The sequence below is a fragment of the Hypanus sabinus genome, chromosome 4 (genome assembly GCF_030144855.1).
Source record: "Hypanus sabinus isolate sHypSab1 chromosome 4, sHypSab1.hap1, whole genome shotgun sequence".
Taxonomy (NCBI): domain Eukaryota; kingdom Metazoa; phylum Chordata; class Chondrichthyes; order Myliobatiformes; family Dasyatidae; genus Hypanus; species Hypanus sabinus.
In genome coordinates this window covers 80,702,534-80,763,481 of record NC_082709.1, presented here as the reverse complement: position 1 = coordinate 80,763,481, position 60,948 = coordinate 80,702,534, and the positions used below count along the sequence as shown (strand labels likewise).

At 45.3% G+C, this 60,948-nt stretch overlaps 1 protein-coding gene and 2 non-coding genes across 4 annotated transcripts; all 3 read right to left on the bottom strand.

Moving 5' to 3' along the window:
- Positions 1–6,739: 6,739 nt before the first annotated feature.
- Positions 6,740–6,842, bottom strand: LOC132393614 (small nucleolar RNA SNORD89). Its single transcript, XR_009512004.1, has one exon. It is a non-coding gene; the product is annotated as a small nucleolar RNA SNORD89 (small nucleolar RNA).
- Positions 6,843–17,226: 10,384 nt separating this feature from the next.
- Positions 17,227–48,331, bottom strand: arpc2 (actin related protein 2/3 complex, subunit 2). 2 transcript variants are annotated; one of them, XM_059967515.1, is made up of 11 exons: positions 48,092–48,331; positions 45,674–45,708; positions 43,850–43,962; positions 38,670–38,715; positions 33,451–33,637; positions 32,210–32,303; positions 28,237–28,363; positions 25,818–25,918; positions 24,205–24,305; positions 19,560–19,676; positions 17,227–17,614 (listed from the first exon to the last, which is right to left on the bottom strand). In XM_059967515.1, exons 1-11 carry the CDS (start codon positions 48,163–48,165, stop codon positions 17,590–17,592), a joined length of 1,020 nt encoding a protein of 339 aa, XP_059823498.1. In that variant the 5' UTR covers positions 48,166–48,331; the 3' UTR covers positions 17,227–17,589. The 2 variants fall into 2 exon arrangements, with proteins under 2 accessions (XP_059823498.1, XP_059823499.1); XM_059967516.1 differs by lacking the exon at positions 19,560–19,676 and having other exon boundaries at positions 48,092–48,328.
- On the bottom strand, positions 17,995–18,104 carry LOC132393612 (small nucleolar RNA SNORD89). Its single transcript, XR_009512003.1, has one exon. It is a non-coding gene; the product is annotated as a small nucleolar RNA SNORD89 (small nucleolar RNA).
- Positions 48,332–60,948: the final 12,617 nt, after the last annotated feature.

The window sequence follows — 60,948 nt, the reverse complement described above, 5'->3', positions numbered from 1 at the left end:
AAATATCCAGAGAGGTGATAAATTTAGTCAAGAAGAAAAAGATAAAGCATGCAAATCTTTGAAAGTCAGGATCAAATAGAGCACATTAGAATTAGAAAGAAAGCAGAAAAGAACTAAAGAACGGAACTAGGAAAGACAGGAGGGGCCATGAAAAGTCCTTGGCAAGTCAGATTAGGGTGAATCCCAAGGCATTCTATACATACATCAAGAGTAAGAGGGTGGAACCACTCACGTGTAACACCCTGGGAAAGGTTTCACTGCTAATGTAATGGGGTTTCTGTAGCAGCCGTGTTTGGGTTATGGCTAGAGGTAACGGGGGCCATCCAATGAAGGGAGTGTTTTTTTCTTGTAATGTGCCTGAGAACAAGGTGATCTGGGTCTTTTGTTTGGCAAGGGATGAAGAGGGAAGACGCCGCAAAGGAGAGGTTGTAGACAGCAGGACGGAGTGGACTTGGAGGAGGCCGGGAGTTGAGGCAGCCCAGGGGAATCGATGGAGGGTCAACGGATGGGAAACCCTGAGCTCCAACTTGTACATTAGACTGTTTCATTAAAATGGGCCCTTTTTGTTTTTCTTTACTAACTCTTTAGTCAAATTAAGAGTTATAAAGCTAAATCATTTAATCGTTATGGTGCACTGTCTGTTATTTCATGATTCTGATTTGTAATGGGGGAACAGATCACACAGCATCCACATAAACAAAAAGTTTTGCACCTCAGATTCCACATGTTTGGCAGGGCCAGAGACTGTCTTCCCTAGACTAATGCCGCTGGCCGAACTTGAGGGTTACAATTGTTGGGGCTTGTCCGGGATTGATTTTGTTGGATGCTGTGTGATTGCCTTGTGCACTGAACCAGTGGGTTGTGTGTTTAAATCTGTGCTAGTATAGATGCTTATGGGGTTGAGTGGTGGTGTACATTCATGGGGTTACTGGTAACCAATGCGTGTGCGTTGAGTGGGGTAGAAATTTGTACTTGGGACAAATTGTTAATTTGACTTTTAAGTACCGTTAAAGCTGTTGACAAAGTTATGATTGTGGGGCGGAGGTTTAATAAAATGGCGGGCAAAGACTTTGTTTTAGTTTGGACTAGCACCTGCGTAATGGCAGAGGAACTTTCTGGTACTATTGGGGCCCCATGTGAGGGGGGGTACCGAGGGCTACATACATTCCAGGATTCTGTGGACACAGGAAAGAAACTCGGATGGTAGTTTGTCTCCCAGGTGCCAGGGCCCGGGACGTTTCAGATCACATCCAAGATATCCTGCAGTGGGAGGGAGAACAGCTACAGGCCGTGCTACATTTTGGCACCAATGACATCGGTAGGAAAAGGGAAGAGGTCCTGAAAAAAGACTACAGGGAGTTAGGAAGGAAGTTGAGAAGCAGGACCGCAAAGGTAGTAATCTCGGGATTACTGCCTGTGCCACACGACAGTGAGAATAGGAATAGAATGAGGTGGAGGATAAATGCATGGCTGAGGCATTGGAGCAGAGGCAGGGATTCAGATTTCTGGATCATTGGGACCCCTTTTGGGGCAGGTGTGACCTGTGCAAAAAGGACGGGTTGCACTTGAATCCCAGGGGGACCAATATCCTGGTGGGGAGGTTTGCTAAGTCTATCGGGGAGAGTTTAAACTAGAATTGTTGGGGGGTGGGAACCAAACTGAAGAGACTGGGGAAGAGCAGCTGGCTTACAAATAGAGAAAGTTTGTAGACAGTGTGAGAGGGAGGATAGGCAGGTGATAGAGAAGGAACGTGCTCAGACTGAAGGTTTGAGATGTGTCTATTTTAATGCAGGGAGTGTTGTGAACAAACAGAGCATGGATCAGTACTTGCAGCTATAATGTGGTGGTCATTACAGAGACAGGACAGGAATAGTTACTTCACATGCCGGGTTTTAGATGTTTCAGAAAGGACAGGGAGGGAGGCAAAAGAGGTGGGGGCATGGTACTATTGATCAGAGATAGTGTCATGCAGAAAAGGTAGACATCATGGAGGGATTGTCTACGGAGTCTCTGTGGGTGGAGGTTAGGAATAGGAAGGGGTCAATAACTTTACTGAGTATTTTTTTATAGGCTGCCCAATAGTAACAGGGATATCGAGGAGCAGATAGGGACACAGATCCTGGAAAGGTGTAATAATAAGAATTGTCGTGATGGAAGATATTAATTTCCCAAATATCAATTGGCATCTCCCTAGAGTAAAGGGTTCAGATGGGGTGGAGTTTGTTAGGTTTGTTCAGAAAGGTTTCTTGACACAATATGTAGATAAGCCTACAAGAGGAGAGGCTGTACTTGATTTGGTATTGGGAAATGAACCTGGTCAGGTGTCAGATCTCTCAGTGGGAGAGCATTTTGGAGATAGTGATCATAATTCAATCTCTTTTACAATAGCATTGGAGAGAGATAGGAACAGACAAGTTAGAAAAGCGTTTAATTGGAGTAAGGGGAATTATGAAGCTATCAAGCAGGAAATTGGAAACAGATGTTCTCAGGGAAACGTATGGAAGAAATGTGGAAAATGTTCAGGGCATATTTGTGTGGAGTTCCGCATAGGTATGTTCCAATGAGACAGGGAAGTTATGGTAGGGTACAGGAACCATGGTGTACAAAGGCTGTATTAAATCTAGTCAAGAAGAAAAGAAAAGCTTATGAAAGGTTCAGAGAGGTAGGTAATGTTAGAGATTTAGAAGATTATAAGGCCACTAGGAAGGAGCTTAAGAAGGAAATTAGGAGAGCCAGAAGGGGCCATGAGAAGGCCTTGGCAGGCAGAAATAAGGAAAATCCCAAGGCATTCTACAAGTATGTGAAGAGCAAGAGGACAAGATATAAAAGAATAGGATAGTAAGATAATAAGATAGTGGGAAAGTATGTATGGAACCGGAGGAAACAGCAGAGGTACTTAATTAATACTTTACTGCAGTATTCACTATGGAAAAGGATCTTGGTGATTATAGTGATGACTGAAAAGCTTGAACATATAGATACTAAGAAAGAGGATGTGCTGGAGTTTTTGGAAAGCAGCAAGTTGGCTAAGTCACCAGGACCAGATGAGATGTACCCCAGGCTGCTGTGGGAGATGAGGGAGGAGATTGCTGAGCCTCTGGTTGCTTTGCATCATCAATGGGGACAGGAGAGGTTCTGGAGGATTGGAGGGTTGTGGATGTTGTTCCTTTATTCAAGAAAGGGCATAGAGCTAGCCCAGGTGAGACCAGTGAGTCTTACCTCAGTGGTTGGTAATTTGATGGAGAAGATCCTGAGAGGCAGGATTTATGAATATTTGGAGATGTATAATATGATTACGAATAGTCAGCATGGCTTTGTCAAGGGCAGGTCGTGCCTTACAAGCCTGATTGAACTTCTTGAGGTTGATTGAACTTTTTGAGGTTGTGACTAAATACATTAATGAAGGAAGAGCAGTAGATGTAGTGTATATGGACTTCAACAAGGCATTTGATAAGGTACCCCATGCAAGGCTTATTGAGAAAGTAATGAGGCAAGGGATCCAAGGGGACATTGCTTTGTGGATCCAGAACTGGCTTGCCCACAGAAGGCAAAGAGTGGTTGTAGACGGGTCATATTCTGCATGGAGGTCAGTCACCAGTGGTGTGCCTCAGGGATCTGTTCTGGGACCCCTAGTCTTTGTGATTTTTATAAATGACCTGGATGAAGAAGCAGAGTGATGGGTTAGTAAATTTGCTGATAACACAAAGGTTGGAGGTGTTGTGGATAGTGTGGAGGGCTGTCAGAGGTTACAGTGGGACACTGATAGGATGGAAAACTGGGCTGAGAAGTGGCAGATGGAGTTCAACCTAGATAAATGTGAAGTGGTTCATTTTTGTAGGTCAAGTATGATGGCAGAATATAGTATTAATGGTAAGACTCTGGGCAGTGTGGAGGATCAGAGGGATCTTGAGGTTGGAGTTCATAGAATGCTCACAGCAATTGTGCAGTTTGACTCTGGGGTTAAGAAGGCATGTGGTGTATTGGCCTTCATCAATTGTGGAATTGAATTTAGGAATCAAGAAGTAATGTTGCAGCTATATAGGACCCTGGTCAGGCCCCACTTGGAGTACTGTGCTCAGTTCTATTCGCCTTACTACAGGAAGGATGTGGAAGCCACAAAAGGGTGCAGAGGAGATTTATAAGGATGTTGCCTGGATTGGAGAGCATGCCTTATGAGGATAGATTAAGTGAACTCGGCCTTTTCTCCTTGGAGCGACAGAGGATAAGAGGTGACCTGATAGAGGGGTACAAGATGATGAGAGGCATTGATCTTGTGGATAGTCAGAGGCTTTTTCCCAGGGCTGAAATGGTTGCCACAAGAGGACACAGGTTTAAGGTGCTGGGGACTAGGTACAGAGGAGATGTCAGGGGTAAGTTTTTGATGCAGAGAGTGGTGAGTGTGTGGAATGGGCTGCTGGAGGTGGATACAATAGGGTCTTTTAAGAGACGTTTAGATAGGCACAAGCTTAGTAAAATAGAGGGCTATGGGTAAGCCTAGTAATTTCTAAGGTAGGGACATGTTCAGCACAGCTTTGTGGGCCTAAGGGCCAGTATTATGCAGTAGGTTTTCTATGTTTTTATATTTCTACAAAAAGGAGAGTGCTGTGGAGTGGGCCAAATCGCAAGTTGAGTCTCCCATAGCTGGAGGCAGAGACTTCAAAGACAGGATTCTCTCATTTCTGAGGAGTGAGGGGAAGGAGTAGTTGGATTTGGAATGTCCAATGAGTTCCTGTCCCCCAGTGACAAGTGAGAATTCTGAGCTAGTGTCAGCCCTTACCTTTCTGGCGAATGAATGGCCCAGCACACAGGCTGAGGGTCCTAGTTATCGGAAGCTAAGAATATTCTGTGGAATAAAGCACGCCCCTGAGAGGGAAGAGGAGTTTGAGACTTGGGAAGAGCAGGCCTCTCAGTTGTTAGATGAGTGACTAGCTCTGATGACATAAAGAGATAGAGATTGGTTGAGAGTTTGAGAGGTACAGAGGTCTCAAAGAATCAGGACACCACTGGATAGGCTGGCCTATGTAGCACTGGGGAACAAAGTGTAGCCCTTATGCTTTGGGGTGCTATGCCACTGCCTTTCACAGCAGGGTTGGACTTTGTGCTTTGCAGGAAGGGTTGGCAAATTATCCCAATATCATGAGGACATGACTAAATTTGGTTGGGTGGGGGGGAGAGTGTAACACCTTGGGAAAGGTTTCATTGCTAAAGTAATGGTTTTTCTGTAGCAGTGTTTGGGTTATGGCTAGAGGTAACGGTGGCTTTGGAATGTTTTTTTCTTGGACGAAGGATGAAGTGATCTGGGTCTTCTGTTCAGTGAGAGATGAAGAAAGAAGTAGTCAGAAAGAAGAGGTCATAGACAGCAGGATGGAGTGGACTTAAAAGTGGGGTCGGGAGTCGATGAAGCCCGGGGAAATCGATGGAGGACCAATGGAAGGGAAACCGTAAGCTCTAACTTCTGCACATTAGACTGTCCCATTAAAATGGGCCCTTTTCTGTTTGTTTTTCTTTACTAAACCTTCAGTCAAATTAAGAATTATAAAGCTAAATGTTTAATTGTTATGGTGCACTGTCTGGTATTTTTTGGTACTGATTTGTAATGGGGGAGCGGATCACACAAACAAGAGGTCTTACACTTCAGATTTCACACGTTTGGTGGTGCCAGACACTGTCTTCTTTAGACTAACGCTGAGGGTTACACAACGATAAAGGGGAATATTTGTTTGGATGAGGAGAATGTGAGTGAGGTTTTGCTTCAATATTTACCAAGGATATGGAGGGAGGAGATCAGTGCTGAGTGTATAAATATATGAAGTTGCTTAGAGGTCAAGGAGGAGGAAGTGTTGGGTCTTCTAATGAGTATTAACGGTGATAAACCCCAGGGCCTGATGGGATTTACCCCAGGTTATTGAAGGAGGCAAAAGATGAGATTGCTGGGCTCTTGACCAGTATCTTCGTGTTCTGTCTAGCCACAAGTGAGCTCTCGGAGGACTGATGAGTGGCTAATGTTGTACCTCTACTTAAGAAGGGAACAAGGGAAAATCCTGGGAACTATGGCCCAGTGAGTCTTATGTCAGTTGCAGAGAAATTTTGGAGAAAATTCTTAGGGATAGGATAGATGAGCATTTGGAAACCCATGGCCTAATTAAGGAGAGCCAGCATGGCTTTGTGTGTGGCAGGTTGTGCCTTACCAATGTGACTTGAGTTTTTTGACGAGATGGCGAGAGTGACTGATGAAGATAGAGCAGCAGATGTTGTCTACATGGACTTTAGTAAAGTCCCTCATGGGCGGCTAATCCAGAAGATTAAGATGCATGGATCCACAGTGAATTAGCTGTTTGGATTCAGAAATTTTTTACTCAAAGAGTCATGGATGCCTGGAATGTGGTGGTAAAGGAAAATACTTTAGAGTCTTTTAAGAGATAGTTGGATAGGCACATAAATGTAAGGAAAATGGAGGGATATGGACATGGTGGGAGGGATTAGTGTTTGGATGTTTATGATTTGCTTTTTAGCTGGTTTGGCACAGTGTCGTGGGCTGAATGGCCCGTTTCTGTACTGTACTGTTCTATGTAACACCATGAATTCCCACACACCACTGACTCCTTCCACCTATCCTGCTCCCACACACACACACACACAGTGTCTGCTCTGTTCCAGACCAGGCATTGGTGCAGAATATAGGGGATGGGGTGTGTGAGGATAGGGAGTTTTCCCCCTGACACCGTTGTGCATGGGGATGTCTGAGGTCAGACAGTGTTTCTCTGCCACCGTGCTCCCACTGAGAATCGACTGCCGGGCGGAAACACTGCAATTTTGGCCTTTTATTGTCATCACCCCTTGGCCTAACCCCACCATTTCTCCCCGCCCCTTCCCTCTGCACCGTTCCCAATCCCCAACTCTTCTGCCTCCCCACACCTTCCCACCTCACTCCACCCTCTCCCCTCACCACCATCTCTCCGTTCCAGCCTTCTCCTTCTACCCTTTGCAACCCTCCGCATCCTCCTTCCAGCTCCACCCCATCTCAACCCTCTCCCCGTTCCCACCTCTACTTCCTCCCCATCCTTGAGGGGCAGAAGCTGACCCACAGCCCAGGAGTGGGGAGGAGGGAGAGTCAGCCACAGTCACGGTTTGATTAACTCAGATATACTGTTATTATCATTTCAACAGTAATCTCCTCTGCACATTCTCTGAGACTTCCACATTCTTCTTGTGAGGTGACCAAAACTGAACACAAAACTCCAAGTGCGGTCTAACTAGTTTTATAGAGCTGCAACGTTACCTCGTGGCTCTTGAACGCAATGCCTCAACAAATGAAGGCCAACACACCATACAGCTTTCTCTTCTTTTTATTTCAGATTTGCTTCTACTACTGTTAGAGCTTGTTGTCTACGTTCTGCCGGTGTGTTTTCGGGCCGATCGAGCGATCTGGCGCTTTGCTGTCGCGAGAGGAGTCCACGAGGCTGTGAGTGATCTCTTCCTCTCCCTCATTGATGTGGGCAGATGGGGCTGGGGCAAGGGTTAGTTGACACTGATTGTAGGTTTGGACTACAATTAGTTTTTAAGGTGTGTTCCATTTCTAGTCCGGGTTGTGCTTTTTTGTTATTACTATTGGGCGATTTTTGAATTGGGTGGTCTGCAGGTATTCGAACAGTGAGCTGAACTGAACTGAAATATGTCTTTTGTATTTTATATTCTGTGCTTTCAATCTTTTTTTGTTGCCATTTGCGCATGGGGAGAAGGGGGTTTTGACGTTTGATGTTTTTCTTTGAGCAAGGTGGTTCCATGGTTCTTTGTTTGAGGCTGTCTCTGGGGAGACAGAGGCAGGACTCTGTACACTCAGTTGCAAGGAAAAGTTTGTGAACTCTTTGAAATTACCCGGTTTTCTGCATTAATTATTCATAAAATGTGGTCTGACCTTCATCTAAGTCACAATGATAGACAAATACAATCTGCCTGAACTAACATTGTACTGCTCCTCGTCAATAGTGAGTACCCCATTTAAACAACCACTCTGTGTTCAAAAAATGTGAACCCCTGGGGTAATACCTTCTACAACAGCTATTTGGAGTCAGGTGTTCCAATCAGTGAGCTGAGATTGGAGTTGTGGGTTGTAGAGGTGCCCTGCCCTATATAAAAAAACACACAAGGTCAGGTTACTGATAGAGCGTGCTCCTCTCACGAATGATCCGTTTAGTGCACTATGCCTCGATCAAAATGACTGTCAGAGGACCTTAGAAGAATTGTAGAGATGTGTGAAGTTGGTAAAGGCTACAAAATCATTTCTAAAGACCTGAATGTTCATCAGTCAACAGTAGGAGCAATAGTCTACAAATGGAGGAAATTCAGTACTATTGCTATTCTCCCTAGGAGAGGGGATCCTGTAAGAATCACACCAAGAGCACAACGTGCAATGCTGAAGGAGGTCTTCAGCTTTCAAACTTAGGAGAGCTCGAAGGGGCCATGAGAAGGCCTTGGCATTTAGGATTAAGGAGAAACCCAAGGCTTTCTATGCAAATGTAAAGAACAGAAGGATGACAAGAATGAAGGTGGAGCTGCTAAAGGATAAAGAAGGCAACATGTGCCTGGAAGCAGAGGAGGCTGGGGAGGTCCTAAATGAATACTTTGCTTCAGTATTCACAAGTGAAAAGGACATTGATCAGGGTGAGGTCAAAATAGAACAGGCCTGTGTGCTGGACAATGTGGAGATTAAAGAAGAAGAAGTATTGGATCTTCTTAAAAACATCAAGGTAAGTCCCTAAGGCCGGACTTGATATACCCCAGGTTGCTGTGGGAAGTGAGAGAAAAGATCACTGGAGCAGTAGCTATGATCTTTGAATCCTCTTTAACTGCAGGGGAGGTGCCAGAGAATTGGAAAATGGCAAATGTAGTTCCCTTGTTTAAAAGAGGTAATAGGGAGAATCCTGGGGACTATAGACCGGTGAGTCTTGCGTTGTTGGTCTGCAAACTATTGCAAAGGATTCTTAAGGATAGGATCTATGAGCATTTGGAGAAGTACAGTCAAGGATAGTCAACATGGCTTTGTGAAGGGAAGGTTGTGGTTCACGAGCCTGATTGAGTTTTTTGAAGAGTTAACAAAAGAAATTGATGAGGGTAGGATGGTGGATGTGGTCTACATGGATTTTAGCAAAGCATTTGACAAGGTCCCCCATGAGAGACTCATCCAGAAAGTCATGAGGCATGGGATCAGTGGAACCTTGGCTGTTTGGATAAAAAATTAGCTTACAGGAAGAAAGCAGAGGGTAGTACTAGAAAGAAAGTATTCTGCCTGGAGGTTAGTGACTAGTGGAATGCCGCAAGGATCTGTCCTGGGACCCCTGCTCTTTGTGATTTTTATAAATGACCTGGATGAAGAGGCAGAAGGATGGGTGAGTAAGTTTGCAGATGACATGAAGATTGGAGGAGTTGCGGATGGAGCTGTAGGTTGTTGAAGGTTACAAGAGGATATAGACAGGCTGCAGAGTTGGGCAGAAAAGTGGCAGTTGGAGTTCAATCCGGATAAGTGTGAGGTGATGCATTTTGGAAGGACAAACCAGAAGGCTGAGTACAGGGTTAATGATTGATTACTTAAGAGTGTGGATGAACAGAGGGACCTTGGGGTTCAAATCCATACATCTGTCAAGGTTGCTGCACAGGTTGATAGGGTAGTTAAGAAGGCCTATGGAATGCTAGGCTTCATTAACAGGGGGATTGAGTTCAAGAGTAGAGAGGTCATGTTGCAACTCTACAAATCTCTGATGAGACCACACTTAAGAGTATTGTGTTCAGTTCTGGTCACCTCATTATAGAAAGGACGTGGAAGCTATGGAGAGGGTGCAGAGGAGATTTACCAGGATGTTGCCTGGATTGGAAAACAAGTCTTATGAGGCAAGGTTAGCAGAGCTGGGACTTTTCTCTTTGGAGCGAAAAAGGATGAGAGGGGACTTGATGGAGGTCTACAAGATTATGAGAGTCATAGATAGGATGAATAGCCAGTACCTGTTTCCCAGGGCATGAATAGCAAACACCAGAGGGCATATATACAAAGTTAAGGGAGGGAAGTTCAGGGGAGATATCAGGGGTAAGTTTTTCACACAGAGGGTTGTGGGTGCCTGGAATGACTTGCCAGGGATGGTGGCGGAGGCTAAAACATTAGGGGTATTTAAAAGCCTCTTGGACAGGCACATGGATGAAAGAAAAATAGAGAGTTACGGGGTAGTGTGGGTTTAGTACCTTTCTTTAAGGAATATATGGGTTGGCACAACATTGAGGGCTGAAGGGCCTGTACTGTGCTGTAGTATTCTAGGTTCTAGGTGAAAAAGAACCCAAGGGTAACAGCAAAAGACTTACAGAAACCTCTAGAATTTGCTAAAGTCTCTGTTCTTGCGTCCACTATAAGAAAAACACTGAACAAGAATGGTGTTCATGGAAGAACACCATGGAGGAAACCAATGCTCTCCAAAACAAAACATTGCTGCACATCTCAAGTTTGCAAAAGACCACCTAGATATTCCGCAATGCTTCTAGGTCAATATTCTATGGACAGATGAGCGGAAAGTTGAACTTTTTGTCAGAATGCATACTTCTATATTTGGAGGGAAAAGGGCACTGCACAGTAACTCCAAACCCTCATCTCAACTGTGAAGCATTGTAGAAGGAGCATCATGGTTTGGGGCTGCTTTGTTGCCTCAGGACTTGGACAGCTTGCAATCGTTGAGGGAACAATGAATTCAAAATTTTATCAAGACATTTTACTGTCCATCACCTGAAGCTTAATAGAAGTTGGATGATACAACAAGACAATGATCCAAAACACAAGAGTAAATCAACAATAGAATGAAGAAAAATGAGGAAAAAATGAAGAGAATTTGTGTTTTGGAATGGCCAAGTCAGAGTCCATCCCTTAACCCAACTGAGATACTGTGGTGTGACCTAAAGAGGACTGCTCACACAAGGTATCCCAGAAATATTGATGAACTGAAACAGTTTTGTATGGAGGAATGGTCTAAAATTCCTCTGCTCCATTGTGCAAGTCTGATCAGCAGCTACAGGCAACGTTCAGTGGAGGTTATTACTGCTAAAGGAGGTTCTACCAGTTATTAAATACAAGGGTTTACATACTTTTTCCAGCCTGGACTGTGAATGATTAAACAATATGTTCAATAAAGACATGAAAAGTACAATTGTTTGTGTGCCATTAGTTAGGCAGATTGTGTTTGTCTATTATTATGACTTAAATGAAGATCAGACCACATTTTATGAGTAATTAATGCAGAAAATCAGGTAATTACAGAGGCTTCACACATTTTTATTGATACAGTACATTGATAATAAATGTACTTTGAATCTTTTTAACAACCCATCAACTAGAGTGGCAAGTTTATGGGATCTGAGAAGATAGATCCCAAGATCCCTCTGTTCCTCCGTACTGCTAAGAAGTTTGCCATTAACTTGCTTCAGCATAGAGTTACATCTTAGCACAGAAGGAGGTCCTTTGGTCCAACTGGTCCATGACCATACTGTTAAAATAGTAATCAAAAGGATACCCTATCTCTTCTGTCTACACAATGTCCATATCATTTCATTGTAGACCATAAGATATAGAAGCAGAATTAGGCCATTTGGCCCATCATGTCTGCTCCACCATTTCATCATGGCTGATCCATTTTTCCTCTCTGCCCCAATCTCCTGCCTTCTCCTCAAGTCCCTTTATGTCCTGACAAATCAAGAATCCATCAATCTCTGCCTAAAATATACATAAAGACTTGCCCTCCACAGCTGCTTATTGCAAAGAATTTCAGATTCATCACTCTCAGGCTAAATAAATTCCTCCTCAGCTTCATTCTAAAAGGAAGCCCCTCTATTCTGAAGCTGTGGTCTTAGACTCTCCCACCATAGGAAACATTCCTTCCACATCCACACTATCAAGGCCTTTCATCATTCAGTAAGTTTCAATGAGGTCACCACTCATTCTTCTGAATACTAGTGAATCTAGGTCCAGAGCCATCAAAAGCTCTTCTATGGTAAGCCATCCAATCCTGGAATCATTTTTGTTAACCCTCTCAGGTGTTATCACATCCTTTCTAAGTAAAGGGCCCAAATCTGATCACAATGCTCTAAGTGATACCTCACCAGTTCTTTATAAAGTTTCAATATTACATCCTTGCTTTTATATTCTAGACCTCTTGAAATGAATGCTAACATTGCATTTGCCTTCCTCACCACAGATTCAACCTGAAAATTAACCTTTAGGGGATCCTGCATGAGGCCTCCCAAATCCCTTTGTATCTCAGTTTTTTGTATTTTCTTTTCATTTAGCAAGTAGTCAACCCTTTAATTTCTTCGACCAAAATGCATGACCGTACACTTCCCAACACTGTATTCCACCTGCCATTTCTTTGCCCATTCTCCCAAGTCTTTTTGTAGCCTCTCTACTTCCTCAAAACTAACTTCCTCCACCTACCTTCATATTGTCTGCTAACTTTGCAACAACGCCTTCAATCCCATCATCAACATATAACGTAAAAAGAATTGGACCCAACACAGACCCCTAGTCACAGCAGCCAGCCAGAAAAGGCTCCCTTTATTCCCACTCTTTGCCTCCTGCCATCAGCCACTGCTTTATCCATGCTAAATCTTTCCTGTAATACTATGGGCTCATAGCTGGTTAAGCAGCTACATGTGTGACACCTTGTCAAAGGCCTTCTGAAAATCCAAGTGTACAACATCAACCAATTCTCCTTTGTCCATCCTGCTTGCTATTTCTTCAAAGAATTCTAACAGATTTATCAGGCAAGTTTTCCCTTGAGGAAACCATGCTGACTATGGCCTATTTTATTACGTGCCTTCAAGTATCCTGAGACCTCATCTTAATAACTGTCTCCAACGTTTTCCCAACCACTGAGGTCAGACTAACTAGCCTATAGTTTCATTTCATCTGCCCGTTTCCTTTCTTGAAGAGTGGAGTGATATTTACAATTTTCCGGTCTTCTGGAACTAAGTGATTCTGGAAAGATCATTACTAATGCCTCCACGATCTCTTCAGCCACCTCCTTCAGAACCCTGGCGTGTACATCTTTAGACCTTTCAGTTTCCCAAGAACCTTCCCTCTCGTATTGTTACTTCACACCTGACACCTGGAATTTCCACCATACTGCTAGTGTTTTCTGCAGTGAAGACTGAGGCAAAACACTTATTCAGATCATCCACCACTTTGTTGTCCCCCATTACTACCTCTCCTGCATCATTTTACAGCTGTTCTATATCCACTCTCACCTCTCTTTTACATTTCATGTATCTGAAGAAACCCTTGGTATCCTCTTTAATATTATTGGCTCGCTTACTTTTGCATTCCATCTTAACTTTATTAATGACTTTTTAGTTGCCTTCCATTGGTTGCTAAAAGCTTCCCAACCCTCTAACTTCCCGCTATTTTTTGCTTTATTATATGCCCTCCCTTTGGTTTTGACTTCTTGTTAGCAATGGTTGTGTCTTCTTTCCTCTAGAATACTTCCTCCTCTTTGGGGTGTACATATCCTACACCTTCCAAATTGCTTTCAGAAATGTCAGCCATTTGCTCTGCTGCCATCCCTCCCAGCATTCTTTTTTAATCAATTCTGGCCAACTCCTCTCTCGTGCCTCTGTAATTCCCTTTACTCCACTGTAATACTGATACATCTGACTTTAGCTGCTCCTTCTCAAATTTCAGGGTGAATTTGATCATATTATGGTCACTTGTCCCTAAAGGTTCTTTTACCTAGAGCTCTCTAATCAATTCTGGTTCATTGCACAACACCCAACCCAGAATAGCTGATCCCCTAAGTAGGCTCAACCACGAGCTGCTCTAAAAAGCCACTCATAGGCATTCTAGAAATCCCCCCACCCCCTGTAATCCAGCACCAACCTGATTTTCCCAATCTGCCTGCATATTGAAATCTCTCATGACTATTGTAACATTGCCCTTTTGCCATGCATTTTCTATCTCCCAGTTGTAATTTGTAGGCCAGAACCTTACTGCTGTTTGGGGGTCTGTATACAACTCCATCAGGGTCTTTTTACCCTTGCAGTTCCTTAGCTCTATCCACAATGATTCAACACCTTCAGACCCAGTGTCACCTTGTTCTAATGAAAGAGCAACACCGCCCCTCTGCCTTCCTGCCCACCCTTTTGATACAATGTGTATCCTTGCACATTAAGCTCCCGGCTATAATCTTTCAGTGATGATTCAATGATGCCTACAACATCATACCTGCCAATTTGCAATCGTGCTGCAAGTTCATCTACCTTATTCCGGATACTGCACACATTCAGCTACGACCCTTCAGTCTTGTCACACCATGCTCAATGTTTTGATTCCTAACTTTGAGGTCTTTTCAACAGATGCCTCCACTAACTGTTCTGGCATTCTGGTTCCCTATCCCTAGCAACTCCAGTTTAAACCTCACTGTGCAGCATTAATAAACCTTCCTGCTAGGATACTAGTCCCCCTCCAGTCCAGGTGCATACCATCCCTTCAGTACAGGTCCCACCTTTGCTGGAAGAACCCAATTATCCAAAAGTTTTACGTGCTCCCTCCTACACCAACTCCTTAGCCACATACTAAACTGCATGATCTTCCTAGTTCTGGCCTCAGTAGCAATCCTGAGATCACAACCCTGGAGGTTCTGCCCTTTAACTTAGCACCTAACTCCCTATACAGAACTTTGTCACTCATCCTGCCCATGTTATTGGTACATGCATGGACCATGACTTTGAAACGTAGAAAACCTACAGCACAATACAGGCCCTTCAGCCCACAATGCTGTGCCGAATATGTCTTTACCTTAAAATTACCTAGTCCTCTATTTTTCTGAGCTCCATGTACATGTCCAGGAGTCTCTTAGAAGACCCTATCCTATCTGCCTCCACCAATGTTGCCAGCAGCCCATTCCACGCACTCACCACTCTGAGTAAAAAACTTACCCCTGACATCTTTGTACCTACTTCCAAGCGCTTTAAAACTGTGCTCTCTTGTGTTAGCCATTTCAACCCTAGGCAAAAGCCTCTGACTACACAATCAATGCCCCTCATCATCTGATGAAGGCCAATACATCATATGGCTTTTAACCATCAGCAGCGTCCTATGGACTTGGACCCCAAGATCCCTCTGATCCTCCACACTGCCATTAACACTATTCTGTCATCCTGACTTACCAATATGAACCACCTCACACTTACCTGGGTTGAACTCCATCTGGCACATCTCAGCCCAGTTTTGCATCCTATGAATGAACCGCTATAACCTCTGACAATCCTCCACACTATCCACAACACCTCCAACCTTTGTGTCATCAGCAAATTTACTAACCCATCCTTCCACTTCCTCATCCAGGGCATTTATAAAAATCACAAAGAGTAGATGTCCCAGAACAGATCCCTGAGGCACGCCACTGGTCACCCACCTCCATGCAGAATATGACCCATCTACAACCACTCTTTGCCTTCTGTGGGCAAGCCAGTCGTGGATCCATAAAGCAATGTCCCCTTGGATCCCATGCCTCCTTACTTTCTCAATAAGCCTTGCATGGGGTATCTTGTCGAATGCCTTGCTGAAATCCATATACACGACATCTATTGCTCTTCCTTCATCAATGTTAGTCATATCCTCAAAAAATTCAATCAGGCTTGCAAGGCACAACCTCCCTTTGACAAAGCTTTACTGACTATTCCTAACTATTTTATGCCTCTCTAAATGTTTATAAATCCTACCTCTCAGGATCTTCTCCATCATCTTACCAACCACTGAAGTAAGTCTCACTGGCCTCTACTCCCTTTCTTGAATAAGGGAACAACATCTGCAACCCTCCCATTGCCATTGATGATGCAAAGATCATCGCCAGAGGCTCAGCAATCTCCTCCCTCGAGTCCCACGGTAGCCTGGGGTACATCTTGTCCGGACCTGATGACTTCTCCAACTTGATGCATTCCAAAAGCTCCAGCACATCCTCTTTCTTAATATCTACATGCTCAAGCTTTTGAGTCCACTGTAAGTCATCCCTACAATTGCCAAAATCCTTTTCTGTAGTGAGTACTGAGGCAAAGTACCTCTGCTATCTGCTCCAGTTCCATACACACCTCTGGCTGTTCACAATCCACTTAAGAATACTGAGGACTCAATCCCCGATATCACAGACCCTGGTACCCAGGAGGCAACATACCGCCCAGGCATCTTGTTCTCACCCACAGCACCTCCTGTCTTTTTCCCTAACAAATGCCCTATCACCATAGCATGCCTCTTCTTCCCCCTTCCTTTCTGAGTCACAGAGGCAGACTCAACCCCATGACTTTGCTGTTAGGTCATCCCCCGACCCCAGACAGTATCCAAATCCTGTTGTTCAACAGGATGGCCATAGGGGTAATCTGCATTGGCTCCTTAACTCCTTTCCCCTTCCTGTCACCCAGTTTCCTTTGTCCTGCACCTAGGGTGTAACTACCTCTCTGTATGTCCTATCTATCACCCCCTCAGCCTCCCGAGTGATCCCATGTTCATCCAGTTTCAGCTCCAACTCCTTAATGCAGTTTGTTCGAAGCTGCAGCTGGATGCATTTCTCTCGGTTGTGGTGGTCGGGGATACTGGAGGTCTCCCTGTCTTCCCACATACCGCAAGAGACGCCTTCCACTATCCTAGCTGAGCAGATGTAAAGAAATGGATAAAACTTAGCTTTACTTTTCTTTGCTTTCTCTGAGCAAAGCCTCACATTCACATCTCTTACAAGTTCCTAAAGTTTTTGCCTCTACCTCCACCCCAGGCACCCACCACTCTTTAAAAAAAAACTTGCCCTTCACATGTCCTTTGAAATTATCCCCTCTGGGGCATTTCAACCCCTGGAAAAAGATTATCAAAATAGACATCTCATAACCTTATAAACCCTCACTATTTGAGAGAAAAAACCCAATTTTGTCCAATCATTTATTACGGAACCCTCTCCAAAGCCTTGGCATCCTTCCTGTAATGGGGCAACTAGAACTGCATTTAATACTCCAGATGCAGCCTAACTAGAGTTTTATAAAGCTGCAGCATCCTGACTTTTTAATTCAATGCCTTAATGAATAAAGGCAAGCATGCCATATGTTGTATGTTCTATAATAGTTTTTATTTACAGTGTTAATGCTTCACATCTGGAGTGTCTAAAACAAAAGTCAGACACATAACAAGACCAAAAGATCAAAATGAAATACAGATAGCAAGGGTGACATACAAAAACTTTATTTTTCTGGAAGTGCTACTGTCTCCGTCAGCGCTGCGGCACAGTTCGAGGGCAGGGACTGGGAGTAACATACTGAATCGATTTATTACAGGCCATGGAAAGCAACAGCGAAATGTTAAGGACACGGATCGGAGAGGTGAAGGGGCTTTTATTTCCATTGGGAGGGTCCCAGGAAGTAGGAATTCAACACAAGGGAAGCTTGGAAAATGACAGAAGGTGGGGAATATTTCTGGGAATGCACTGGAAAGGTCCCGCTGACCACGGCAATGATTCTTTGTGTGTGTTTGTGGGGGAGGGATTGGGGAGGCTTTTGGGCTTTCCTCGCCCATCTGTGGCCGCCAGTTTATTATCGGGCAGTAAAGGTCTTCCCCCTGTGGAGAGAGTGCGGCAGTCAGAACAGTACAATAGTCCTTCTTCTCCCCACTACCACCTGTACACCACTGAGACCCTCTCCCCCACTTACTCTGCAAGGTCCCACACACTGACAACCCCCCACCCCATGACCTCCTACACTTCATGGGCACCCTCCCCAACTCCTTCAACCTCCCACGCATCAACCAACAACTCCCCGTCACCTACTGAAGACCACTGATCCCCACCACCCCTTAAACCGTGAGCTCCTGCACCCATCACCCCTGACAGACTGCACCCTCATCCTGCTCACACACAGTCTGCTCTGCCCTACACCTGGCATTGGTGCAGAATGTAGGGGATGGGGTGGGTGAGCTCCCCTACGTCACTCCACACCGTGCCCGAGGTCAGACAGTCTCGCTCTGGGGTTCCTGTCATCGTGTCCCTACTGAGAACCAACTGCTGGGGGGAGCACTGCAATTCGGCCTTTTATTGTCATCACTCCTCGGGCACGGGTGATGCCACGCTACACCTCTACCTCTCCAGATCCCACCATTTCCCTCCACACCGCTCCCAATCCTCACTCCTTCCCCTCTCCACCACCTGCCCTCCCCAAAATCTCCCACCCCACCTTTCCCCTATCATCACCACCCTCTCCCTCTCCCCATCCTTGAGCAGGACCTGAGCCGCAGCCCCAGGAGAGCGGGGAGGAGGCAGTCAGCCACTCAGATATACCGTTATCACCATTCCAACAGTAATCAGCAAACTGACCAACCCTTCCCATACCACCCACCACGTACCCCTCCCCAAAGCGAGAGAGTCAGAAAATAACACTCTCCCCAAGAAGCAAACTGAGTGGAGAGAACTGGCAGAAGGAATATAGTGTAGGGAAGTGTATGGTTGTGCAATTTGGTAGAAGGGGTAAAGGCTTGCTATATTCTAAATGGAGAGCAAATTCAGAAGTCAGAGGTGCAAAGGTATTGGGAGTCCTCGTGAAGGATTCCCTGAAGGTTAACTTACAGATTGAGTTGTTGGCGAGGAAAGCAAATGCAATGTCAGCATTCATTTTGAAAGGAATAGAATATAAAGGCAAGGATGTAATGTTCAGGCTTTATAAGGCACTGGTCAGACTGCACTGGAGCATAGTGAACAGTTTGGCTCATTTTATCTTAGAAATGATGTGCCAGCATTGGAGAGGGTTCAGAGTACGTTCACCAGAACGATTGGGTTAAAGTATGAGCAGAGCTTGACAGCTGTAGTTCTGAAAAATAAGATGCAATCTCATTATAACCAACCGAATAGTGGAAGAGCTATATGGAATGATGTGGCAAGTATGTTTCCTGTTGTGGGTGAGTCTAGAACCAGAGGGCACAGATCAGAACAGGAGGACATCCTTTAGAACAGAGAGGAGGAGGAATTTCTTTAGCTAGAGGGTGGTGAATCTGTGGAATTCATTGCCATGAATGGCTGTGAAGGCCAAGTCACTGGGTATATATAAAGCAGAGGTTGATAGGTTCTTGATCAGTAAAGGTGCCAGGGAGAAGGCAGGAGAATGGGGTTGAGAGGGATAATAAATCAGCCATGATGGAATGCTGGACAAGACTCAACAGGCTGAATGGCCTCACTCTGCCCCTATAAAATGTGGTCTTTTCAGAGCTTGTGAACATGTATCCCACATCTCAAAACACCGTTGGCCGGACTTCATTCACACCCTCCCCTCCCCTCACAGTAAAAAGGCTGACCCTGCTCTCAGTAACAGGGTCTGCATAACTGTTTCTTTGCAGTGACTGAGAATCTAATCCCCCTCCCCTCCGGAGCTCCACACTGGAGAACCGCAGCAGAGCACACACTGGGGAACAGAGTCTTCTGCACTGCTACGGTGAACTCTCTCTCAGGCGGAACACCGCACTGCCGAGGTGGCTGCACCTCTCCCTGCTTCACTCACACGAGTATCTATCAGCAGACCTGACTCTCCGAGACTGCACTGCGCTCCCTGTCCACTCCCTACGCACTGGGGCTACTGGACTATCGCCAAAGACTCTTTTCTGTAAAAAGCAGAACGGTAGTCTGCCACGGAAAAACCTGGGGGGGTAAAAGCGGAGATGAATGGACTGCAATATAAAGCAACACAGAGCAAGGAGAGACTGCCCCTGTACACACAGAAACTCAGAGTGAGTGCAGAAAGATTCAGACCGGTCCCTGAGAGTGATGGGGCAGGAGCGGCAGAGCTCAGTGCATTGGGCTGAAGGAGAGGACATCACTAACACGTGATTCTGCTGATACTGAAAACCCAAAGGGCAACACACACAAAACTCCGGAGAAACTCAGGTCAGGCAACATCAATGGAGGGGAACAAATATATCAAGTTTCGGGCTGGGACTGTTCATCAGGACTGGAGAAGAAGAGAGCATAAGAAGGTGGGGGGAGGGGAAGGGTGATAGGTAGACCAGGTGAGCGTGAAGGTACGTGGGCGGGGATGCAGAAAAAGGTGGGAGGTGATAAACAGGGAGTGCTAAAGGGTTGAAGAGGGAGGGAGGGGATAGGAGAGGACATTTCTACCATAAATGCTGACTGATTTGCTGAGTTTCTCCAGCATTTTGTGTGCATTGCTCAACAGGAGGGGGACATGTTCCCTGCAGGAAGAATCCATAATCAGGATTCACTGCTCTATAACAACAAGGTGATTCTGGACTGAAATGTGGGGAATTTTGTCACTTGTATGGAGGTGAGCAGTCAGAATTCTTTGCTGTGAAGACTCAAAATTCCAAAAATATTCAGAAATTTCTGGATACAGGACTGGGGCAGGAAAGGATGAGATAGAACAGCCACAATGTTTTTTAACAGCAAAGCATAAGCTTCCTGACACATTACTTCAGCCTAAAGTACCAATGGGGACAGGTCTGCCTCTAACACCGGGGCACGGTACCAGTCGGATCGCGTCTGTTCCTGTGTAACACTGGGGTACAGTATTGGTGGGATCAGGTCTGTCACTGTTACATGGATGGGGGTTCAGTACCAGAGGGGACAGGTCTGTTCCTGTATAACACTGGGGTACAGTACTGCTGGAGACAGCTCTGCCTCTAAGACAGGGGTACGGTACCAGTGGGGATGGGTCTGTCACAGTATAACACTGGGGTACAGTAGTGGTGGGTACAGGTCTGTCTCTGTACAACACCGGGGTACAGTAGTGTTGGGGACAAATCTGTCACAGTATAACACCGGGGCACAGTACTAGTGGGAACGGGTCTGTTCCTGTATAACACAGGGGTACAGTACTGCTGGGGACAGATTTTCCTCTAAGACAGGGGTATGGTACTAGTGGGGATGGGTCTGTCACGGTATAACACTGGGGTACAGTAGTGGTGGGGACAGGTCTGTCACAGTATAACACTGGGGTACAGTAGCGGTGGGGACAGGTCTGTCACAGTATAACACTGAGGTACAGTAGTGGTGGGGACAGGTCTGTCACAGTATAACACTGGGGTACAGTAGCAGTGGGGACAGGTCTGTCACAGTATAACACTGAGGTACAGTAGTGGTGGGGACAGGTCTGTCACAGTATAACACTGAGGTACAGTAGTGGTGGGGACAGGTCTGTCACAGTATAACACTGGGGTACAGTATTGGTGGGGACAGGTCTGTCACAGTATAACACTGGGGTACAGTAGTGGTGGGGACAGGTCTGTCACAGTATAACATTGGGGTACAGTAGCGGTGGGGACAGGTCTGTCACAGTATAACACTGGGGTACAGTATTGGTGGGGACAGGTCTGTCACAGTATAACACTGGGGTACAGTAGTGGTGGGGACAGGTCTGTCACAGTATAACACTGGGGTACAGTAGTGGTGGGGACAGGTCTGAGTGATATACGTGAACACTCAAGACATGCAAAGCAGAATTCAAATGACATACAAAGCTTTCGATGAAGTCGTGGAGCAGAAATAAATTTGGATGCAAAGAGCCTGGCGAGGTTCCAGGAGGTACAAACAGATCTACTGTACAGGCAGGAGGGGGAAGAGTATTAAAGGAAATCAATACCCTGAAGAGGACATGGTTGCATGGGTCAGCGGACAGTTTGCACCCAGTGCCAAAGCACTGATTATGAACAGAGGGGATCTCACTGTGGGCAAGGAGGGATCTGGTTGGGCACCAATGACCAGAAGGATGGATTTGGTTAAATTATTGGCACATCCCAAATAGCCACAGCTTGTAATTGCATACTGAGGGGATGTGGCAGTCCCTGTCTGAACTTTTGGCAAGGATGTGCCCTCCATTCCTCGATGGGCAGATAAGACACTGCTCCCAGTAGCTTCAGCTCTGCCGCTACTGCGAGACCCACAGATCGCAGGGAGATCTGGTGATTGCCCAGCCAAAAGCCCACACTCCTGAGTCCTTTATGGAGTCGAGGAGCACTACAGCACAGAAACAGGCTCTTCTGCCCATCTAATCCATGCTGAACTGTACTTCTGCCTAGTCCCATTCACCCACACCTGGACTATACTCCTCCCATGCATGTACTTATGTAAACTTCTCCTAAATGTTGAAACTAAACCCACATCAACCACTTTGGCTGGCTGCTTGCTCTACACTCTCAAGTGTAGAAGCCCCCCCGCCCCCCGCCCCCAGGTTCTTAAATATTTCAGCTTTCATCCTTAACCTCTAGTTCCAGTCACACCCAAACTCTGGAAAAAGCCTGTTTGCATTTACTCTATCCATACCCCTCATAATTTTGTACACCTGTATCAAATCTCCCCTCATTCTCCTAAACTCCAGTGATTTATTCAACCTTTCATTAGATCTCTGGTCCTCAAGTCCTGGCAACATTCTTGTAGTCAGGGGGAACCCCTGGACACAAACAATGGCAGACACCTCCCATTGCACCACCCCCACACCCACTCAACTCCACTGAACCCTAATCTTCCAACTCTCTCTGCCCCCTGCGAGGACTGAACCTGGCTTCAGAGCAGTAGTGATAGATAGCCACTGCCCCACAGTACCTAGTTTGATCCTGACCTCCAGCGCTATCTGTGTGGAGTGTCTACAATTTCCACTTGGCTGTGCGGGTTCCCTCCCTATCCCCATCCCCTAGACTTGCAGGTTCAATAGGTTAATTGCCCCCAGTGTGAGGCTGAGGGGCAGAACCTTGCAGGGAGACATTGGAATGTGTCAGAGTTTGGAGTTCAATTCCGACGTCATCTGTAAGGAATCTGTACGATCTTTCCAGTGAACGCGTGGGTTTCCTCCCACTATCCAAAGACATACCAGCGAGTAGGTTAATTGATGATTTCCCTGTGATTAGGCTAAGGCTGAGTATGCAGATAGGTGGACATCAGAGAGCACTGGGCCGGAAGGGCCTGCCCCACAATAATACATAATAAATAATCAATAAATACATAAAATAAATTTAAAAAGGGGATGAGGGCTGCAGGGGTAGTAGGTGGTTAGTGTATTGATGAGCCGAAGGGCCTGTTCTCATGCTGTAGGACTCCATGCCTGAATGGGAGTGGTGCTGGTAACACCACTCATGGTTTCAATCACCCCCACCCCCCACTAGTGTTGGGAAAGTCGCAGGTTTATAACGTTGCTACCAGCCATCTAGGAACTGCCAGGCTCCTAATGCATCCAATTGTAATATGACATAAAGGAGGGAGCACTTAACGGTTAGATACAAACTTAATAGATGACTAGATTATCAAACGATTCAACAGTGCAATAGTATCTATGAAATCTAAAAGCAAATTAATTTATTGCAAAGCCTTGTAAATAGCAAGCTTTGTAACACAACCTGACTCATTTAAACTTTATTTAAAGCAGAAGCAGCCATGTGGACCAGCTGGGTCAGTTTCAACACGTGATTTCTCTGAACTGTAGCACCTCTATTTCTGCTGGCTCTCACTTCCCCTGACCAGCCTCAACCCTCTTGCAGAAGCCAGCCCCTTCCTCAAACAAGGCACAAATTAGGAAGAAGCAAATTATAACAGAACATTACAGTCCTTTGGCCCATGATGTGCCGAACTTTTAACCTACTCTAAGATCGTTCTTATTTGTCCCTCCTACGTAGCCTTCCATTTTCTACCATCCATTAAATGTTTTCTGAACTGCCTCCAAAGCCTGTAGAACACTACAGCGCACAAAAGGACGTTTAGCCCACGATGTTATTTAGACCCTTTAACCTACTCCAAAATCAACCTAACCATTCCCTCATACGTAGGCACATGGATGATAGAAAAATGGAAGGCTAAGAGTTTCTTAAATGTCTTCTGCACTGTCTCCAAAGCATATGGAACATAGAACAGTACAGGCACTTTGACCCACCATGCTGTGCCAGCCTTTTAACCTACTACAGTCTAACCTTTCCATTCTATATAACCCTCTCTATTACTCTGCCATCTATACGCCACAATTGATTCTGCAGTTACTAGAAATTTTGAGCAACGCACAATATTTTTGTATACGTTGGTCAAAGTAGGGAGGAGGCGGACTGCCCAACATTTGGAGGGGCTCATCCTCAGAGGTGTCAAAGGTGGTGACTCGCATTTGCCTCCCAGATTTTATCCAGTGAACCATGAAAACTCGGACCCTCCTCTTGGGCCCTCCCTTCATACTTACGACATAGTCTTCATTTCCTTCTTCTCACTCTCAGGGCGTGCACGGTTCAGCACCTTGAGGAAGTCCGATGTCTTGGCCCTCATACGGGTGTGGATGTAAGCCTGTGAACACATGGTGATTATCAGTGACCTCAAACAAGAGCAACCTGTTGTGGAGGGTAGTGTGTGTTGAAAAGGGGGGTGGAACCAGTCTCTCTCCTCTGAGGACATCGTGGTCAGTGTCAGGAGCCACTTGCATCTGCAGAATGTGTTGGTTGCTGACACAAATGAGGCATTTCACAATGTTTTGATGTACATGTGACAAATAAGTTACTATTCCAATGTGAGTCTCAACTGCAAGAGAGGGAGGTTTGGGGAGTGCCGTCTGGGCACGTGGTGTGCACTGAGTCACAGCATGCGGTTGGTGAAATGAGCCAAGAACATATAAACTCCTTACAAACAGTGGCAAGAATTGAATCGGCAATCACTGGTGTGGTAAAGCTGTGCAGCCATTAAGGGTGATGTTCTTTTTAAAGATTTGCTTTGGCACGTGTACATCGAAACAAAGTGAAATGTGCGACTTGCGTCAACAACCAACAGTCTGAAGACTGTGCTGGGTGCAGCCCTAAGTGTTGCCATGCTTCCACATGCCCACAGCATACGTCCTTGGGACCCACAGGAAACCCACGCGGTCACGGGCAGAACGTACAAACTCCTTACAGACAGCAGCTGGATTTCAATCCCAATCACCAGCACTACGGTACTGAACACCCTTATTTATGCCATGAGATAACCCACGTTATTATGAATTCTCCATGCAGATAAGATCAATTCAACTTGTGCCCGTCCTGAGCTCACACATCTCTAATTACTATTCCCACATTTTCACTGTGCACTATAACCTTGTTCCTTCTTTCCAGATTTCTGCATTTTTCTCTTACCTTGCCCATTTGCATTAATAACTAAATGAGGCGCAGGCCATAAAGAAGAACTTTCCACCCACTTCTGCTGAAAAGACTGCATGAAAAATTTGAATGGTGTTCTGGACTGCACAGTAGTGTAGTAGCTAGTGCAACGCTTTACAATGTCAGCTGTAAGATTGGGGTTCAAAAGTGACTGCGTGACTTTCCTCTGGGTGCTCCTGTTCCAGTTAACAAGTTGTAGGCATGTTATGTTGGTACCAGATGTCTGTTGACTCCTGCGGGCTGCCCCCATCTCATCCTTTAAGTGTGTTGGTCATCGACACAAATGACTCATTTCACTGTACATGACAAATAAAGCTAATCTTTCACCTTAACTGAATATGACAGAAAGTCATAAACAAGAATTTTCCACCCGTCCCTGTGAAGATAGCAGCAGAAAAGAGATTCTGCAGATGCTGTAACTCCAGAGCAACACAGAAATGCTGGAGGAACTCTGCAGGTCAGACAGCATCAATGGAGGCAAATGAACAGTTAATGTTTTGGACTGAGACCCATCATCAGGATAGACAAAGGTTCTCGGCCCAAAACGTTGACTGTTCACTTCCCTCCACAGATATTGCCTGACCTGCTGAGTCCCCCCAGCATTTTTGTGTGTGTTGAGTAACTACACTGGGGGTAGAGGCTGGAACTCAATGGCTGCCCCATCACTCACCTTGGAGCACTTGATGTGGTAATGCAGGTAATCTCTGAAGGTATGAATCAAATTGATGGTGTTATCACGGGTGCTGGGGTTGGTGTGTCGAGGGAACAGGACTAGTAAAAAAGAAAAGTGACCGTTAGTGGTGGCTCAGAGAGTGCAGGGCAGTTCCCAGCCCAGAGGTCACCAGACTGTAATACAAACGTGCAGAATCAGGCCTTGAATCCATCAAGTCCGCTCCAACATTCCTTCATGGCTGATTTATTACCCCCCTCAACCCCATTCTCCTGCCTTCTCCCCGGCAGAATCTCAGATGGTGACGAGGAGGCATACAGAAGTGAGACAGATCAGCTGGTTGAGTGGTGTCACAACAACAACTTTGCAGTCAACATCTGTAAGACTGAAGAATTGATTGTGGACTTCAAAAAGGATAAGACAAGGGAACACACAACCGTCCTCATCTCTGAGGGTCTATCCTGGGCCCAACATATCGGCCCAGCTACAAAGAAGGCACGATAGTGGCGATATTTCATTAGGAATTTGAGGAAAATTGGTATGCCACCGAGGACACTTGCAAATTTCTACAGATGTACCGCAGAGAGCATTCCAATTGGCTGCACCACCATCTGGTTTGGTGGTGAGGGGGGCGGGGGCACAGCACAGGATTGAAATAAGCTGAAGGAAGTTGTGAACTCAGTCAGCTCCATCATGGGCACGAGCCTCCCAGCATCCAGGACATCTTCAGGCACCAGGGACATGTCCTCCTCTCATTGCTACCATCAGGGAGGTGGTACAGGAGCCTGAAGGCACACACTCAACCATTCAGGAATTGATTCTTCCTCTCTGCCATCAGATTTCTGAATGGATATTGAACCCATGAACACTACCTCTACTTCTTTTCCCTCTTTTTTTGCACTATTCATTTAACACACTATATATATATATATATATATATACACACACATACATACACACACATATACATATACACACCTTATATTAATTTACAGGTTTTATCATGTACTGCTGCCACATAACAAGAAATTTCTCATATGCCAATGATGTTAAACCTGATTCTGATAGTTCGTTCCAGTTACTTAACAGCCTCTGCCTAAGAAGTTGCTTCATAAATTTTCTATAAACATTCCCCTTCTCACCTTGGACAGTAAGACTGCGAGACATACGAACAGAATTAGGCCATTCAGCCCGTGGACTCTGCTCCGCCATTCCATCATGGCTGATTTATTTTCCATCAGTACTCAGCGCAAGTCCAACTAAAACACTCATCTGGAAGGGCTTCAACTTGGAACATTAACCATTTCTCTCTCCCCAGATGCTGACTGACTTCTCCTCACCTGCCCTCTGATCCTCCTCTTCCCTTTCCTTCTCACAGTCTACAGCACTCTATCAGATTCCTCGCTCCTTCTTCAGCCCTTTACCTCCTCCATCACCTCCGTTTCTAACTTCAACCCTCCTCCTCCCTCACTTGCTTTCACCTATCACCTGTCAGATCGTACTCCCAACACTTCCATTATGAATTCCTTCCCCTTCCTTTCCAGTCCCAGTGAAGGGTCTCATCCCAAAGCGTTGACTGTTTATTCCTCTCGAAAGACGCTGCCTGACCTGCTGAGTTACTCCGGCATTTTGTGTGTGTGTGTTGTGGGAATGTAGTGATGCTGCAGCTGTATGAGACCACAACTGGCCTACTGTGTACAGTTCTGCTCACCCTCAGGCTGGAAAGAATACAGAAAAGATTTATGAGAATGATGCCAGGACTAGCCAGCCCGAGTTATAGGGAGAGGTTGGACAGGCTAGGTCTTTCTTATTTGGAGTGTAGGGCAATGAGAATGATCTTATAGAGAAGTATTAAATTATTAGGAGCATAGATAGAATGCACTCAGTGTTTTACCTAGGGTTGAGAAATCGAACTAGAGGGCACCGGTTTAAGGAGAGAGGGGAGAGGCTTAATAGGAACCTGAAGGGCAACTTTTCTCCACACCAAGTGTGGTGAGAGTATGGAACAAGCTGCCAGAGGAAGTGGTTGAGGCAGGTACAATAGCAACATTTAGAGTACATTTGGATAGGTACGTGTATAGGCAGAGATTAGAGGGCCATACAGGACTACCTTAAATGGGCTGCTTGGACAGCATGAACAAGTTGGGCCAAAGGGCCTGCTTCCACACTGTATGGCACTACAACTCCACAATACTCTTGTCAGAGACATGATTTAAAGGTAGTAAATTTAAGAAGCATGCAGATCGCTGAGTGAAGTAATCTAATAAAAGAATATCCTCTTTTTTTTGGTCTTTGTTCCCACTCATGTAATTGTTCTCTCTGAGAATCTCACGTCATTAATTCCCCCTTGCTTAGGCCTCCCACCACGCCTCTTGATGCACGGAGATCCTCGGGAGAGGCTGCAGGGAGCAGCACTTACCGAAGGTGATATAGCCGATGTTGTCACCCACAGCAGCATTGGTATCCTTCAGTTCCAGGGGAGGTTCCCGGTGGCTGAACAGCACCTGGGGGGCCGTGTGGCTTGCCCTCCGACCCTCCTTGAACTCCTACAAAATCAGAAACAGAATCAGCTTTATTATCACTGGTATACATCATCAATTTTTTGTGTTTTGGATAGCAGTAGAGTGCAATGCATAAAATAATACCATAAATTACAATAATATACGTGGAATTCATCGAAAGAATGGCAGAGCAGACTCAATGAATCAAATGGAATAATTCTGCTCCCATGTCGTGAGAATAAACAAGCCTTTGGGTTCACTACCCTCTCTATCACATTTCTTTCTTAGCCCTTTCCTCTTCCTCCCAGCTTCTAATTCCTCCTTCTCCCTCCTCACTGCCTCCCTTAACCACCCTCCTGCCCCCTTACCTGGTCTCACCTATCACCTGCCAACTTGCACTCCTTCCCTCACCAGCTTTCTCTGGCTTCCTCCCTGTTCCTTTGCAGTCCTGATGAAGTCCTGATGCTCAGCCCGAAATGTCATAGATGCTGAGTTCCTACTTGGATTCAAAATTTGCAACTAGTAGGATGCCAAGGGATTAGTGATGGAACCCCAATCATTTACATGCTCCATGAACGAGTTGGCTGAGGCAAATGAGCACAACTTTATTTGTTGAATCAATGGGTTTGCGATAGCAACAAATATGCTTCAAAATTCAAAGTAAATTTATTATCAAAGTACTTAAACGCCAGAGGCGATGTGGGAGCAGGCAGAAGCACAGTGGACATGCTGAAAGCCTTGCTGAGTTGGGGCCTGCCCTTCGCTTTGGTGCTGCCCTCTTAGGTGCTCGGTGGAGGACAAGCTGGAATACGTTCATCTGTGGCTGCACTAGCGCGTGTGACGTGCTTGTTCTTGCAGAAACGTGGCTCCGAGACAACATCCCATGCACCACCAATCTATTGGCCATGACATTTAGGGAATGGGTATATTATTTTTTGTGCGACTGCTTTCCTGCTATCATATTTATGTGCTATAGGTGCCTCGTGATGTGTGTGACTGTTGTTATTGTGTTTTGCTCTGGAGGAACGCTGTTTCATTTGGCTGTATTCATGGGTATGGCTGAATGATAATTAAACTTGAACTCGAACAAAGAAACACAATAGACTCAATGAAAAACCGCATATAAAGACAGGCAAACAATAGACATGCAAGAGACAAACGGTGAAAATACAAAATGAAATAACAATGTTCTATTGGTTCAGTGAGTAGGTTATGGGCTGGCAGATGGGAATATTCTGCGGCCAAGTGGGAGTGGACAGAAGGCAAACTGTAAACGGAGCTGGACTATAAGACTTTGTGCAACAAAGGGATCAGATGCTGCAAGTAACGAGGAAAGCTTTTACATATCGATAGTATTAACGCTCCACAGATGCAAGCAGGCGTTTTCCACTGAGGTTGGGTGAGACCAGAACTAGAGATCAGGGGTTAAAGGTGAAAGGTAAAATATTTAAGGGGAACATGGTGGTGAGCGTGTGGAACGAGTTGCCAGTGGAAGTGGTGGATGTGGGTTCGATTTCAACATTTAAAAGAAATTTGGATAAGTATATGAATGGGAAGGGAATGGAGGGCTATGGCCTGGGAGCAGGTCGATGGACTAGGCAGATGAACAGTTTGTCATAGAGAGATGGGCTGAAGGACCTGTTTGGTCGACTGTACTCTGTTCAGGTAGAAGGCACGCTGCCCTGCCTTAAGATTCCGTGCAGAGTTTAACAAAACATAGATACAGAACAAAGACTATGGAAATGAAATGACTTTTACACAATTACCTACCACTGATTAAACATTTGACAAACTACATTCATGGTTACGGAACCAACCTGGCTCACAGCCCGACAGAACAACATTGATTGATTCAAAGATATCTGGTTACAGCGAATGCTGAACAGATAAGGGTTTAATCACATTAATGGGTGAACACAGCGAGTCTACATCTATCCTGGGCTGTGTGGGAGGGTGCAACAAGGCATACATAGTGCATCTTAGAAGCCGGTTCAGTTCTGACCTCATGTGCTGTCTGTTGGATTTTGTGATGTGGGACTGGGTGCCATGGTTTCCACCCGCATCCGAAAGATGCGGAAACACGAATGTGAATTGGCCTTAAAACCTCTTGCTTCTCTATGGACATATCTCGGATTGTGTCTTTTGCACTGATCTCTTGCTTTGCACACTCTCCACTATACTTTATATTAAAACAGAACAGTACAGCACAGTATAGGCCCTTCGGCCCATGATGTTGTATCAAACATAATCTACTTTAAGATCAATCTAACCCTTCCCTACCACATAGCCCTCCATTTTTCTATCATCCACGTGCCCATTTAAGAGATTTTTTAGATGCCCTTAATGTACCTGCTTCTACTACCACCTCAGGCAGTGAATTTTACTCTCTGTGAAAAACTTATCTCTGACATCCCCCCTCTACTTTTCTCCAATTACTTACCTTGAAGATAAGATCCTCTATATTTTATATTTATTTATTTAAAGATGCAGCCCTGTAACAGGCAATTTTGGTCCAACCAGCCCGCACTGTCTAATTACACACATGGGACCAATTAGCCTGTTAACCGGTACATCTTTGGACTGTGGGAGGAAACCGGAGCAACCAGAGGAAACTCGTGCGGTCATGGGGAGAACATACAAACACTTCACACACAGCGGCAAATTGACCCTGAGTTGCTGGTGCTGTAACAATGTAACACTAACTGGTACGCTACCGTGCCTACCCTAAAGATTAGCTTCATTTGTCACATGTGCCCATCCTTAAATGTCACCAATGTATCTATTTCTCCAGCTTGTTTGGATGTGTTGATTAGACTACAGCATCTGCAGTATACTTTGTGTTCACTAATGTACCTGCCTCTGCCACCACCCCTGGCAGCATGTTCCACTCACCTACCACCCTCCGTGTATAAAAATTAACTCTGACATCCTCCTGTACTTTCCTCTAATCACTGTAAAATTATGCCCTTTGTATTAGACTTTTCCACCCTGGAGAAGGAGGAAACCCATGTGGTCATGGGGAGAACGTAAAAACAGTGCTACACTACCACGCCTACCCAAAAGATTGGCTTTAGTTGTCACAGTTACATTGAAACAGATAGGGAAATGTGTCATCGACCAACATAGTCTGAGGATGTGCTGGGGCAGCCCACAAGTGTCACCATGCTACCAGCGTTAACCTACGTGCCCACAACTTACTAACCCGAAACTGTATGACTTTGGAATGTAGGAGGAAACCAGAGCACCTGGAGGAAACCCACATGATCAACAGGACAACGTCCAAACTCCTTAAGGATAGCGGTGGGAATTGAACCCCCAACCACTGGCGCTGTACAGCATTATGCTAGTTGCCATGCGAACGTGTCACCCTAATGACATTACCTATTAACATAAATGAATTATATTTACATGTATTAACCATTTCCACCTGGGAAAAAGTCTCTGGTTGACCACTCGATCAATGCCTCTCATCACCTTGTCAAGTCACCTCTCTCTTTGGAGAAAAAGACAATGAAAAGCCCTGGCTTGCTCAACCTGGCCTCATAAAACATACTCTCTTAACCCAGGCAGCTTCCTGATGAATCTCCTCTGCACCCTCTCTAATGCTTCCACATCCTTCCTATAAAGTGACCACAATTGAATATAATATTCCAATATTTATAGAGCTTCAAAATTACCTTGTAGCCCTTGAATCATCCCCCCTCCCCAAACTAACGAAAGGCATCACACAATATTCCTTCTCAACAACTCTATCAATTTTGAGGGACCTACGGACATGGTCCCAAGATCCCTCTGTTCCTCCACATTGCTAAGACTGCTTACTGCCATTAACTCTGTACTCTGCCTTCAAACTTGACCTTCCAAAAGTGAAGCAAACATTACGTAGCTTACCTGCATAAAGACCTTTCCAATCACAACGTCATCATCATCCTTGAAAACCGTGCTGAAGACCACTGTCACGCGGTCCTTTTTGGCTTCCACGTAGCTGGAAGACGAATGAGGCACTAGTCAGATCACTGTACAATGGCAAAATGGGCTGACTAGCGGTGAGTGCACCCAACAGCAGGACCAGTCGGGGGTACGGAGGCTGCTTTACATCACTGAGGTGCAGAAGCAGTGGTTACACTGAGTAATTCAATACAAACGTACCAATTACATACAAAATTACCAGGGGTATAGATAGGGTTAATGCAAGCAGGCTTTTTTACACTGAGGCTGGGTGAGATGAAAATTAGAGTAGATTTGGAGTACTGTGTGCAATTCTGGTCACCCCCCTACAGGAAAGCTTTATTAAGACTGAAAGAGTGCTGAGAAAATTTACAAGGATTTTGCCAGGACTTGAGCACTTGAGTTATAGAGAAAGGTTGAATAGGTTAAAACTTTATTTCCTAGAGTGTAGGAGAATGAAGGGAGATTTGATAGAGGTATACAAAATTATGAGGGGCATAGATAGGGTAAATGCAAGCAGACTTATTCTGCTGAGTTTGACTGAGATTAGAACTAGAGGTCATGGGGGTTAGGTGGAAAGGTGATAACCAGTGGGAGAAGGGTAGGAGGGTAGAATCGCTTCAAGAGCTGATCCAGAATCACTCAATGTGATCAGGAAATATGGCAATCATGAAAATCAAGAGAAAATTTATAAGGATGTTGCTGGGACTCGAGGAACCGAGTTACAGGACATGCACGACTTTATTCCCTGAAACATAAGAGAATGAGGGGAGATTTGAGAGAGGTATAGAAAATTTAAGGGGTATAGGTAGAATAAATGCAAGCACAGGAAAGTTTATTCCTCTGTTACAGCCTTCCATAGATACTGCCATCTTACAAATTCTCTTCTCACCTCCCTCCATCATCCCTCCTCCTTCCCCTTCTCCAGTGGTCTATCATCCACTATCAAACTTTTTCTTCTTCAGCCTTTTTACCTACCTCCCTCCCCCCACCTGTCACCAGCCAGCTTGCACTCCTCCCCGTCCCCTCAATTTCTTATTCTGGTTTCTGCCTCCTTCTTTTCCAGTGCTTTCTCTGCCTGAAATGTGAACTGTTTGTTCCCCCTCCACAGATGCTGCCTGACCCATGTTCCTCCAGCGCTTTGTGTCTGTTGCTTTGTGCTGCGACATTTTATGCTCACTTACAGGGTCTCATCGTCACGGTAATGAATCAGGGCACGCTTCTCTCCCTCCTTGCCCTCTGCTTGAAAGTTGAAGTATTTCTCGAAGACGGAGGCAAAACAATTCCTTTTCAGCATGCCGGCCTGGTGGATCAGCTCTGTCTTGTTTGAAGGGATGTTCTCCAGGTCGAACAGCAGAGATACATTGTACCCTGCGGAAGACAGAAACGGCTCAGAGCAGTCACCACGCACAGCTGGAGACCAGAACCACGCTCTACCCGAGACACCACATCTGCTTTTCTATTTTATAGTCAACCACAAACAGGCCCTTCAGCCCAACTCAACCATACTGACCAAAAACCCCATCCATCTAAGCTACTTCCATTTGCTAACATTTGGCCCATAACCCTCTAATCTTTTCCTATCCACTTTCATATCACTGGCATGTCATGAAATATGTTGTTTTGCAGCAGCACTACATTGCAATACATACTATACCTAATTAAAAAAAACCTAGATTCCACTAAGAAAAAATATATGTATTTAAAAACGCAAACACAAGGAAATTCAAGCAACACACATAAAAAGCTGGTGGAACGCAGCAGGCCAGGCATCATCTATAAGAAGTACAGTCGACATTTCAGGCCAGGACCCGAAGGTCCTGACGAAGGGTTTCGGCCCAAAGCATCGACTGTAGTTCTTCCTATAGGTGCTGCCTGGCCTGCTGCATTCCACCAGCATTTTGTGCGTGAGGAAATGTACATGGGTTCAGTGTCCATCTAAAAATCTGATGGCGGTGGGGAAGAAACTGTTCCTAAAACATTTAGTGTATGCCTTCAGGCTCCTGTGCCTCCTCCTTTTGAAGGTAGCAATGAAAAGAGAGCATGTCTTGGTTGATGGGGGGGTCCTTAACAATGGATGCTGCCTTTTTGAGGCATCACCTTTTGAAGATAAACGAAGATAACTGCAGCGTCTAATAAACGTTGTACTTGGGCCAGTCTCAATTACTGCCTCTGGAAACTTATTTCATATACCCATCACTCTTTGGTGAAGAGTTTGCCCCTCAAAGTCCTTTATAAATCAGTTTATGCCTGTGCCTTCTAGTTTTTGATTCCCCTGTAACACTTTACAATGGCAGCTGCAAGAGCAGGGTTTGATTCTTGTCACTGTCCGTAAGGAGTTTGCACGTTCTGCCGGTTTCCTCCCAGGTTTAGTGAGTTGGGGGCACACTATGTTGGCACTGGTTACACGGAAACATTTATGGGCTACTCAGCACAATCTTCATTGATATGATCTGACACAAATGAAGCACATCTCTGTATGTTTTGATGTACATATGACAAATAAAACTAATTTCTTTATCTTTAAGGCTGTGTGCATTAACAGTGTCTATGCAACTCATGAGTTTACACAACTCTGCTGCATTAGACATCTTGGTCAGCATGCATGAGTTGGACTGAAAGGTTTGTTTCCTTGCTGTATGACTACATAACCTTGAAATCCACAAAGTTTAAAGTAAATTTATTATCAAAGTACATACATGTTACCATATACTAGCTGAGATTCATTTTCTTGCAGGCATATACAAACGAAAAATACAATAAAATTTACAAAAAAAACCTGATACATAAACATGGAACACCCTGCCAGGCACGGTGGTGGAGGCAGAAAGATGAGGGACATTTTAATAAACTCTTAGACAGGCACATGGATGACAGGAAAATGGAGGGCAATGTAGGAGGAAAGAGTTAGATTGATCTTAGTTAGAGTAGCTTAAAAGGTTGGTATATCACAATCAAAAGAGTCTGTATTGTGCTATAGTGTCATATGTTCTATAAAGAAAGACTGACCAACAACCAATTTGCAAAATAAGACAAAATGTGTAAATAAAAAATGACACTAAGAACATAAGCTGTAAAGCTGTAGAGTGAGTTTGTAAGTTGCAGAATCAGTTTAGAGTTAAGATAGGTGAAGTTGTCCACTCCGTAACTGTTCCTGCGCCTGGTGGTGTGGGACCAAAGGCTCTTGTATTTACTGTCCAGTGATGGTTGTGAGAAGAGGGCATGACCTGGATGGCAGGTGTTTCGACCAGAGATGTCAACAATTGTTTCACACGCCCACAGAGGCTGCCTGACCTGCTGAGTTCCTCCAGTACTTGGTTTGCTGCTCCATCTAACACCCCATTTCTGGTTTTTATGACGTCTCACAGGGCAAATGACAAACGACAGTGAAATGTGTCGCTTGCATCAATGACCAATGCAGTACGGCAATGTGCCAGGTGCTGCCTGCAAGTGTCACCACGCTTCCAGTGCCAACGTAGCATGCCCACAACTCACTAACCCGAGCCTGTACGTCTTTGGAATGTAGGAGATATCCAGAGCACCCGGAGGAAACCCATGCAGTCATGGGGAGAATGTACAAACTTCCTACAGACAGTGGCCGGAACTGAACTCTGATTGCTGGCTGAGTGTTATGCTAACTGCTACACTAACATGACGCTCATATTACAAAGCCTGTCCCTCAAGTGGGAGCTCCCTACAAAGCTGCAACTGGTAACACCTCCATTCTCCCCAACTCCCCAGTACTAAAGGCACAGGTGGAACACTGATACCGGGGCATGCTCTATATCCACCAGGTGTGACCATCACACTGACAACCTTGCATATTCTGGGTGGGGCACCTGTACTCCAACAGGTATCGTCCCCACCCCCTGGAACTGGTCTGTCAGTAAACAGGCGTTCTCACATCGACAGATGAGATTAATGACAACATATGAAATAAACTCATTTAATTAGATGCTTTGCAGTGCTCACGTTACAGTAGTCCACGCCCACTATGCAAACAGGACACAGAGGAGCAACAGCTGTATACACAGTTCCACACTCAGTCATGTGGGAATGATCTGATCAGACTTTGTTGGCAAGGCAGGCACCCCCACCCCCCCAGCACAACTACAGGTTAGAATCTGCATTGAATAGGTCACCACTGCAGTTTAAGGCCATTTCCCCTCCCCAGTGTCAATCATCCCTGTGTGTGTGTGTTTTGGGGGGGGGGGGGGGAAGGTGCTTGATTGATTTGTTGAACCCCAACTCAGCGCATCACAGAAACCAACATCCTCTCCAGAGATTCTGACTGCACTTCTCACTGCCTCAGCAAATCAGCCAACACAATCAAAGACCCTACCCACCCAGTCACCCTAGACATTCCATCTTCTCTCCTCTCCTGTCGGGCAGACGGTACAAGAGCCTGAAAGCACATACCACCCACTTCTACCCCCACTGTAATATGACTGTTGAACTAGTACCATGCCTAGGCAGCGCAGTTAGCGTAATGCTTTACTGCGCCACTGATTGGGTTTCAATACTTGCCACTCTCTGTAAGGACTTTGTTCTCCCTATGACCCGAGTCTTCTCCCACATTCCAAAGACATATAGATTAATAAGGGTCAGTAAGTCAAGATGCCTGAAAGCGAGTTTCCCCCAGCACATCCTTGGACTGTGTTAGTCGTTGATGCCAATGAGGCATTTCACTGTATGCTTCAATGTTGACGAGGTAAAAAAAGGTCACCTTTAAAAAAATCTACAATAGGATGGGCTCTTGACCTCCCGGTCTACCCTGTTACAACTCTGCACCTTACTGTCTCTCCGCACTGCACTGTGCATTCTAATACTATTTTAACTTGTACTACCTCACTGCAATGACCTGTGTGGCTGGCAAGCAAAGCAAAGCTTTCCCCCTGTGCCCCGATACATGTGTCAATAATAAACCAGTTAAACAATACCAACTTTTATTGATGCACCACAGAAAGCATCCTACCTGGATGGATAATGGCTTGGCTCGGAGACCACTCTGCATGGAACCTTCTACACTGACAACACTCCAACTTCCGTGTCATCTGCAAACTTAACTAACCCACCTTCCACTTCCTCATCCAATTCATTTATAAAAATCACCAAGAGCAGGGGTCCCACAACGGAACAGATCCCTGCAGTCACCGACCTCCAGGCTCCATCTACTAACCTCTGCCTTCTGTGAGCAAGCCAATTCTGAATCCATCAGCCAGGTTTCCCTGGATACCAAGTCTCCTGACTGTCTGAATGAGCCTTCCTTTAAGAACTTGTCTGATTCATTTATTTATCACAACATCGAAACATACAGTGAAAGGCGTCATTTGCATTACACCCAATATCCCTAAGGACAGGTCCCCAGCCTCGCCACACACTCCGACACCAACACAGGATACCCACAATGCTCACCGGAACGAAACATATCAAGCAACGAAACACCAAAGGAAGCCCCTTTCCTCCCATTCCACATGGACAGTCAACCAATTCCTGGACAGGCCTCTAGCCCCCACCCTCCAGGCACCAGCCATCATGTTTCAACTTCAGGATTTCCAATCAACGTACAGGCTTCAACCTTTGGTATCGATGCCCAGACTAGCCGATGACAAGACCCTAAACTCCAAGCTCAAACTCTGTGCACACCAACTCACCGATCCTTGTGCCTACAGCTTGCACGGACATCTGATCCTAGGACCCACCAACCTGAGACAACCGAACATCCATGTCAGCCGTCCACATCGCTGAACTTGAGTGCAGAGCGGAGACCAGAGCTGTAACTCCTCCACATCCCCAAACCCTAACAAGCACCCAACTCCCCCTTGTCCCAAAAGCCATCCCTACAAACTTCGAATAACAGCCAAGTCTGAGCCATGATCCCAGCAGAGACCACAACTCAGTGCCATCTTGACTGAATGTCAAAGGCTTTACTAAAATTCATACACACTGCTCTACCATCAATTTGTTTTACCACCTCCTTGACAAACTCTGTAAGGCTTGTGAGGCATGACCTGACCCTGCAGCCTATCCTCAATATGACAATGCTTCTCCAAATATTCAATAATCCTATCCCTAAGACTCCTCCCCATTAGTTTGCCAACCTCTAAAATAAAATTCACTGGTCTATAATTCCCAAGATTATCTCTATCATCTTTCTAGAACACTGGAACAGCATTTGCCACCCTCCGGTCCTCTGGTACCATTCCTATGGTCAGTGAGGATGCAAAGATCATCGTCAATGCCTCAGTAATCTCTTCCCCCACTTCCCACAGTAACCTGGGATATATCCCACTTGGGCCCAGGGACTTTTCTACAATAATGTTTTTCAGAAGATGCAACACTGCCTCTGTTAACTTTGAAATGTTCCAGCCCAAGGAGATCTCAGTCAAAGGAAGCAGGTTACCTGGTTCAGAAGGGACAAGGTAGGAGCCGTATACTCGCTTCAGTAACTGCAGGGATAGAACAGAAAGTTAATGACCAATGGGTACATTTTATGTGATAAAATTAATATCAAGGCCCAAATATATAACTCCAAAATACAGCGCAAGACGTGTAAAATGTGAAAAAACCCCAAATCTCCCGTATCATGTATTTTCCTCTCCTGGATGAAATGAGAAGATAAGGATCTTAGAATGACCTAACCTGGGAGCTTTTGATGGGATCGTGTACTCCACATTTTATTCAGTATCTAAGGGTACCTAGGGTGCAGAGGAGATTTACCAGATGCTACCTAGGTAACAGAGCATGTCTTATGAGGATAGGTTGAGTGAGCTGGGGCTTTTCGCTTTGGAGCGAGAGCATGAGAGGCGTACAAGAGGCATTGATTGAGTGCATATCCAGAAACTTTACTCCAGAGTGGAAACTGCTATTAGTAGGGAGCATAATTTTAAAGTGATTGGTGAAACGTATAGGGTAGATGTCAGAGGTAATTTTTTTAATAAGTGTGGTGAGTGCGCAGAACACCCTGCCAGAAGTGGTTACAGAGGCAGATATATGAGGCCTGTTTAAGAATGTACCTTAGATAGGCACATGGATGAAAGAAAAGTTAAGGTTATGTGTGAGGGAAGGGTTCGATCGATCTTAGAGCACATTGTGGGCTGAATGGCCTGTATATACTGTACTGTCCTGTCAAAGGTTTCAAAGGTACACTTTATGTCAGAGAAATGTATGCAATATATATCCTGAAATTCTCTTTCTTCACGGTCCCTGGGAGTGTTTGCTGGGGCAATGATTAAAATGTCGAAGTCTATCATTAAGTGGTAACAGGATTCTAAGTAACACAGAACAGTACAGGGCCTTCGACCCATAATGTTGTGCTGACCTTTAAACCTATTCTCAGATCAATCTAACTTTTAACTCCCATATAGATATTCATTTTTCTTTTGTCCGTGTGCCTGTCTAAGTTTCTTAAATATCCCTCATGTATCTGCCTCTATTGCCATCACTGGGTGTTCAACACACCCACCACTATGTGTACATTTACCTATGCCATTCAATCACCTTAAAACTATCCCCTCTCATATTAGCCATTTCCACCCTGGGAAAAGGGTGCTGGTTGTATACTCTATATAACTATATGGTAGTAATGAGTAATGTATACGTATTTTGATACGGAATTAACTTTGAACCTTCCACTTTGGTGGAAAGAGACAGAAAAGCAGATTGTATGGTGTTGGTTTTCTGAGGGACATGGGTGCCCTTGTACACAATCATTGATTGTTACTGAGCAGATGCAGGAAGACAACAGTATGTTACAGATTGGATTAAAGCCATAAGCAATTACAATAAACCCTGGTGAATTTGCACCTGCAATACTGTGCACAAGTCTGGCTTCCTTCCAAAGGAAGGATATACCTGTGATTGAGGGCAACCATGCGTATATACACATACCTGTCACAAACACGAGAAAGTCTGCAGATGCTTGAAACGCACACAAAATACTGGAGGAACTCAGCAGACCGGGCAGCATCTCCAGAAAAGAGTAAGTACTCGACGTTTTGGCCCAGACCCTTCACCAGGATTTCTGATGAAGGGTTTCGGCCTGAAACATCGATTATGTACTCTTTTCCAGAGACTTTATTCCTTGGGGCGTACAAGAATGAGTGGAAATTTGATAGAGATAAACAAAATTACGAGGGGTGTAGATAGGGCGAGCAGCCCTTTTTCACCGAGGTTGGGTGAGACTCGGACCAGAGGTCGTAAGTCAAGAGTGAAAGAAAAAATACTTAAGAGCTTCCTCACTCGGAGGTGGAAGGTGTGAGTGTGGAATGACATGCCAGCAGAAGCTGTGGGTGCAGGGTTGATTGCAACATAGCTCCTAACTTTTATGCCATGGAGTAATACCATTAAGCAAAGGGTCCGTTGGGAACTCCTGATTTAAGAGAAATGTGCATAAGTACATGGATGGGAGGGGAATGGTCTTTGTCAGACCTAATGTTATTGAATGACAACGCAGTGTCTGAAGGAACTGCCCCCCCTTCTATTACTGATGGTCTGAGTGCAGTAACTGGGCAGACAGTGGGGGTGAAGGAGGAACTGTACTGGGAAGGCTGAAATAGAAACTGAGCCAGCACTTCCTGCTTTGTGATGTGCTGAGTGAAATACCATAAAAGGATCTGTTGAGACTGCAAACCCGACCACATTAACCACACGCCGTGACTCGTTGCACACTGCACGCCCAGACAACGCTCCACAAACCTTCCTCTCTCATAGCTGAGGCTCACAATAGGAGATTAGCTTTGTCAGACAGACACTGAAACACATCCCAGACATATTTGCTTCTCCCCCTTTCATCAGGGAGAAAATATAAAAGCTTAAAAGCACATGCTCAAGGACAACTTCTCTCCCACCGTTATAAAAGATTAGCTTTATCTGTCACATGTATATTGAAACATACATTAAAGGGAATCATCTGCATCAATGGCCAACAGTCCAAAGATGTACTGGGGGCAGCCCACAAGGGCTGCCCTGCTTCCTGCGCTAACATAGCATGCCCACAACTTACTAACGCTAACCCGTAGGTCTTTGGGATGTGGGAGGAAACCAGAGCACCCAGAGGGAACCCATGCAGCCATGGGGAGAACGTACAAACTTCTCAGACAGTGGTAGAAACTGAACCTTGTCGTTGGTGCTTTGGAGCACTGCACTAACCATTTCCGACCCTCCACTGGGCAGCTCCCTACACAGCTCTCTCCACTGCCAGCATCTCCACTCTTCCCAACACTGAGTACCAAGGGCATACCCTATACTCTCCACATGTGACTATCAGACTGACAAGCCCCATGTAATCTGGCTCAGGCCACCTGTATTCCAACAGGAATTGTTCTTCCCAGCGAAGACTGCCCCCTCGCAGAACGAAAGGCTCTCTGGATAGAGTGGGTGGGGTGTGCTTTGGAAGCAGAATGAGACCAACGCAACAAGATGATCAGTCCATCCTGATTGGGGAATTCACTGCTGCTGTCTGTAAGGAGTTTGTACGTTCTCCCTGTGACTGTCCTCCGGGTGCTCGGGTTTCTTCCTACTTTCCAAAGACGTAGGGTTAGGGTTCGTAAGTTGTGGCTATGCTATGTTGGTGCCGGAAGCATGATTTGATCTGACACAAATGACGCATTTCACTGTATATTTTGATGTACATGTGACAAAAAAAACCTTAAAAATATTAATCTTAAAATTCTTATTTTAATGTTCTCCTCTTACTCTTCTGAATTCCAGCAAGTATAGCCCCAGGCAGTTCAATCTCCCCTCATAGGCTAACACCCTCATTTCTGGAATCAACTTGGTGAATCTCCTGTGCACCGTCCCCAAAACACATTGGCTACCCGTGTTTCTAGAGAAGAGACTATGAACGGTAGGAGTGATGGAGATGGACGGGGTTAAGTAATTTAAACCCTCACTTGTCTTCTCAGCTTTTCCAGAGCAGAATAGCTAACGTGCGCATTGAGCACCGTCACAGGGAAAGCAGCATCCATCGTCAGACACCCCCAACTTCCAGCCATGCTCTTCTGTACTGCTGCCATCAGGAAGGAGGTACAGAAGTCGTCTCAGGACCCACACCACCAGGCTCAGCAACAGTTATTACCCCTCAACCATCAAGCTCTTGAACCAGAGGGGCTGACTTCAGTCAAATTCACTCCCCCCAGATCTGAACTGTTCCCACTATCTGTGGACTCACTCTCAAGGACTCTTCATTTTATGTTCTCGATAGTTATTGCTTATTTATTTATTGTTATTATTTTGCTTGCTTTGTTTTTTTGTATTTACTGTGAATGCCTGCAAGAAAATAAATCTCAGGGTTGTATATGGTGTTAGGTAATTTACTTTCAAATTTGAATGCAAGCGAACATAATTTTATGATGATTGGAGGAAAGTATGGGGGGGATGCAAGAGGTTGGCTCTTTTTGTTTTACACAGAGAGCAGTGGGTATGTGGAATTACCCTGCCAGGGTTGCTGGTAGAGGCAAATACATTGGGACAATTGGGACAATTATGAATCTTGGATAGGCACAGGGATGAAAGAAAAACAGAAGGCTACGTGAGAGGGAGGGATTAGATTGTTAGAATAGGTTAAAGGATTGGCACAACATTGTGCTCTGAAAGGGCCTGTATGTTCTATGATTGTAGGGCTCGTTTCTGTGCCATGGGACTATAGGACTTCCATGGTGAAGTAGTTCACTGGACAAGGAACACAGCATATACCGCACAGGCTGATGGTGCAGTGGATCCTGGGCTCGGATCCAATTGTCTTTTTGTCCCTTTTACCTTCCTGAGGGAAGGAAAAAAAACTCCCCTATCCAGTCAGCCAAATAACCCAAACTCTACTATTTTAATTAAAGACTAAGAAGCTATGGAAGCTGGTGGCAATGTGTTTTCCTGGTTAAGACATGCCTATTCCGTAAGACTAAGGAGCAGAATTAGACCATTCAGCCCATTAAGTCTTCTCCACTATTCGATCATGGCTGATTTATTCTGTCTCAATCCCATTCTCTGCCTTTTCCCCATAACCTTTGATGTTCTTACCAATCAAGAACCTATCAACCTCTGCTTTAAATGACTTGGCTTCTACAGCCAATGAATTCTGGCAATGAATTCCACTGATTCACCGCCTATAGAAGTCCTGATGAAGAGGTTCGGCCCAAAATGCCACTGTTTATTTGTCTCCACAGATACTGCCTGGTTGGAGTTCCGTCAGCAGTTTGTGTGTTGCTCTGGATTTCCGGCAGAAATCTGCAGAATCTCTTGTGTTAAAGAAATTTCTTCTCATCTCTTCTATGTCCTTCTATTCTGAGGCAGTACCCTCTTGTCCTACACTCCCCCACTATTGCAAACACTCCCTCCATCTTCACTCTGTCTAGGCCTCCGGGCCATAAAGATTCTGTCTACACACAAGAGAGTCTGCAGATGCTGGAAATTCAGAGCAACACACATGGAAAATGCTGGAGCAACTCAACAGGTCAGGTGGCGTTTATGGAGGGGAATAACCAGTTGATATTACGGGCTGAGACTGCATATCAGGACACATTCCGATTCCGTCCACCCTATCTATGCTTCTGACGATCCGGTAGGAATTCCCCGAAACTCACTCACCTCATCTGCCCCATGATCCTGCAGCTCCTTGTAGAACTTCAGGGCGATGCTGACCATCACCTTAGTTTTGTCCCCGTTCGGGTTGGAAATGTGGTAGAGAACCCCATCGAAATCTGAAGGCAGAAACAGGCTGGGAGGTCAGAAAGAAGTATCACCTCACTGCTTGTCAATCAAGGTTCAAAGTTCAAAGAATATTATCAAAATACCAATTACAGCCTTAAGCTTCATTTCCTCGCGGGCATTCACAGTAAATGTAAAGAAATGATAAAATCTATGGAAAACTATACACAAAGTGGACCATACCACCAATGTGCAAAAGACAACTGTTCAAATACAAAATGAGAGAAAAATAAACAAAAATAGCAATAATGAATAAACAACAGAGAAAATGAGATGAAGAGTCCATAGGTTGTGGGAACCATTCAGTGTTGGGGTGAATGAGATTGAGTGAAGTTATCCCGTTTCAAGTGCCAGATGGTTGAGGAGCAATAACTGTTTCTGATCAGGTTATGGACCCACCCCCATACCTGTCCCAGTCACAGCATAGGGATTCATTATCGATTCACTGACAATTCCAGTTTTTATTTAGAGATATAGCACGGTAACAGGCATTAGGGTTAGGGTTAGGGCCCATAATTGTCCCAATGAGCCCGTACCGGCCGATTACACCCACGTGACTAATTAACCTACTAATCCATAGGCAATGCTTTACAGTGCCAGTGATCACAGATCAGAGTTCGACTCCCGCCACTGTCTGCAAGGAGTGGATTTCCTAATACTGTTTTTCTCCCACATCCCAAAGATGTACAGGTTAGGGTCGGCAAGTTGTGGGCATGCTATGATGGGACTGGAAACCTGGTGACCCCAGCACATCGTCAAACTGCGCTGATTGTTGATGTAAGCAAAGTACTTCACTATGTGTTTCAATGTACAAGTGACAGATAAGGCTAACTTCTATTTCCTTCTCTGTTAAACTGGAGGAAACTAAAAGGTCTCAGGGTGCTATCCACCATAAATTACCCTTTCAGCAGAGTGGCTTCTACAGTATTTCAGAGTCAGCAAGGACCGGCCTGGAGTTACCTGATAAAGCAGACACCAGATACAATCTAATACTTCTGGTCGCTGGCCCAGGTTTTTAATTCCCCATTTAATCAATTGAAACTAAATTTATCAACAGATGAGATGCAAGCTAAGGTGTCCTGCTCGGTCACTTGGGGGTCTGTGGATACAGGATCAGTGACCACGTTCTTCATGGTACGAGGTGGCGCAGGTGACGTACACAATCGGGGTTCAATTCCCACTGTTGTCTGGAAGGAGTTTATACTTTCTTCCAGTGACCATGTGGGTTTCTCCTGGTGCCCCGATTTCCTCCCGTCATCCAAAGATGTAAAGGTCAGGGCTAGTTAGTTGCGGGCATGCTATTTTGGCACCAGAAGCATGGTGAGAGCTGTGGGCTGCCCTCACAACATTCTCGGATTGTTGATGTAAAAAGGCATATTTCATGGTTTCAATGTACATGTGATAAATAAAGCTCATCTTTAAAAAGTATTTAAGGAGCAGGAGACAAAATGAAAAATGTCAGGCATCTGAAAGAACACCCACTACAGGCAAAACACTGAACAGCCTTTACAGGTGATGACTACACCCAAACCTTTACAGGCGATGACTAGCCACACCAGTATTTGCTTCAGTCATTGCCCGTTGTCAGTAAAATGGAAAGTGTGCAGAAGGAGTGAACAGTCATGCATGCATCCTTGTCAGTGGAGCTGCTGTTCTGGTTAGTCCACAGGTCTTATTAATGAAGTTCCACAAGCCACAGCTTACCTGCAAAAGTGACCTCCACTGTGTCCGGTTTATTGCTGGAAAGAATAACAGAGAGACAGTCAGGACAGGGGATTCCTCAGTGAGAAGCCACTTTTCCTCAAACACAAAAACAGGCTGTATAAAAACTGTAATGATGACACTGCTTTGCCTTTATTTGATGTGGTACACGTAGACCAAAACTGGGCAGGATTTCCCAGTGACCAACCATTTTAATTCTAATCTCCATTCTGACATGTCGGTCTATGGCCTCCTCTCTGCCACGATGAGGTCACTCTCAAGTTAGAGAAGCATCACCTCATATCCTGTCTGGGTAGCTTCCAAACTGAATGCATACACATTAAATTCTCCCCCCTCCCCCTTCCCTCGTCTTCTATTATCCCACTCAGGCCCACTGCTCACCTGCCCCAATGCCCCTTCCCCTAAGGTCCACTCTCCTCTTTAATCAGATTCCTTCTTTTCCAGCCCTTTACTTCTTCCAACTATTACCTGCCACATTCTACTCCTCTCTCCCCAGCCACCTTCCTTTCCAGTCTTGATGAAAGGTCTCATCCTGAAATGCTGAATGTTTATTCCTCTCCACAGACACTGCCTGACCTGCAAAGTTCCTGTAGCGTTTTGTTTTTGTTAAATTTTGGCGGGGGGGGGGGGGGTGTGTGTGTGTGTGTGTGTGTGTGTGTGTGTGTGTGTGTGTGTGTGTGTGTGTGTGTGTGTGTGTGTGTGTGTGTGTGTGTGTGTGTGTGTGTGTGTGTGTGTGAGAGAGAGAGAGAGAGAGAGAGACTTGTTGTTGTTGCTTGAGGCTGGGAGGGGATAAGTGCAAGAAGGGCTGAATACATTTTGTGAACAAAGTTTCATCCAGCAGTGGAGTAACAATGCTTTACATAAGTGCAAAACCACCACAGGATTGTCAACAAACATGAGGAAATCTGCAGATGCTGGAAATTCAAGCAACACACACAAAATGCTGGTGGAACCCAGCAGGTCAGGCAGCATCGTTAGGAAGAAGTACAGCCGATGTTTCGGGACTAACACCAGCCTGGTTGCCACAGTGGTGTAAGCAACCAGGAAGGGCTGACCTCAGCAGAGGAGAGGTCACTGGAATGAGACAAGCTGTTCAGCTGTTAATTTAGCCAGAAATGGAGAGCCTGCTGCACAGGCTCGGAAAAAGCTGCGAAGTTGTAAACTCAGCCTGCTCCATCATGGGCACTAGCCTCCCCAGCATTGAGGACATCTTCAAAAAGGCAGCATCCATCATTAAAGGCCCCAATCACCCAGGACATGCCCTCTTCTCATTGCTACATCAGAGAGGTGGTACAGGAGCCTGAAGGCACACATTCAATGATTCAGGAATAGTTTCTTCCCCTCTGTCAACAGATTTCAGAATGGACAATGAACCTCACTATTTGCTTTCCACATTCAATTTTTTTTAAATACATATTGTAACTTAGTTGTTTTTAAATGATGCATTACAATACACTGCTGCCACCAAAGAACAAATTTGACATTTCCCAGTGATATTAAACCTGACTCCAATGGATCCCCTGTTTATGAAAGGAGGAACTGGACCTCGAGTCCTGGGGACAAAGTTTATACTTCAGCTGATGGGACAATGTGCAGCAGTGGAATCTTGCTGTGCGCACACTGGCACTTCCTTCGAAGGCCTGCAGATCCACTTTACCCCTGGCTCCCGAGACCTAAGGATTGATACAGTGCTGGGAGCAATGTGAGATGTGCACCCAACCACAGAGTCACAAAACCCAGGGCTCACTCCCTCCCTCCGTCTGTCTCTCCTCACCCACATCCACCTCTATCCCTAGGGCTCCCACCCTCCCCATGCCATTCCACCCTGAGGGACCCCTTCCTCACCCCTGCCTACCAGACTTCCATCTCTCCCTTCTTCCCTCCCACTCTCTGTCTCGCCCCTCCTTCCCTCACTCCACCCTCAGGAACTCATCTCCTCCCTTCCTTCTTTACACCCTCAGGACTCACTTTCGCCTATCCCACTCCCTTCTCCTGCTTCCCTACCCTTCCTCTCCCCCTTCCTTGCCCTCTACATCCCTCCCTCCCTCCTCCTCACCCTCCCTTTCTCCCTACTTTCCCTCCATCCCATTCACCTCAACCCTACCCTTGCTCAGGGCTTCCATCTCTCCCCAGAGCTCCTTCCTCCCTCGCTCTCATTCTACCCACAGGAATCCCTCTATGTCCCCCTCAGGAATTCCTCCCCACCTTACTTCCTCTCTCCTCTCCTTCCCTACCCTAGTCAGGACTTCCGTCTCTTCCTCCCTCCTCTCCCCCTCTCTCCAGGCTCCCTTTTTAACCCCCCCCCCACCTCTCTGGGCTTCTTTTCTCCGCCCTCCCTCAGAATTCACCTTTTTCCCTCAGGCCTCTCTTTCTCCCTCCCTCTCCCCCTCCCGCAGGTACCCGGCCAGAGCGTTCTCCAGTTTCAGGGTGAGCGTCTCCTCCACAATGCGGTTGTTGATCTCCAGCAGGATCATGGTGCCGGTACTGCTGAGGTTCGGAACTCGTTACTGGGGCCGGCCAAGGGACTTCGGGATCTTGTACAGTCCACAAATTCCAGACCCTGGACACAGGCCGCAAATCACTTCCGACTCCGAAGCTCAAAGTGCCCCTCCCGCGCCTGACGCACCGCCTTCCTGTCACGTGACACCGGCTGAGCCATAGAGACTAGTCAACCTCGCGTTGCATCTTGGGAGAAATAAACGCCATGAAAGACTAAGGACCGGAAGACTCACTAATGACCAAATTCTTCTGTGTGAGATGACTTCGATTGTTTCCCCCTGAAATCAGAATCAGAAACATTTATTATCACCAGCATATGTCGTGAAACCCACTGCCTCCAAGTTTGCCAAGACTAACAAACACAAAGTGCACTGCAGATGCTGTGGACAAATCAAGACGTACAAAAAAGCTGGATGAACTCAGCAGGTCAGGCGGCATCCGTTGAAAGAAGCAGTCAACGTTTCGGATCGAAACCCTTTTTCAGGACTCCCTCTCTCCCTATTCTCCTTTCTAACCCGTTGTTTCAGACCACATCCGAGGGCCGTTCCTCGAGCTTGTTGTACGTGTTTAATTGGTCATCTCGCCTGACCCCTGGAGGTCGGCGCTTGTTCTGCATGTGCTCGCAAGAAACCGCAGAGAGCTGTGGACACAGCTTAGCAAATTACAGAAACCAGCCCCTCCTCCCCCCATGTGTGCATTTCTTGCTGGCTAAGTAAAGCAGAGAGCATAATCAGAGACCCCACACACCCTGGACATACTCTTTTCTCCCCTCTCTCATCGGGCACAAGATACAAAATCACCGTTATGATTCCCTAGTACAGTAAGATGGGTTCTTGACTTCACATTCTACATTATTGTCAGGCTGTATTGCACTTCCTCTGTAACAGTAACACTCTATGCTGCATCTGTTATTGTTTTCACTTCTACTGGAGTATTGCATGCAGCTCTGGTCTTCTTACTTGAAACAGACAGTTCAGAGGAGATTGACCAGGTTGATTCTGGAGATGATGTCATTAGCCAATCTCTCCAAGATTGAGTTTTCTGGCAGTTTACCCACAGGACTTCAAGTTCAGGTTTAATTTCAGTTCAACCAACACATGTATATAGCTAAGTAAAGCAGTGTTCCTCCAGGGTCAAGGAGCAAAACACAATATATACAGTTACACACAGCACATACGGTTATGATAACACATACAATATCGTCACAAATTAATACTAGCGCGACTCCCTGCATTCGATGGCTTGAAGATTGATGGTGTTCGAGAGCACGTTTCCGCAAGAACAAGCACACCACAGTTCTTTATCACATGCGGTGTCAACCGCAGACGAAGGCAATCCAGCTTGCCTTCCAGGGAGCAAACACTTGAGAGAAGCCCTGATGGGAAAGCTGGCCTGCAGGGACCAGCCCCCAACCCAGCATGGATTCCATACCTCCTGCTATCTCCCATCTGAATCTCTGGTGCCTCCTCCACTCAGTGGCTGTAATGGCCACAGCACAAGAGCCTGGTCTGTGCAGCATTTTGTATTACCAATGTGCCCTGCATCCTGCGATCACAAGAAAAATGTTTAAGAGAAGCATTTGCACCATTTGTTGGACCTGGAGAGACTGTTGCAACCAAGTGCACCACCATCTGACTTGAATTCAGGAGAATGAGAGGGGATTATAAGAAAATATGTAAAATTATGAAAGGGATAGGACACGATAGAGGCAGGAAAGTTGTTTCCATTGATAGGTGAGGCTGGTACTATGGGACATAGCTTCAAGTTTCGGGGGAGTAGATTTGGGATGGTGATGAGGAGAAATGGCTTTTCTCAGAGTGTAGTGAGTCTGTGGAATTCTCTCCCCAGGGAAGCAGGAGAGGCCACCTCATTAAATATATTCAGGACACAGTTAGATTTTTGCATAGCAGTTGAATTAAGAGTTATGGGGAAAAGGCAGGTAGGTGGAGTTGAGTCCATGGCCAGATCAGCCATGATCTTATTGAATGACAGAACGGCTCAACCGGCCAGGTGGCTGACTCCTCCTCCTAGTTCTTATGTTCTTCTTCAATACACTGTGCAATGATCTGATCTGTATGAACAGTACATGGAACAAGCTATTCCCTATACCTTTTACAGTTTACAATTTACTAATTTATCTTGTGAATCTGCCTTCAAAGAGGTCCATAAGCCCAAAAGACTCATGAGCAGAATTAGGCCATTTGGCCCATTAAGTGTGATCTGCCATTCCATCAGGGCTGATTTATTATGCCTCTCAAGCCTATTCTTCTACCCTCTCCCTGAAACCTTTGACCCCCTTACTAATCAAGAAGCTGTCAGCTTCTGCTTTAAATATACCCAATGACTTGGCCTGCACAGTGGCCTGTGGCAATGAATTCCACAGATTCATCACCCTCTGGCTAAAGAAATTCCTTCTCATCTCTGTTCTATTCTGTGGCTGGGTCCTGAGGTCCTAATCGCCCACTATTTGATGCATCCTCTCCACATCCAGTCTATCTAGACCTTTCAATATTCTACAGGTTTCAATGTGATTCCCACCCTCTAGTGAGTACAAGCCCAGAGCATTGAACACTCCTTAAATGTCAGCATGATCCGGATTTCCTGGTCGTGTCTCTTTAGTGGCCTCTGCTGGACAGGTGGCGAAGTACAGGATGTACCAGCTGCTGTTGAGCAACAGGCGGGTGTGGAGCCCAGACACACCCAGCGGTTACTGTGCAAGTCAGACTGTTACCATGAGTTGGGTGGGGTGAATGGCGAGGGAGGAAAGAGCAATATGAATTATTCAAAGCATTCAACTTGTGGAAGTGTTGAGGTTTTGAAAGGCACAGATAAGTTGGATGGCAAGTCATTTCCCCAGGTTCAGATTCCAATTCATTTGTCTGTACACATTAACAACCAACACAACCGAAGATGTACTAGGGGCAGATGCAAGTGTTGCCACACATTAAGACAAGGAGGAAGAAGGGACAGGAACACAAGAGCTTCTGCCGATGCTGGAAATCCAGAATTACAAGCAAAATGCTGGAGGAAGTCAGCAGGTCAGGCAGCATCCATGGAAAGGAATAAACAGTTGACATTTTGGGCTGAAATCCTTCAACAGGGGGTACAGGAGCATTTGGTCCCACACCACAAGGTTCAGGAACAGTTATCACCCTCCAACCATCAGGCTCCTGAACTGGCATGGGTAACTTCACTCACCTCAACTCTGAACTGATTCCACAACCTGCACACTCACTTTCAAGGATTCTACAACTCTTCAGCATTTGTCTGTTTTGTACGAGGCCGAGTTGCTAGCTCGACACTCAGCCCAGCAGGGAGGGAAAGCATGCAAGGACCTGGCTGGATTCGAACCTGGGATCACTCACCTCAAAACCTGGTGCGGATGCCGATACACCAAATAGATAAACTACAGGACACTAAGCAAATATTTATTTATTGTTTTCTGTATTTGCACAGTTTGTCTTCTTTTATTATCTAAGTACATAGGCAGTATACAACCTGAACATTCATCTTCCCACAGACAGCCTCAAAACAAAGAACACCTGGAACCCGTTCAAGGAAAATATCAAGTTTGTCTTCTTTTGCACATTGGTTGTTTGTGTGTAGTTTTTCATTAATTTGATTGCATTTCTTTGTTCTTCTGTGAATGCCTGAAAGAAAATGAATCTCAGGGTGTATAATGTGACATTTTCATATACATATGTGAGGTGCTACATTTTGGTAGGACTAATCAAAATAGGACATACATGGTAAATGATAGGGCATTGAAGAATGCAGTAGAACAGTGTGATCTAGGAATAATAGTGCATAGTTCCCTGAAGGTGGAATCTCGTGTGGATAGAGTGGTGAAGAAAGCTTTTGGTATGCTGGCCTTTATAAATCAGAGCATTGAGTATAGGAGTTGGGATGTAATGTTAAAATTGTACAAGGCATTAGTGAGGCCAAATTTGGAGTATTGTGTACAGTTCTGGTCACTGAATTATAGGAAAGATGTCAACAAAACAGAGCGAGTACAGGGGAGATTTACTAGGATGTTACCTGGGTTTCAGCACCTAAGTTACAGAGAAAGGTTGAACAAGTTAGGTCTTTATTCTTTGGAGCTTAGAAGGTTGAGGGGGGACTTGACAGAGATATTTAAAATTATGAGGGGGATAGATAGAATTGACGTGGATAGGCTTTTTCTATTGAGAGTAGGGGAGATTCAAACAAGAAGACATGAGTTGAGAGGGGGCAAAAGTTTAAGGGTAACACGAGGGGGAATTTCTTTACTCACAGAGTGGTAGCTTTGTGGAACAAGCTTCCAGTAGAAGTGGCAGAGGCAGGTTCAATATTGTCATTTGAAGTAAAATTGGATAGGTATATGGACAGGAAAGGAATGGAGGGTAACGGGCTGAGTGCAGGTCAGTGGGACTAGGTGAAAGTAAGCGTTCAGCATGGACTAGAAGGGCTGAGATGGCCTGTTTCCGTGCTGTAGTTGTTATATGGTTATATACAGTACATACTACAAGATGGACTATTGACTACCTCGTTATGACTTTGCATCTTATTGTCCGCCTGCACTCCACTTTCTACATTACTGTTGCACTTTATTCTGCATTGCTATTGATTTTGCCAGTACTACCTCAATGCACTGGTATGATGAAATGATCTGTATGGATGGTATGCAGAACAAAGCTTTTTCTCTGTATTTGGTACATATGACAATAATAAACCAATTTACCAACTTAAGAAAATTACCAATCCCTGCCTGAAATGTTGACTTTTTATTCCCCTCCATAGATGCTGTCTGACCTGCTGAGTTCCTCCAGCATTTTGTGTGCATTGCTCAAGATTTCAGCACCTGCAGAATCTCTTGTGTTTACCAATTTACTCTTCTGCCTACCTTAACCACTGCCTCTGGCAGCTTGTTCCATATATTCACCTCCTTCAGGGTGAAAAGTTGCCCCTCAGGACTTGTTTAAATCTTTCCCCACTAACCTATGTCTCCTAGTTTTGGACTCTCCCATGTCATGACCGGAATGTGCAGGCTGGTCCCGGCACATCCTTAGGTTGTGTTGGTTGTTAACACTAATTAAAGCATCGAGTAAGATTGGAATCTATGAGGATGAGAGCAGAAGGTGAGTGGGCATACCCACTGCGTTTGATCGGTCTCCCACTGTTGTGGAGGAAGTTTCAGGAGTTTTGGGTCTTGGGCAAGTTTTGTGGATTGGACTCATTTTTAGAAGACTCACACTTCATGTGTTTCTGGTTATTCCTTTTTTATTGTTCTTTTGTGTGATTTTGAACAGGGCGGAGTGGTCTGCGGCTTGCAGTCAAAGGAGAACACAGCGCTAAATTGAACTGAACTGAGCTGAACACTCCTAGACTGTTTTGAAAACTCTACGGTTTGGAGTTTAGTATTCTGTGTGTTATTTGCTTGATTTTTGCTGTTTGTGCGATTTGTTCCTTTTTTATGCATGTCGGGCATTTGATGTTATCCTTTAACGGGTTCCATGTGTTTCTTTGTTTTGTGGCTGTGTGTGGGGAAGACCAATCTCAGGGTTGTGTATTGCACTCATACTTTGATAATAAATGTACTTTGAACACATTTCACTGTATCGTTTCAATATACATCCAAGATCCAAGATGGTTTACTATCATTTCCCGTACAGCAGTGTTATTGAGAACAAGATAATTGTTTTTATTTTGGATCTGATGCAACACAATAAGATGGGTGCAATAATAAAAAATACAATATATATAAATACATAAGATTAGCTTGTATACACAATCTGATGGTATGTACATAAGGTGATGCTAGGCATGGGAGCATCTATACATCAAGTCAAGTCAAGTTTATTGTCATTTTACTATTATCATGTACACTGTTAAATGAAATGTTTCTCCAGACCGGGGTGTAAAGCGCAGCAGTTCACATATAACACACAATAACTTAGGACAGTGAGGATGAAATCGACAGATGGGTTACGCATAAAAAAACAAGCTAAAGTGCATAAATTAATATTGTAAGGTAGAGAACAGATTAACTAGGGACACTTCACGAAGCCTAGTGGCTTGAGGAAAGAACTGATTCCCACCTTGACCATTATGCATCAGAGTCTCCTCGCCCCATGGTAGAAAGTCAAAGAGAATGCTGGATGGATGGGTGTGATGCTTAGTAATACCAAGGGCCCCGTGTACACAAATAACCTGCATATGTAAGCTGACTCTGGCAGGAGATAATAAAGTAGTTGTGGTGCGGGGGTGCAGGGTTAGTGAGTGGTGGTATTGATCAGCCTTACCGCTTGGGGAAAGTGACTGTTTTTGAGTCTGGTGGTCCTGACATGGATGCTTACGTAGTCCCCTCCCTGATGGGAGCAGGGTGGGTGGGATCTTTCAGGATGTTACTGGCCATTTTCTGGTATCTTTCTGAATACAGTATATCTCCTTGATGGGTTGGCACGTGGCCAAGTGGTTAAGGTGTTCGTCTAATTATCTGAAGGTCGCTAGTTCGAGCCTTGGCTGAGGCTGCATGTGCCTTGAGCAAAGTACTTAACCACACATTGCTCTGTGATGACACCAGTGCCAGGCTGTATGGGTCCTAATGCCCTTCCCTTGGACAACATTGGTGGCGTGGAGAGGGGAGACGCAGCTTGAGCAATTGCTGGTCTTCCATAAAAACAAAAATACCTTGCCCAGGCTTGCTCCCTGGAAACTTTTCAAGGTGCAAATTGAGACTAACGGAGGCCTACATCTCCTTGATGGTTGGTAGGCTGGTGCCGGTGATGCACTGTGATAAATAAATGAATCTGAATCTGTGCTGCGGTCTTTAGAGATTCTTGGATGTACATACTGAGGCACCAATGTTCCTCAATTCTCCCTAGGCCTCATTGTGTAGGCCAGGGGTCGGCAACGTTTACCACTGAAAGAGCCAATATGGACCCATTTCCCACAGAAAAGAAAACACTGGGAGCCACAAAACCCGTTTGACATTTAAAATGAAATAACACTGCATACAACGGTTTTTTTTGCCTTTATGCTATGTATAAACAAACTATAATGTGTTGCATTTATGAAATTGATGAACTCCCGCAGAGAAAACGAAATTACATTTCTGCATGCAACAAAAACATTTTGAACTCCGAAAAAAAGACGTTGGGTTGAAGGTTACTCCATAGTTAGCCTACCTTGGATCGAAGAATTAAAAGAAAGCGCGCACTGGCGGGTGTCAGGCATTGGCAGTGGTGATGTATATTAATAGCGATAAAAAACACGTTGTAGCGGTGTGCTACACGCAGCGCTAAAATAAAGACACTGCAGTCAAAGGTAACTTTATTCGAACTAAACAGCCTTGACTTAAAGCCTCCCTCAACCCATCCCCATGGGCGCGGATGCTCCAAAAGACACGTACTCACAAACCCCCGTAGGCTATCTCCCTTAGCCGGAACGGTGGCTAATTGTGAGCCGGTTCGGATGTGCCAGGAAATGGGGTCTCCACAACGTTTTTAGATTGTACAAGATCACCATAATCTTCAAATTTTGAATTACATTTCAAAAACTAACAAACCACGGGGAACCGCAGCACAGAGATGAAAGAGTCGCATGCGGCTCCGGATGCCGACCCCTGGTGTAGGCCCTATCCTTTCTTGTGCTCCCAGAATGCATCACCTCCCAGTCTTCAGTCTTTTCCCCTGAAACTGGAGGGCATAGCTTTAAGGTGAGAGGGGAAAGACCTAGGCACATGGCTTCAGAGACAGAAAAGTAAAGATTAGCTTTATTTATCACATGTACAGCAAACCATGTTACATGCATCATTTGCATCAATCTACACAGTCAGAGGATGTCCCAAGGGCAGCCCACAAGCATTTCCACGCTTCCGGCATCAAAACAGCGTGCCCACAATTTACTAATCCTAACCCGCATGTCTTTGAAATGTGGAAGGGAAGTGGAGCACCGGGAAGAAACGTCATGGTGAAAACGTACTAACACCTTCCTGCAACATTAGGAATTGAATCCAGGTGGCTGGCATTGTAAAGTGTTATGCTGACCTGCACACTCACATGACGCCCTTTATTTGTATATGCAGATATGCAAATTCAGAAGAAAAACATAAGTAGCAGACAGTTTTTACAAGAACAAGGAGAGCGATGACGGGAGGTTTGACTTTGACCTTATATTTTGAAGGAATTCACTGTCCACAGGCTGAGATTTATTTGCGCACCAGGAATCTTGTTCCCTGTTTCAAATTCAAGTTGAGTTTATTGCCCTGTGGACAGGTATGGTGAGGTACGTGTACAATAGAAAAAAACACTTGCTTATTCTTAGAGCCTTTCTTAAACAGGGAAACAACACTAGCTGTCCTCCAATCCTCCGGTACCTCACCAGTCACTAGTGATCATTTAAATATTTCTGCACTTGCCTCCTACAGGGTCAGAGGGAACACTTGTCAGGCCCTGGGGATTTATCCACTCAGATTTGCCTCATGACAGCAAATGCCCCCTCCTCTATAATCTGCATTTGGGTCCATGATATCACTGTTGCTTTGTACATACTCTGTGTCTGAGGAAATACAGATGCAAAAAATCAATTTTAGATCTCCCCCATCCCTTTTGGGTCCAGGCATAGATTATTATTCTGATCTTCCAGAGGACCAACTTTGTCCCTTGCAATCCTTTTACTCTTAACTTATCTGTAGATCTTTCACCTTGTCTGCTAGAGCAAACTCATGCCTTCTTTCAGCCCTCCTTATTTCTTTTTTTACTGTTCTTTTAAATTTCTTATACTCCTCAAGAACCTCATTTGTTCTCACCTACCTATACCTGCTATGCACCTCCTTTTTTCCTTAACCAGGGCCTCAATATCTCTCAAAAAACAAGGTTCCCCAAGCCTGTTATCCTTGCTTTTTATCCTAACGTCTCATACAAACTTTGTTCTCTCAAAATTTCATTTTTGAAGGTCTCCCACTTACCAAGTACACTTTTGCCAGAAAGCAGCCTGTCCCAATCCACACTTGCCTTTCCCCAATTTAGAATCAACCCAAGGGCCAGATTTTTCCTTCTCCTTAAAGCTAATGGCATTATAATCGTGAGATGCAAAGTGTTCCTCGACACAAACTTCTGTCAGCTGCCCTGTCTCATTCCCCAACAGGAGATCAAGTTGGTTGGGACTCTATGTACTGATGAAGGAAACTTTTCTGAACACGTTTGACAAACTCTATTCCATCTAGTCCTTTTACAGCATGGGAGTTCAAATCAACATGTGGAAAGTTAAAATCACCTACTATTACAAACTTTTTTTTTGTTCTGACAGCCTGCAATCTCTCGTCAAGTTTGTTCATCGAAATCCCGCGAGGCTGGGTGGTCTATATTATAGCCCTATTAATATGGTCACACCTTTCTTATTGCTCAATCCTACCAATAAAGCTTCACTAGGTGAGTTCTCCAGTTTGTCCTGACCGAGCACTGCCATTACATTTTCCCTGACTTCTAACACCACCCCTCCTCCCTTAATCGCTTCCACTCTATCACATTCCAAACAGCCAAAGCCCAGAATATTGAGCTACCAGTCCTGTTCTTCCCTTCCTGCAACCAAATCTCACTAATGGCTCCAATACCATGATTCCAGGCATTGATCCATTACCTGAGCCCATCTGCCTTTCCTTGCATTGAAATATATGCACCTCACAACAAGTAGTCACGCCATGCTTAACCTTTTGATTCTTGACTTCGAAGTCTCCACAGCCTCCCCACTATCAGTTCTGGGACTCTAGTTCCCATCCCCCCTTTACTCTAGTTTAAAACCTCCACCGTGTAGTACTGGTAAACTTTCATGCTAGGATATTAGTCCCTCTCCAGTTTAGATGAATACAACCTCTTCTGTACAGGTCCCACCTTCCCTGGAAAAGAGCCCAATGATCCAAAAATCTTAAGCCCTCCCTCTTCTACCAACTCCTTAGTGTGACAATAATAAAGCAATTCCAATTCCAATCTCTCTCCACATAAACAGCCCAACTAACCCAATTACTGACTCACGAGACATCCATCTTGTTTTTCATTTCTCGGATGCATTTCATTTCTCATTGCAATGCATTGCAATTCAAATCCATTGCATTTCTCAGATGGTTATGTGGGTTGCGGGAGAGGGTGTGTCCCACCCTCTCAGAAGCTGAAGAATGAGTTCTCAACCAAGCCCTGATTTATCTCTCATTATAGGAAGGATGTGGAAGCTTTATAGAGGGTGCAGGGGAGATTTACCAGGATGCTGCCTGGATTAGAGAGCATGTCTTATGAGGAAAGCTTTTCTCTTTAAAGTGAATGAGGATGAGAGGTATCTTGGCAGAGGTGGACAAAATGATCAAGCAGATAGACAGAGAATTTTTCCCAGAGGAAAATAGAACTGAGGGCATATATTTAAGTTGATTGGAGGAAAGTATAGGGGGAGATGTCAGAGGTAGTTTTTTTACACAAAGTGTGGTTGGTGCATGGAATGCGTTGCCAGGGTGGTAGTTGAGGTGATACCCAAGGGACATTTAAGAGACTCTGCTCTATCAATGCTTCTTATACACCTCTATCAAGTCAAGCCAAGTTGGTGGCACTGTGCTGCAGTGCTGACTGAGACAGTAACACTTCTGTAAAAATAAAGTGTTTGTGTGTCACCCTTGCCTCAATATATTTCATTTCAATCTTCCTTTTGGCTTGTTACTGTAGGTGGATGAGTTTTGTTCTGAACACTTCAGGTGAGAGGTAATACTGTGAATAAAAACTGTTTTATAGAACATTAGTGGATGGAGAGGAAGGTTGTCTAAGCATGCAGCAAACAAGAGAATTGGGCGGAGTGCTGGCAGATGGATTTAATCCCAGCTGGAAGGTGATATGTCTTCTCAGAGGATTGTCACCTTCTCATGGTGGAGAGGCTTGTGAGACCCTGAGAGCAATGCCGCTTGGAGTTTAGCCATTGGGAGCTTAGCTGCTGGTAAGGTCACCCATGGCGGTAAGGTCAAGGGAGAAGTTGACCACCTTCCCGTAAGATGGGGTCATGCTCAGACGCAGCAACTTCTACGGGGTCAACTAAAGGTTTTATTATCTTTTTTAAGTCAAATTTTTACTATTGCAAGATGCTGCTGGACTTTAAAAACTTAAAGCACTGCAGATCTACTCCATCAGCGAGTTGCTCATTGGCGGAGAAACTGAAGGAGCTGGCCTTGGTGTGACTGTGATGCAACCAGTGACAGAGAGGCGTCAATGCACGAAGGAGGTGATCATCTTAGTTGCCTTTCTTATGATCACCAAGCCCCGCTAGACATTGATGGCGTGGATTGCTGCAAGTCCAATTCAATGGTTTCTTGGTGAATAGTGTAGGGGCAGATGGCGGGGAGCTGTGAGTCCTTAGTTGTAGCAAGGACTAAGGCCTCAAACCTCAGCGTTGCCTGTTTCTGGCTACCCAGGAGGAAGCATCAGAGCTGGGCCTGAGGTGGTGTAACACGGCGTCCATGCTAGAGTTGGTGCTGCTCTTCAGAGTTCGCTCGGCAGAAGACAAGCTGTATTGTGTTCAACTGCTGACTGCTGCAACACTCGTGGACTCAGGGACTTAGACTATATATTTTTTGGACTGTATCTTATTGCTGTTGTATATGTGTTATATGGCTTCTGCTGTGAATGAGTGTCGGTACTGTGTTTTGCAGCTTGGCCCTGGAGCCCCACAGCCATTTGGCTGTGTTCATGGGTATTCATGTGTGGTTGAATGACAATTGAACTTGAGCTTCCAGACAGAGAATGATCCAACAAAGATGTCAATGGTGGAGCTGACAGAAGGGTGATGACGCACCATAATGGGAATGAAGGTGGAGGAAGGCTGCAGTGCTGAAGGAACCCTGGTCATCTTGCATTCCATGTCAATGGACTCTGACCCCAATCTGTCATGAACCATGTGCTGGCTTCTCATGCATTAGCGCCCCCCCCCTTTAAACAAAGTCACACACAGGAGTTCTCCATTAAGGGAATTCACCGGAACCCCTTCGGGGAACATCGTACTGGACTCCAGTGATTGCAGTACTACGACATGTTGGGAGGTTCAATGGGTAGGGAATGTACGGTGAATGGTAGGGCACTAAGGAATGCAGATGAACAGAAGGAATGTGTGGTTCATAGCTTCTTGATGGTGCCATACAGGACAGCAAAGAAGGCAAGAGGCAAGATTACCTTCATAGGTCAGGGCACAGAATATAGAGGTTGGGATGTGATGTTTCTCTGGTTAGGCTGCATTTGGAGTGCTGTATGCAGTTAACATAGAACATTGAATAGAACAGCACAGTACAGCTCCTTCAGCCCATGATGGTGTGCCAGTCTTTTAATTTACTCTAAGACTGATCTAGCCCTTCTCTCCCACATAGCCCTCCATTTTTCTATCATCCACATGCCCACCTAAGAGATTTTTTAGATGTTCATAATGTACCTGCTTCTACTACCACCTCAGGCAGTGAGTTTTACTCTCCGTGAAAAACTTACCTCTGACATCCCCCTCTACTTTTCTCCAATCACTTACCTTGAAGTCACTCCCCTCCCCTTTATTTTATATTTATTTATTTAGATATACAGCACTGTAACAGGCAATTTTGGTCCAACCAGCCCGCACTGTCTACTTATGCCCATGGGACCAATTAGCCTGTTAACCGGTACATCTTTGGACTGTGGGAGGAAACCGGAGCAACCAGAGGAAACTCGTGCGGTCATGGGGAGAACATACAAACACTTCACACACAGCGGCAAATTGACCCTGAGTTG

Coding starts and splice junctions, on each gene's coding strand:
- arpc2 (XM_059967515.1), bottom strand. CDS start 48,165: ATGATCCTGCTGGAGATCAACAACCGCATTGTGGAGGAGACGCTCACC. Junction 45,709..48,091: donor CTGGAGAACGCTCTGGCCGG/GTACCTGCGGGA, acceptor TATTCTTTCCAG/CAATAAACCGGACACAGTGG. Junction 24,306..25,817: donor ACCACATCAAGTGCTCCAAG/GTGAGTGATGGG, acceptor ATGTGTTCACAG/GCTTACATCCACACCCGTAT.